Here is a 56,597-nt window from a genome sequence, read left to right as displayed (position 1 = left end):
ATTTGGGCAGACTTCGGAGGATGGTGGAAGACAGGAGGGCCTGGCGTGACTTTGTCCATGGGGTCGCAAAGAGTCGGACTCGACTGTGCAACTGAACAACAAAAACTATTTTATTGTTGTGAGCTGCCTTGAGCCTGCTTCGGCAGGGAGGACGGGATAGAAATCCAATAAATCAAATCAAGTTCCAGCTGGTCTAGATCCTTCTTAAAATGTGGTGCCCAAAACTGAACATGATACTCCAGATGAGGTCTTACCAGAGCGGAGTAAAGCGATACCATCACACACTCTTAGTACATTTGCACCTCCCAAATGCATGATGCTGCTTTGAAAGCCTGCAAGGTTAATTCTTTGTGTGCTGACTTGTGACTTGACAAGTTTGGGGATGAGCAACCATTTACGGTTGAGCTGTGTTGCAACCAGTTTCGTTTTCTTGGGAAGCCTGCTGTGTGTGCCTCCTATGCAGAGAGTGTTCCAAAGAGCTTCGCGGACGGAACTTCTGCCTGCCACGCAGCTCTTTGAGGTGCATTCAGTAAAATCCTTGACTGAACACGGGTACACAACCATTGTTAGTGTTACCCGTATTGTTTTAAATTCCTGCCACAGAGAAATGGAAGTAAGATCACAGGGAAAGTCTATGCGAGGAACCAAAGTCCATTTTTGGTTCATTGATTTTTTTTTTTAACTCTCTGGTTTGGTTTTGTGTCACATACAAGCTGTTTAAAAGTGACTTGGTATTCAGTTGAGCTCTTTATAATGGATTCAGATACTTGCTAAATGTTATTATTATTAAATTTATGAATTGCCTCATCCCAGCCAATGCCGGGCTCTAGCCGATGTACAACAAAAGGTACACGTAAAATCAATAAAACCATGGGGGGACGGTGGCTCAGTGGTAGAGCATCTGCTTGGGAAACAGAAGGTCCCAGGTTCAATCCCCGGCATCTCCAAAAAAGGGTCCAGGCAAATAGGTGCGAAAAACCTCAGCTTGAGACCCTGGAGAGCTGCTGCCAGTCTGAGAAGACAATACTGACTTTGATGGACCCAGGGGGGTCTGATTCAGTAGAAGGCAGCTTCATATGTTCAAACAGTAATTTTAAACAATCGCAACCCCATGAACCAACAGTGTGCTGTAATTCTGCTTTCCAGGCATTGGGAGCAGTTTCTCCCCTTGAGTAGACAAGGGGGGGGCAGGCGGGGTGCCAGCCCAGCAGCCGTCACTTATCCCGTAGGGCCCTAGTATCTTTCGGCAGAGAGTTCCACCAGGTTGGGGCCAGGTCTGAAAAAGCCCGGGCCTTGTTGAGGACAGCCGGACCTCTGTGGGGCAGGGAGCACCGCTAGGTTTCGACCAGTAGAGCGTAGTGCCCTTCCAGGGACATAGTGGAGGAGGCGGTCCCGTTGATACGTCGGTCCCAGACCACTGAAGGCCTTAAAGGTCATAACCAGAACCTTGAATCTAACTCAGTACTCAATTGGAAGCCGGTGTAGCTGACGCAGCACAGAACAACAAACCCTAGAAAAACGAACCCTGGGTGTCTCCAGGCAGCTGGACTGCGAAAAGCCTGGCCACATCCTGGCCACTCACTGAAAAGCCTGGCCACTCACTGAAAATGTCAAGACAGTGTGCGTCTGCAATAAAAAAGGCCAACGCCATGCTGGGAATTATTAGGAAGGGAATTGAAAACAAATCAGCCAGTATCATAATGCCCCTGTATAAATCGATGGTGCGGTTTCATTTGGAGTACTGTGTGCAGTTCTGGTCGCCGCACCTCAAAAAGGATATTATAGCATTGGAGAAAGTCCAGAGAAGGGCAACTAGAATGATTAAAGGGCTGGAGCACTTTCCCTATGAAGAAAGGTTGAAACGCTTGGGACTCTTTAGCTTGGAGAAACGTCGACTGCGGGGTGACATGATAGAGGTTTACAAGATAATGCATGGGATGGAGAAAGTAGAGAAAGAAGTACTTTTCTCCCTTTCTCACAATACAAGAACTCGTGGGCATTCGATGAAATTGCTGAGCAGAAAGGTTAAAACGGATAAAAGGAAGTACTTCTTCACCCAAAGGGTGATTAACATGTGGAATTCACTGCCACGGGAGGTGGTGGCAGCCACAAGTATAGCCACCTTCAAGAGGGGTTTAGATAAAAATATGGAACACAGGTCCATCAGTGGCTATTAGCCACAGTGTATGTGTGTGTATATAAAATTTTTTGCCACTGTGTGACACAGAGTGTTGGACTTGATGGGCCGTTGGCCTGATCCAACATGGCTTCTCTTATGTTCTTATCCTGGCCTCTTGTGCTGTTGCTGTTAAGGTCATTGGGTCCATCGAGGTAAATGGGCAGCTGCTCTCCAGTCCCTCTGAGATCCTTCCCATCCCCTCCTGCCTGGTCCTTTCAGCTGGAGTTGCTGGGGATTGAGCCTGGGACCTTCTGCATGCTGAGCAGAGGCTCTGCCACTGAGCCAGGGTCTCAGGCCAAGGTCTTTCCCATCACCTCCTGCCTGGTCCTTTCAACTGGAGATGCCGGGGATTGAACCTGGGACCTTCTGCGTGCCAAGCAGAGGCTCTGCCACTGAGCCAGGGTCTCAGGTCAAGGTCTTTCCCATCCCCTCCTGCCTGGTCCTTTTAACTGGAGATGCCAGGGATTGAGCCTGGGACCTTCTGCATGCTGAGCAGAGGTTCTTCCGCTGAGCCAGGGTCTCAGGCCAAGGTCTTTCCCATCACCTCCTGCCTGGTCCTTTGAACTGGAGATGCCGGGGACTGAACCTTGGACCTTCTGCATGCCAAGCAGAGGCTCTGCCACTGAGCCAGGGTCTCAGGTCAAGGTCTTTCCCATCACCTCCTGCCTGGTCCTTTTAACTGGAGATGCTGGGGATTGAACCTGGGACCCTCTGCATGCCAAGCAGAGGCTCTGCCACTGAGCCAGGGTCCCAGGTCAAGGTCTTTCCCATCCCCTCCTACCTGGTCCTTTGAACTGGAGATGCTGAGGATTGAACCTGGGACCTTCTGCATGCCAAGCAGAGGCTCTGCCACTGAGCCAGGGTCTCAGGTCAAGGTCTTTCCTATCCCCTCCTGCCTGGTCCTTTTAACTGGAGATGCTGAGGATTGAACCTGGGACCTTCTGCATGCCAAGCAGAGGCTCTGCCACTGAGCCAGGGTCTCAGGTCAAGGTCTTTCCTATCCCCTCCTGCCTGGTCCTTTTAACTGGAGATGCTGAGGATTGAACCTTGGACCTTCTGCATACCAAGCAGAGGCTCTGCCACTGAACCAGGATCTCAGGCCAAGGTCTTTCCCATCACCTCCTGCCTGGTCCTTTTAACTGGAGATTCTGGGGATTGAACCTGGGACCTTCTGCATGCCAAGCAGAGCCTCTGCCACTGAGCCAGAGTCTCAAGTCGAGGTCTTTTCCATCACCTCCTGCCTGGTCCTTCCAACTGGAGATGCCGGGGATTGGACCTGCTCCTGAGCCACAGTCACCGTTCAGATTTTGTGCACTGCCCACATAGCTCAGTCGATTGCTTGTGTTGTGTGCTTATAGCCCTATCTTAATGCCTGGCATCTCCAGTTTAAATTGGATCTCAGGGCACAGGGCGGGAAAAGACCCACCCTGTGACACCAGCAGCAGCAGCAGCTCTCAGCTCCAGAGATCTTGGCTCATTGTAAGGCATGTTCATGACCTGCGTTTTCAACACAGAGGGACTACGGTTCAGTGGTTGGATGCATCCGTTGCATGCAAAAGGCCTGTGGAATCCTCCTGGTCAGCAGGGCTGGGAAATGGAGCCCTTGGAGAGCCACAGCCCTGCAGCAAAAGCCCCTCCCCGGCTGTTCTGGTCCATAAGACATAAGAACCTAAGAGAAGCCATGTTGGATCAGGCCAGTGGCCCATCCAGTCCAACCCTCTGTGTCACATAAGAACATAAGAGAAGCCATGTTGGATCAGGCCAATGGCCCATCCAGTCCAACACTCTGTGTCACACAGTGGCCAAAAAACCCAAGCATCATCAGGACATAAGAACATAAGAGAAGCCATGTTGGATCAGGCCAATGGCCCATCCAGTCCAACACTCTGTATCACACAGTGGCCAAAATAACCAGGGGCCATCAGGACATAAGAGAAGCCATGTTGGATCAGGCCAATTTACATATTAGGCCACACCCCCTGACAACACTATTGTTTCACACATGGCCTTTTGTGAAGAAAAAGCCCACCAGGAACTAATTTGCATATTAAGCCACACCCCCTGGTACCAGTTTGGTGAAGTGTGCAGACTCTTATATGGGAGAACTGGGTTTGATTCCCCACTCCTCCACTTGCACCTGCTGGCATGGCCTTGGGTCAGCCATAGCTCTGGCAGAGGTTGTCCTTGAAAGAGCAGCTGCTGTGAGAGCCCTCTCAGCCCCACCCACCTCACAGGGTGTGGGGGAGGGAGATAATGGAGATTGTGAGCTGCTCTGAGACTCTTGAGTGGAGGGCGGAATATAAATCCAATGTCGTCGTCTTCTTCTTCTACCAAGCCAGTCGGAACTGCATTCCTGCGCAAAAAAAGTCCTGGCTTTAACCTTTCTTCATTTCCAACTCTTTAATCATTCTAGTTGCCTGAGTTATGAGCCCGCGACACCCTTTGGCCTTTGTTTTCTAGGACCCCACTTATCCAACTGCTTCAAACCACATCTGGCCCCATCTGGCCCTTGCATGGGGTGGGGGGAAGGGGAGGGCTGTGGCTGAAATTCAGGAACCTCTCGGATTGCTCCTGAAGACCGTCTGGGAGATGGGAAGGTTGCAGCAAAAACAAAAGGGGAAGCTGGAGGCCCAACAACTGCCATGGAACAAAGCAGAGTCCAGTAGCAGTTTTTAAGACCAACCAAGTTTGATTCAGAACGGAAGCTTTCGTGTGCTCTGAGCACACTTCGTCAGACAGGAGGCTGGAATGGCCAGCAGCCCTAAATGTAGAGAAACAGGGCAATGAATCAGCATACAAAATCAGGGAAATGTCCCTCAGCAGATTAAAAGAATCACAAGCTGGGGCCTGGCGACTGCCAGCCTGTGTCCATTGGGCTAAAACAACAAGCACAGTAATAAAGGCCAGAACAGCAGATTGATGTCCATTAAGTGTTGTTGTTGTTCAGTCGCACAGTCCAGTCCGACTCTTTGCGACCCCCTGGACCAAGTCACGCCAGGCCCTCCTGTCTTCCACCATCCTCCTAAGTCTGCCCAAATTCGTGTTTGTTACATCAGTAATGCTGTCCAGCCATTTCCTCTTTTGCTGCCCCCTTCTTCTTTTGCCTTCTGTCTTTCCCAGCATCAGGATCTTCCGATTAAGTATCCTGCAATAAATGAGATAGATCCCAGTAGGCAGCTGCGTTGGTTTGAAGCAACAGAACAAAGCAGTATGCTCTAGGTTAAAAGGAGGGCATAACGTTCTCAGAGGCTTAAGTTAGACATAGCAGGAGTCGTTGCACCTTTAAGACCAACCAAGTTTTATTTAGAACGTCAGCTTTCGTGTGCTCTCTAAGCACAATTCATCAGACGAGGGGATCAGGTGTGATGAAGTGTGCTTAAAGAGCACACAAAAGTTTACGTTCTAAATGAAACTTGGCGGGTCTTAAAGGTGCCCCTTGACTCCTGCTTTGTTCACCTGCTTCAAACCAACACAGCTGCCCACCTGGATCTAAGTTAGACATGTAGGAAAGGAAAGGTCCCCTGTGCAAGCACCAGTCGTTTCCGACTCTGGGGTGACGTTGCTTTCACAACGTTTACACGGCAGACTTTTTACGGAGTGGTTTGCCATTGCCTTCCCCAGTTATCTGCGCTTTCCCCCCAGCAAGCTGGGGACTCATTTAACCAACCTCAGAAGGATGGAAGGCTGAGTCAACCTGGGCTGGCTACCTGAATCCAGCTTCCGCTGGAATCGAACTCAGGTCGTGAGCAGAGAGTTCAGACCATAGTACTACAGTACTGCTAAAACATCATTCTACGTTTGCCATTACAAAAAAAAAAACTGAATTAAAATAGTGGATTAGTATATGTCATGAGATAAACAGTCAATGTCCCTTATCTGAGTTTGTCAATACAAAAAAACTTTTTTGTGATCCACTATCCTAAAAGAGAAATACATTGGAATACTGTGGATATATAGATCCCAGCGGGCACCCGTGTTGGTCTGAAGCAGCTGAACAAAGCAGGAGTCGAGTGGCACCTTTAAGACCAACCAATTTTTATTTAGAACGTCAGCTTTCGTGTGCTCTTAAGCACACTTCATCAGACGAATCCGGCACAGTGAGCAAAGCCATACAGAGCTGAGCAGAGCCATCCATAGCTGGTAGGCAGTGGCCCAGAATGCAACATGGTACAGATTTAAGAGCCAATGACAGTGAAGTGAAATTATCTGGTAGGCAGGAGTTTAGAATGTAAAATGGTACAATGACAGAATAGTAAAATTAACAAGTTGAGCAAACCTCTGATCTGAGTAGCATGAGCATGCGAAAGCAACAAAACAGAATGCAGTAAAATTAACAAATTGAGCAAACCTCCGATCTGAGTAGCATGAGCATGCGAAAGCAACAAAACAGCAGTATGTCAAAATGTGTCTGTTAACGACAATGGGAGAGGGGTTCAATATATGTAATGGGATAAGCAACCAAAGTCCCTGTTTGTGTAATACCGCTAAAAGAGAAATACATTGGATAGTGATGGTTTTGTCCATCTAATTTACTTTTTAACATGTAAACCTAATTCTAGTTTGCCATAGGAAAAAGGAATACAATAAAATATAGTGAAAATGGGTAAAGCATGTGCAATGAGATATGCAGCCAATATCCCTATTTTGAGTATGTCAATACAAATAATTATATTATATATATTATATAGCTGTACTTGGGGGCTTCATTGCAGCCAGGCGGACTCCCTGCTTGCAGCAGCGGCCCAATGCCGCGTCATGAGCAGAGCGGGGTCTTGCACGAGCCCCCAAACCTCTTCCCGCCCGCGCCCCACCCAAGGGCAGGAAATGCTCGCCTCCTCCCACGCGGGTCTTGGGAAATGCGCGCTGGCCCTTTAAGGCCCGCTGGGGTCACGTGTGCCGGGCGAAGATGAGCGATGACTCCGCCACGGAGGGGAGGGGGGCGGCTCCCCCCGAACGCGTGGTCGAGCCCGATAGGTCGGCCCCGGCAGCCAATGGGCAGCGGCCATCTGGGACGCCAACGTTCGGGGGCGCCGCCCCGCGTACCGTGCCGCGTCGTGTCCAATGGCAGGGGCCGAGAGAGCGGCGGCGGCCAATCAGCGAGCGGCGGGGAAAGCGCTCGGCGGAGCCCGCTATAAAAGGGCGGCGGACCCCCCTGTCCGGCTGCAGTCGCTCGGGCGCCGCTTCGGGTGCGAACGGAGTTTTGCTGCTGCTGTCGCCCCGCCGGAGAAAATGAGCCCCGTCTTGGCCTTGTGTTGCCTCCTGGGCCTCGCCGCCGCCGGCCCCGCCACCTATTTCAGGGAGGAGTTCGGGGACGGAGGTGAGGGGGGGGGCAGAGAGGAGGGGGGCAGGGGCGTCACTTGGGGGTCGGGGGGGCGCTCTGCAGCCAGGGTCATCAGAAAGGGGGAGGGAGATGTCTGCTGGACACCCCATTAATCCCTATGGAGACCGATTCCCATAGGGAATAATGGAGAATTGGTGTGTGGGGCTCGGGGGGGGGTGTTTTTTGAGATAGAGGCACCATATTTGCAGCATAGCATCCAGTGCCTCTCCCCAAAATACCCTCCAAGTTTCAAAAGGATTGGACCAGGAGGTCCAATTCTATGAGCCCCCAAAGAAGGTGCCCCTATCCTTCATTATTCCCAATGGAGGGAAGGCATTTAAAAGGTGTGGTGTCCTTTTAAATGTGATGGCCTGAACTCTTTTTGGGGTTCAGTTGTGTTTGTCACAACCTGGCTCCACCCCCAGTGTCTCCTGATTCCACCCCCAAAGTCCCCAGATATTTCTTGAATTGGACTTGGCGCCCCTGCTGCAGCCACAAGCAGGCGAGGTACCCCCCTATAGCATGAGTGGGGTGGGGCTGCCTCGAAGGTGGGGTCAGGTGCTGCCTCCTCCTTGTGTTGTAGGGGGGGCTTACTTAGGGGGCTGCCAGGAGAGGGGCCAGCAATCACAGGGGGGGGGGGGAGAGGTTCTGCAGTGGGTCACGGCCCCAAAGGGTCATAGACTCAAAAGAGTTGGAAGAGACTTCCAGGGTCATCTAGTTGAACCCCCTGACCAATGCAGGAAACTCATTGGGTGGGGTGGGGCTGCCTCGAAGGTGGGCGTCAGCTGTTCCCTCCTCGTTCTGTTGTGGGGAGGGGCTTCCTTAGGAGGCTGTCAAGGGAGGGGGCAGCAATCACGGTGGTGGTGGTGGGGAAAGAAGGCCTGTAGTGGGTCACTCCTCCAAAGGGTCATAGAATCATAGAGTTGGAAGGCACCTCCAGGGTCATCTAGTCCAACCCTGTGCACAGTGCAGGACACTTCCCCCTAAATTCACAGGAACCTCATTGCTATCAGAGTAGGGTCAGGCAGTCCTTTGCCTTGTTAGTAACCAGTGGATGGTGTGTGTGTGCGGGGGTGTGTGTCTTTTTTTTGCAGACCCTTCTATGGCTCCCATCTTTGCCAGGGTTCTTGGGCTGTGGCTCAGTGGCAGAGCCTCCGCTTGGCACTCAGAAGGCCCCAGGTCCAATCCCTGGAATCATCTCCAGTTAAAAAGACGAGGCAGGAAGTGACGAGGAAGACTTTTGCATGACACTTTGATGGAGAGCAGCTGCTTGTCTGAGCAGGCAATACTGGCTTTGGTAGACCAAAAAGGTCTGATTCAGTATGAGGGGAGGCTCACGTAGGAGTTACGGCTCAGTGGTAGATTGTCTGCTTGGCATGCAGAAGGTCCCAAGTCCTGTCCTCAGCATCTTCTGTTAAAAAGGACCAGGCAGGAGGTAATGGGAAAGACCTCTGCCTGAGATCCTGGAGAGCAACTGCCAGTCAGTGCAAGAAATACTGGCCTTGGAGGACCAAAGAGGTCCAATTCAGTGTGAGGAGAGACTCACTAAGGATTATGGCCCAGCAGTAGACTGCAGGAAGGTCCCTGGTCCAATCCTCAGCATCTCTAGTTAAGAAGGACCAAGCAGGAGGGGATGGGAAAGGCCTTTCTCTGCTTGAGATCCTGCAGAGCAGCTGCCAGACTAGGTAAAGATTGACCTTGAAGGACTGATAACCTGATTCAGTATAAAGCCGTTCCATGTGTTTACTGGGATGGGGTTGTGGCTCAGTGGAAGAGCCCCTGCTTGGCATGCAGAAGGTCCCAGCTAAAAAGGACCAGGCAGGAGGCAATGGAGAAGACCCTGACCTATGATCCTGGCTCAGGGCAGAGCCTCTGCTTGGCATGCAGAAGGTCCCAGGTTCAATCCCTGGCATCTCCAGTTAGAAGGACCAGGCAGGAGGTGATGAGGAAGACCCTGACCTGAGCCTCTGCTTGGCATGCAGAATGTCCCAGGTTCAATCCCCAGCTTCTCCTGTTGAAAGGACCAGGCGGGAGGTGAAGGAAAAGACCTCAACCTGAGGCCCTGCAGAGCAGCTGATAGTCAGTGTAGGCTGTCCTGTTCTTGACAGACCAAGGTCTAATGTGAAGCTTCCTTTAGGGGAGGGACTGTGGTTCAGTGGGAGAGCCTCTGCTAGGCATGCAGAAGGTCCAGGTTTCAATTCCTGGTATCTCCAGCTAAAAAGGTCTGGCGCAAGGTGATGTGAAGGATCTCTCCCTGCCAAAGGCCCTGGGAGAGGTGCTGCAAGTTGTAATAGACAGTGCTGATTTTGATGGGCCAAGGGTCTGAATTTGTATAAGATCACTTCCCTGTATTCTTGGTAGGTGTACCCTCCTTGAAGGAGGAGGAGGTCTGGCTCCCTTGAGTCTTGTGGTGCCATATAGAGAGAGAAGCAAGCTGACAATGAGGAAGCAATTGTCGGGCTGCTGTTCTGTTTGGGTGGGAAAGCAGGTGCTCTCTATCCCTTAGGCTGTGAGTAAGCACAGCGAGTATGAAATGTGAGCAAGATGCAGATGATGCTGTGTCAGAATACTTTCAGTTTCAGGGAAGGGGTGTGCCGTAGAGAAGGGGCAGGGTGATTTTGCCAAATGTCTCTGGGGGTTTGTGTGTATGTGTGTTTAACGTTTTGCAGTCAAGCTTGTTAAAATACCTTTCTTTAAACATCAACGGTTGCATGCAGAAATGTATTTCAGAGCACGAATGGCTTGGAGAGAGAGTTCTTGTGTTTGGTCTAGACCACGAATGCATTGGGGAGTTGATAATTAAACAGTAATCATCCGGGGCCCTTGAGACCCGGAGTGTGGGCTAAATAGATCACTCTGGGATGTCTGCAGAACACACACAACGCCCATCGCCTTCTTACCGCGCTGATAACGGGTTTGCCTGGTTTCCCGTGACCGCTCAGAGCGTTTCAGATGCTAAGACTGAGCACTTTTTAAACAAAAGTGGGTGCGGTGACTGCGTTTTCGGCTCTTTGGCTAGCATGTGTGATGGAATTGAGATTTTGCCTGTTAAGCTTTTGGTTAGAATTGGAAATTCTGGTCTGGGAGCTTGTGGCAGCCTCACCTGATAACATCAGCTCTTCTATCTGAGCATTTTTAATTGCACGGTTTAATACAGATGTGTGTTGCTGTACAGCTGCCGTTCTGTTTTCTGCAGAGGAGCTGTGTTCTTATTGCATAGATAGAATCAGAGATGGCCGGTAGTTTGTGGTGTACTGCTGCTTTTCTAAGATTATGCTCAATCATGCGATGAGGCGGTCCCAAGAAGAGAGTGGTTTTGATGCATTCGGAGCAGATAACTTCTGATGGGTTTAGCTGAATCTGTTGGGACCCAGTTAAGGTGGGTGTGTTCACAGCTGCCCTGTTCTGGATGGTCTAGGCCTGGCCCAGTCTTCTCAGATCTCAGAAGTAAAGCAAATCACTCCTGGTTACTACTTGGATGAGAGACCTCCAAGGAAGTCCAGGGTTGCTACACAAAGGCAGGCAGAAGAAGACTGTAGACTTATACTCCGCCCTTCTCTCTGAATCAGACTCAGAGTGGCTTACAATCTCCTGTATCTTCTCCCCCCACAACAGACACCCTGTGAGGTGGGTGGGGCTGAGAGAGCTTTGACAGAAACTGCCCTTTCAAGGACAGCTCTGTGAGAGCTCTGGCTGACCCAAGGCCATTCCAGCAGCTGCAAGGGGAGAAGTGGGGAATCCAACCCGGTTCTCCCAGATAAGAGTCTGCATGCTTCACCACGACGCCAAACTGGCTCTCAATGGCAAGCCACCTCTGCTCATCTCTTGCCTTGGCTACGTGGCTGTGGTCATAAGTGGGTTGTGGCTTGGCTGCATTTTCTACCCGCACGTTCACAACTTAACACAGCCTGCTTTGGGGCCTAGGTTGCTGAGAACAGATGTTGGACCTATTCTGTGTCCCTGCCCTGTTTCCGTAGCACCGTGAATGTATTTTAATTGTTAATTTTACTGTTTTTAAATTGTAGCCTCAAATTGTGTTTTTAATGTGGATTGTTAGCCGCACCGGAGTCTGCTTTCGGGGAGGGGAGGGGAGGATGGAGAACTCAAGTAATAAATAGTAGCCATCAGGTTTACTCCACCCGTACAATAATCCTGCGAAGTAGGCGTAATGAAGGCAGTAACAAGGCCAGAAAGCCAGCGGAGTAGTGTGATTAAGCAATAGGTGCAATTACCAGACTTAACAGGAAAAGGAGAACATGGGTGTGTAGCAGTACTTGAGAGATTGGGCACCATTTATAATTTGGAACTTGGTCAATAACAAGTTCCTTGAAATGCTGGAGGAGGAAGTTTTAGTTGCAGCGTTCTTCGATTGCCAAGTGTCAGTTTTTTTTCCCCAGTGAAGAATCTCCTCCTCAGCAGGTGTGGGCCGGCCCTGTCTGTCTTCTGGGCTGTATTGATGAGCTCTCCCCAGGTTAGGCTGAGGCAGTGTGACTTGTCCTTGGGCTTCTGTTGGGTTTGATGGCTGAGCAGGGATTTGTATCCAAATTAAACTTTCCATCAGCAGAGCAGAACTTCCCTGCCTTCCTCCTTCTGGTGCAGCCAACTGATTGCCCCAACTGCTGCTCTGGCAATGAAGATGATATTGGGTTTATATCTCGCCCTATACTCTGAATCTCAGAGGGGTCACAATCTCCTCCCCACCCCCTGCCCACAACAGACACCCTGTGAGGGTAGGTGGGGCCGAGAGAGCTCTTACAGCAGCTGCCCTTTCAAGGACAACTCCTACAAGAGCTATGGCTGACCCAAGGCCATTCCAGCAGGTGCAAGTGGAGGAGTGGGGAATCAAACCCGGTTCTCCCAGATAAGAGAGCTCTGGCTGACCCAAGGCCATTCCAGCAGCTGCAAGTGGAGGAGGGGGGAATCAAACCCGGTTCTCCCAGATAAGAGAGCTATGGCTGACCCCAGGCCATCCCAGCAGCTGCAAGCGGAGGAGTGGGGAATCAAACCCGGTTCTCCCAGATGAGAGCTATGGCTGACCCAAGGCCATTTCAGCAGCTGCAAGTGGAGGAGTCGGGTATCAAACCCAGTTTCCCAGATAAGAGAGCTATGGCTGATGCAAGGCCATTCCAGCAGGTGCCAGTGGAGGAGGGGGGAATCAAACCCGGTTCTCCCAGATGAGAGAGCTCTGGCTGACCCAAGGCCATTCCAGCAGCTGCAAGTGGGGGAGTGGGGAATCAAACCCGATTCTCCCAGATAAGAGAGCTATGGCTGACCCAAGGCCATCCCAGCAGCTGCAAGCGGAGGAGTGGGGAATCAAACCTGGTTCTCCCAGATAAGAGAGCTATGGCTGACCCAAGGCCATTCCAGCAGGTGCAGGTGGAGGAGTGGGGAATCAAACCCGGTTCTCCCAGATAAGAGAGCTATGGCTGACCCAAGGCCATCCCAGCAGCTGCAACCGGAGGAGTGGGGAATAAAACCTGGTTCTCCCAGATAGAGCTATGGCTGACCCAAGGCCATTCCAGCAGGTGCAAGTGGAGGAGTGGGGAATCAAACCTGGTTCTCCCAGATAAGAGAGCTGTGGCTGACCCAAGGCCATTCCAGCAGGTGCAGGTGGAGGAGTGGGGAATCAAACCCGGTTCTCCCAGATAAGAGAGCTATGGCTGACCCAAGGCCATTCCAGCAAGTGCAAGTGGAGGAGTTGGGAATCAAACCCGGTTCTCCCAGATAAGAGTTTGCGCACTTCACCAAACTGGCTCTCAAGAGCATCTGAGACTCTGACAAGCGAGATGGTGGCGGAAATATGTAGAACTACCAGTTTAGTTTGGCTTCCGTCCCTAAGTATCTCGAATCCAATTGCAAACTGTCCAGTATAGCACAACTGACATTAATCAAAACAAACCTGAATTTTTTTAATGGGATGATGCTTTAAAGGGGAGATTTTGTTTCTGTGGTTCTGCATTCTCAAAAAGGACATCTGTGCCAAGAGGAAGAAGGATATCAGAAAGAAGTTGTTTGTGTGTTTGCTGCAAGATGTGCTTTGAGTGGATCATAGATGGCTGGATCATACATTGCATGAGGGGGCCTTTGTAATTTCCTACAAAGCAAGTGGGTAGGCCGGAGTTAACCAGTGGCTGAATTGTTGTGGCCCGTCATACTCAAGCTGATCTTTTTCTTCTCCTCCCCCCCCCTCCCCCAGATGCGTGGACAAGCCGCTGGATAGAGTCAAAGCACAAATCAGACTACGGGAAATTCAAGCTTACTGCTGGCAAATTCTATGGAGATGCGGAGAAAGACCAAGGTAAGAAGACTGAAGTATTGGAGCAGCGGTTCCCAACCTTTTTGGCACCAGGGACCGATTTTGCCGCAGCCACGGCCTGCCCCCTCCCTTCCCTTTCCCAGTGCTGCGCTGTGCTCTGCCCCCCTCCCCTTCCCACGCAATCAGAGGAGCGACGTGGCTCAGTTGGCTCTGTCCATTTCAACAGGGCCTGGGCCTGATTGTGAGTGTTTGAAGAGCAGGAGTTTCGCCCCCTCCCTCACTTCTGGAAGTTAAGGGTGCATGCGGGGGGGGGGGGGAAGCCTCTTTCAGTACGCTCTTCAAATAACTTAGAATCAGCCCAGGCCCTCTTGAAGCAACCCAAGCCTCGACATGGCACCCCTCTGATTGAACTGGGGGCGGGGGGGGGGGCGGTCGATGAGGCTGCTTCAACAGGCCCCGGACTGACTCTTGACCTAACCCGTCACGGATTTGTTAACGAGAGTGGGATCTCCTACCATGAAGACTGGAATATGTAATAAGTTGCTTGCATTTCATTTAAATCAGTGGGCTTTAGGCCTCCCAGCTGCGTTTGCTATTACAGCATCCATGTCTCTTTCTCCCCTGGCTAACTGGTGGATTCAGACAAGCAGTGGTAAAGCAAGCCTGCCTGATAAAACTGGTAGGGTGATTTTCAGGCCTCCGAGCAGAGACTCATAGAGCTGGGAGGGGCCGTAGAGGCCATCTAGCCAATCCCCATTTGCTGCACTTTCAGCCTAAAGCATCCCTGACGAGTGTTTGTCTAGCCCAGGGGTGGGGAACAGTGGCTCTCCAGATGTTTTTTCTTTTTTGGCCTACAACTCTCGTCAGCCCCAGCCAGCAGGGCCAATGGCTGAGGCTGATGGGAGTTGTAGGCAAATAACATCTGGAGAGCCAGTTTCCCCACCCCTGGTCTAGCCGCTGCTTGAAGACTGCCAGTGAGGCAGTGCTGAATTTGATTTCTAGATGCTTAATGTGGTTTAGAGGAATGAAAATCAGGTTTCACTTACTAGAAGCTTTATTTAAAAAAACTCTGGGGGGAAAAGGGTTGTCAAACATGCAGCCCGGGGGCCAAATGAGGCCCTTGAGCAACTGTCTGCTTCCTTCTCCCTCTCTCTTGCTTCCTTCTGCATCACCTCTGGCTTTGCCAGGGTTGCTCAATCGCGCAGGAGCAACTAAGCAAAGCTCCTCCCTTGGGGAGGAAGTGGGGGAAGAAGAGTCAGCTTTGCCAGGCTCTCTCAATCGCACAGTGGGGGACGAAGAGCTTGCTTTGCCAGGCTCTCTCAATCGCACAGTGGGGGTCGGAGAGCTTGCTTTGCCAGGCTCTCTCAATCGCACAGCAGAGCTACTGAGCCAAGCCTCTCTTCCTTCTGTTGGCTGAGGCTTCACAAGCCAGTGAGGTGGTGGAGGCTGAGTGTGTGTTTGTCTGTATCCCTAATGAAGTTTATACCCCTCCTACCTGGCATTACATGCTATGACATACGTGGTCCTGCTTGGCCCAAAAAAGATGAAGATCCGGCCCTCGTAACAAAATGAGTTCGACATCCCTGGCCTTGTTGGTGTGAAGGCATCCGAACGGGTTTTAAGCTGATGGTTTGGGTATCCTGGTCCCCCGTATTGACTTGACAGGGATGTGTTTTGTTTCCCTAGGGCTCCAGACAAGCCAGGACGCTCGCTTTTACGCTTCATCTGCCCGATTCGAGCCTTTCAGCAATCAGGACAAGACCCTGGTGGTGCAGTTCACAGTGAAACATGAGCAGAACATCGACTGCGGAGGCGGCTACGTGAAGCTGTTCCTGTCCAGCCTAAACCAGGAGGACATGCACGGGGACTCGGAATACAACATCATGTTCGGTGAGTCTTTAGGGCGGAGGATGCTGTCGCCTCCTCAGAAGGGATGGCCAGAGAGAAAGTGTGCAGCAACTGCTGCTTTACCTTGTAGAATCATAGAGCTGGAAGGGACCTCCAGGGTCCCCTAGTCCAACCCCCTGCACAGTGCAGGAAACTCTCAAACCCCTCCCCCTAAATTCACAGGATCCTCATTGCTGTCAGATGGCCATCTAGCCTTGTTTAAAAACCTCCAAGGAAGGAGAGCCCACCACCTCCCGAGGAGGAAGCCTGTTCCACTGAGGAACCGCTCTAAACTCACAAACCCCTCCCCCTAAATTCACAGGATCCTCATTGCTGTCAGATGGCCATCTAGTCTCTGTTTAAAAACCTCCAAGGAAGGAGAGCCCACCACCTCCCGAGGAGGAAGCCTGTTCCACTGAGGAACCGCTCTAAACTCACAAACCCCTCCCCCTAAATTCACAGGATCCTCATTGCTGTCAGATGGCCATCTAGCCTTGTTTAAAAACCTCCAAGGAAGGAGAGCCCACCACCTCCCGAGGAGGAAGCCTGTTCCACTGAGGAACCGCTCTAAACTCACAAACCCCTCCCCCTAAATTCACAGGATCTTCATTGCTGTCAGATGGCCATCTAGCCTCTGCTGAAAAACCTCCTAGGAAGGAGAGCCCACCACCTCCCGAGGAGGAAGCCTGTTCCACTGAGGAACTGCTCTAACAATCAGGAATCACAGAATCCTAGAGTTGGAAGGGACCTCCAGGGTCCTCTAGTCAATGCAGGAAATTCACAGATCCCTTCCCCTGAATTCACAGAATCTTCATTGTTGTCAGGTGGCCCTCTAGCCTCTTTGTAAAAACTTCCAAGGAAGGAGAGCCCACCACCTCCCGAGGAAGCCTGTTCCACTGAGGAACCGCTCTAACGGTCAGGAATCATAGAATCCTAGAGTTGGAAGGGACCTCTAGGGTTCTCTAGTGCAGGCCCTTGCACAAACTCACAGAAAAACAACGCCAACTCCCTGTGTATGGAGCAATCAGTAATAATCTATTGTGAGTGTCTGTTGCTGAATCCAAACAATTGCTTCAAAGCAAACGATATATATAAATATTACATAGAAAATTATGCAGTGAGAAAACCATCTACTGCTTGATGGCTGCTTGAAGACCGCCAGCAAGGGGGGGGAGCGGATCTGGTCCACAAGATTACGATTATTGAAAGAATGTTCAATAAATTCACAAACCCCTCCCCCTAAATTCACAGGAATTTAGAAGTCTGTAGAAGAGATTACCATATAGTACTTTCACAGATGCATAGAATACAGTGGAAAACATATAATTGTTGAAGTGATTAACAGCACTCTTTGACTGTTGGATTTTCCATTATCTGAAGTGGCCCCAGGAAGGATTGTTTAATCGGAAACGGTTACACAATTGGACCGGTTCTCCTGTTGAGATCAGGACACGTTGATACAAACGGACAGTAGTTGTGTTGTGTGCAGTAGATGGTTTTCTCGATGTATAGTTTTCTGTGTAATATTTATACATATATTGTTTGGTCTGAAGCCGTTGTTTGGATTCAGGAGTAGACACTCACAATAGAGTATTAATCACGCCACGCGCAGAGAGTCAGCGTTGGTTTTTCTCAGTCGTTTTATCTCCGTGGTCCCAACAGCCTTGTGGCTTTACCTTGTAAGTGAGCAGATGAGTGGAATGTGACTATTCCGTCCTGTATGGCAGCCCAGGGAATACAGTTGCCCTTTGTAATAACAAATTGGGTTTCACCGTTGTGAATCAGTAACGCTATTTTGTTTGGACACAGAATTACTCTGTGTGTCTGCTGCACGCATGTGGCAGGCTTGAGCACAAGCCTCTGTAATCACAGAGCAGGTTGGATGGGGGTTGGCTTTGAAATAATAATTAAAAAAAATTAATAAAATTTTATTTATATCCCGCCCTCCCCGCCGGAGCAGGCTCAGGGCGGCTAACAACATTCATAAATATACAATCTTCTTCGTGGTCTCTGTGCATCACACTGATGGGATATAGGCGCCCGCGCCGATCTCGATCGGTATTCTTGAAAGCTGCGGATTTCCGCGCCCCAGGCCCAGTGCGCATGCGCAGAAGCCCCACCGCGCATGCTCACAGGGACCGGAGCGGACATCCCGCCAGTTCTCTTCTGACCGCCGCTTGGATCAGTCGATCTCTCGCCACGGTCGGTGGAATCCTTTCTTGGAAGTTGTTTTTCTTTTGGATTTTGACAAATTTTGTTTTGGCTTGGACCACACAACAGTCTTTGTAAAGACTAGGGAGCGGGAAGACTAAATCTTTTCGGGACTTTCTCCTCAAATCTCTCTTCCCGCCCTTTCCCCCCCCCCCCCCCGCATGGAACAACGGTGGGGATTTTTCAAACGGTGCAAGAACTGCGGCAGCAAAATCGCTCCCACAGACGGGCACGTTCTTTGCCTTTTTTGCCTAGGAGAAGCACACATCCCTGACGCGTGTGCTCACTGCGCGAAGTTTTCCCGCCAGACGAAGAAAAACCGCGCGGGCCGTTTGGCGGCGGCACTGATGGAGAAAGCTCTGTCGCCTAAGAAAATGTCGGCGCCGTCGCACAAGTCGTCGACATCAGAATCGCTCGGCACCGACAAGAGTGCCCCCGACGCCGATCGCCCCACAAAAACGGGCTCGGCATCAAAGTCCGCCTCCTCCACTCCTGCAAAACGGCTAAGGGAGGAGAAGGGACTCCAGTCGGAAGCGAAGAAGAGGAAAAAGTCGGACAAACATCGATCGTCCGCGACTTCGCTCCCGACGTCGCCGTCGGAATCGGCAGCGAGAGTACCGCCGTTGAAGCTGTTCGCTTCCCCTCGCCGCCGTCCAAGCCCCCCGACACTGGCATCGATGTCGACGCAAATCGCCATCTCTTCGGATTCGGACCGCGACTTCGATCTGTCGCAACGGTCGGGAGCGGAGGGCAGTCCACTAGAAATACATACTGTAGAGGACACTGCTCAGCCCCGAACACCGGCCCGAGACCCGTCGGTCAGCCCTGACGAGCGGCGAACCCGAAGCCCCAAGAAGGATCGATCCACCACGCCTAGGAAAGATCCCAGGCGCGACGACTCAAGCAGCCCTCGGCGTAGCCCTCGGGGCCGACATCGATCCCGAGATTCAGAGGAAAGCTCTCGCAACAGAGATCGCTCTCCTCGGAAACCACCGCCCCCAATGTCGTGGGATCAGAGGCAATGGCAATACCTATATGGGTCTTGCCCTATGCCCTCCATGTTTCCCTGGTTCCCACCCAGACACCTAGATTGGGACCAGCAGTCCGAAGCCTCGGTCAGATCCCGGACATCTTACCGACCAAGACACACAGCGTCGGCGTCGGTGTCCAAACCACCTGACACACCGCCAAAGACACAGAAAACTTCCCCTCGACGGCGGAGTTCGGAGAGCCGGAAGACCCCTGAGTCGCCGAGAGCGTCGGAGACGCCCAGACATTCTTCGGAGCACTCGGAGTCCATAGAAGGCTCCCCCAGATCAGAGGAAGGCTCCCCCCGGGAAGTCCACGACATTTCCTCCCCAGAGGAACCGGCACCATCGAGTAAGGTGGGCGAGGAACTCCCCATATCCCCATCCGAGGACCTAAAATCGTACGGGGACCTAATTAAACGGATGGCACACACCCTGTCGCTACCGATGGTCCAGCCGGAGCCGGTAGTTACCGACAACGTGTTCGATGTCGTCCAGCTAGACACCTCGACGGCCGTCGCTTTACCGCTTACAACAGTCATGCTCCACACCACAAAATCGTCGTGGGACAAACCAGCTTCAACACCGATAAGCTCCCGAAGGCTGGACCATATGTACCGAGTCCAGGAGTCCACAGCAGAGTTTTTATTTACACACCCAAAACCAAACTCGGTAGTAGTAGCGTCATCCTCGAAGGCCAGAAAGACACACGCTGCTCCCCCAGACAAAGAGGGAAAAAAGCTAGATAACCTGGGCAGAAGGTTCTACACAGCAGGTTCGTTAGGAATAAAAGTTGCAAATTATGGAGCGTGTATGGGCCGTTACCAATACGCCCTATGGGACCAATTATCGGCTCTACCAGACCTGTCCGAACAAACTAAACAGGCAATGAAGAAGATACAAAGGGAAGGCATTGCATTAGCAAAACAACAAATCAATTCGGCAAAACACGCAGGTGACATTGCAGCAAAGACACTTACCTCAGCGATCACCTTAAGACGTCACTCTTGGCTGAGATCTACAGCGCTCCAGCCGGATACTCAATCCTGCATCGAAGATCTCCCATTCGATGGAAGTGGATTATTCAGCTCCACTACAGATGCCACACTACAGGAGATGGATAAAAGCATTAAAACATCTCGCAATTTGGGGGTTCCCATCTCATCTAGGACCCAAAGCAGACGTTCCTGGAACAAACCGTGGAGTAAGAAGCCGTTCTCCAAGCAACCCGCAGAACAACAATGGAGGCCTAAAGGCTCCACATCTTACTCCAAACCTCCGTACAACCCCAAAACGAAGTACTCACCTACTCCGTCACAGCAATCCAGACAAAAAGGGAATAGACCGTCTAAACAGGGTCTTTGACTGCCCTTCCCCCCGTTTTACCCCCTCCCCTTTGGACCCGGACCGTACCAGACTTTTCCCATACTACCGGGCATGGTCCACAATCACTACGGACAAATGGGTGTTGTCGATAATCCGGATGGGTTATCAAATAGAATTCAGAGAAAACCCGACAGTTCCCACAGTCATCCACACCAGGGTATCCCCCACACTAAGGACAGAGGTTCAATCCCTTCTCCTGAAAGACGCAATAGAACAGGTACCAACCAACCAGATGGGACAAGGCTTCTACTCCCGATATTTTACCATTCCCAAAAAGGATGGAGGCCTTCGACCCATTATGGACCTACGAGGCCTGAACCAGTTCATTCCAAACCAAAAATTCAGAATGGTCTCTCTGCAAAACATCCTACCCCTCCTGAACCAAGGCGATTGGATGGCCACGCTAGACCTGCAAGACGCCTACTTTCATGTAACGATACATCAGGACTGCAGGAAGTTTCTCAGGTTTGCAATTGGAGACTCCCACTACCAATACAAAGCTTTGCCCTTTGGCCTCTCCACGGCACCGAGAGTGTTTACAAAAACTATGGTGGTGGTGGCAGCCCATCTACGTCTACAAGGAATCACTATCTTTCCTTACATAGACGATTGGCTGCTGGTGGCAAGCTCACAACCTCTATTACTACAGCATATAGAGGTCACCTTAACCCTTCTGCGAAACTTAGGCTTACAGGTCAACCTAAAGAAATCGGCACTGCAGCCCTCTCAGAGGGTACGGTTCATAGGGGCCATTCTGGACTCACAAACCTGCAAGGCATTCCTCCCGACACAAAGGGCGGAGGACATCAGGTCTCTGATTCATGTATTCCTAACCAACCCTACAGTCACAGCGTTCCAAGTCCAACGCCTCCTGGGACTGATGGCAGCGACAACAGCAGTGTTGAAATTCGCCAGGTTCCACATGCGAATACTACAGTTGTGGTTCCTGCGCATGTTCAACTGTCAGACGGATCTCCCCTCGCGCCAACTGACTGTCCCTGCGACGGTAGTCTGGACCCTATCCTGGTGGCAGGAGGAGCACAACCTCCTCCAAGGGGCCCCGTTCCACAGACAGACCCCTACGTTGACCATAACGACGGATGCATCCTTATGGGGCTGGGGAGCACACGCAGAAGGCATGTGTGTGGGGGGCAGATGGCCTCAGAATCTTCTGCGCTACCACATCAATTTCCTGGAGCTGCTGGCCATACATCATGCCATTCTCTCATTCAGACACCTAATTGTGGGGAAAACAGTAGCGATCTTGACAGACAACACCACAGCCCTATCTTACGTGAACAGGCAGGGCGGTACAGTCTCACGAAAGTTATGCCTTCTAGCACTAAAGATTTGGGAAATCTGCAGAGAATCGGACGCTACCCTAGTAGCCACGCACTTACCGGGCAATCTGAATGCCTGTGCAGATTACCTCAGTCGAGGAGGGGCCTCACTCCACGAGTGGGAACTCAATTGGGAGTTCCTCCAACCGGTATTCCAGAAGTGGGGCACACCGGAAGTGGATGTCTTCGCCACACGCAACACCTCGAAATGCGCCAAATTTTGCTGCAGAGGGGGTGCGGACCCTCTATCGTTAGGAGACGGGTTACTGATCCCATGGGCTCGCTTACATGTGTACCTCTTCCCACCGATCCCACTAATCACAAGGGTGGTTCACAAGATTCAATTCGAACGCCCCAAGGGGATCCTCATCACACCATGGTGGCCCAGACAACAATGGTTCTCCCCGATACTGAAGCTGTCCGGCGGAATGTTCCACCACTTTCCAACGAACTCAGACCTTCTGCTATCACACGAGGGACGAGTGATTCACCACGACGTGCCTCACTTGAAACTCACGGCGTGGAGACTGGTGTGACAAGGTTATCTGATAGAGCCCTGGATGTCATGCTAAACAGTAGAAAATCATCCACTAGGAAATCGTATGGATATAAATGGGCAAGGTTTAGCCAATTTGTGATTAGAACTAACAGGGAACCCAAGACTGCAGGTCTCCCACTAATACTAGACTTTCTACTCTCACTCCTTGACAAGGGACTGACAGTGTCATCTGTGAGAGTGTACTTAGCCGCCATATCGGCTAATCATGAGCAACTTGAAGGCCACTCGGTGTTCTCACACCCTGATACGAAACGGTTCTTAAAGGGCCTGGCAAGATTGTACCCCGCGGTACGAGTCCCTGCTCCTGCTTGGGACCTCCCAGCAGTATTGCGGGCTTTAACAGGGAAACCCTTCGAGCCTATGGCGACATGTTCCTTGCAATTACTATCCTGGAAGACAGCCTTCTTAGTGGCCGTTACCTCTGCTCGCAGGGTCGGTGAACTGGCAGCACTGCGCTGCGACGACCCATATTTGAGATTCAGCGCGGAGGGAGTGGGGCTACGCCCTGATATAACCTTTCTCCCGAAAGTAACCTCCGCCTTTCACCTGAACGCGGAAATTTACCTACCCACGTACTTTCCTAATCCAAGTACGGAGTCGGAAAGGAGACTCCATACACTAGATGTAAAGAGGGCACTCTCGTTTTACTTACATAGAGTAAGGCCTGAACGTAAGGACCCTAGACTCTTTGTCTCATATTCCACAACGTCGCAAGGTGTGAGAGTTTCGCCACAGCGGATCTCGAAGTGGATAACTGAGACTATAAAGCTGTGCTACCTGTTGAACAAACAACCCCTGCCAAGACAGGTTAGAGCTCATTCCACTAGAGCCCTAGCGACCTCGGCAGCCTTTATGAGAGGAATACCACTGAAAGACATTTGTGATGCTGCCACTTGGTCCTCCTCGCATACGTTTGTGAGCCATTATGCGTTGGACCTGGACTGGCGTAGACGTGTATCAGTGGGCCGTGCGGTGCTTCAAGAGGTTTCTCGCTGATGGACCGTTGCACCCTCCTCCAGGTAGGACTCTGGCTTGCTAATCTCCCATCAGTGTGATGCACAGAGACCACGAAGAAGATAAACAGGTTTCCTACCTGTAACTGATGATCTTCGAGTGGTCATCTGTGCAGTCACACTACCCGCCCTCCTTCCCCTCCGCTGCCGGTCCATCTCTAAGGGCTTACGCAGCGGTCAGAAGGAACTGGCGGGATGTCCGCTCCGGTCCCTGTGAGCATGCGCGGTGGGGCTTCTGCGCATGCGCACTGGGCCTGGGGCGCGGAAATCCGCAGCTTTCAAGAATACCGATCGAGATCGGCGCGGGCGCCTATATCCCATCAGTGTGACTGCACAGATGACCACTCGAAGATCATCAGTTACAGGTAGGAAACCTGTTTATGCAGTGAATATAAGCGTTAAAATTAACATTATTTAAAAACAGTCAATACACAACTTAATCTGACAGTAGCAATGGTGTTCCTGGCGCTATTTCTGTCAGTTTACATGATAACGAGGGTCCTTAAACAGAACCATATTGGTGGATCCCTTTATTGAACAATCATGGATCAGCCGTCCGTAAACGCCAGCTTAAAAAGGGTGGTCTTGCAGGCCCTGCGGAACTGGTCAAGGCTCCGCAGGGCCTGCACCTCCTCCGGAAGCTGATTCCATAGGCATGGGGCTGCGATGGAAAAGGCCCGTGTGCGAGTGTTCTGGAGTTTAGCCTCTTTTGGCCCAGGGATGGTCAGTTTGTTTTTCCCTGCTGACCTCAGTGCTCTCTGGGGCTCATATGGGGAAAGATGGTCCCTCAGGTAGGCCGGTCCTCAGCCATATAGGGCTTTAAAGGTAATAACCAGCACTTTGTAGCGAATCCGGTACGTAATCACATGGGTGAGGCTTGCGGCATTGGCTCCTGCTTCTTTGCCATTGGACGGAGATTGTGGAAGGCTGCAGGCGTCGGTGCCAGCACTCAAGGATTCCCCGACGTGGTGTCCCCTGGCTGTTGTGGCGCTTGCCAATACCTCTCCTGGTGCCCCCCAAGTGGTTTTTTTGAATGTGGGCGGGGCTTCTGTACAGCAAGGCTGCTGAGTGACCACTCGTGCTTTGATAGGCTGGGCAGATTGTTTAACAGCGTTGCTCCGGCAGTAGCTGCCGCCAGAGCACAAAACTGATCACCTCTGTGTGACTAAAGGCTGCGTGGTCAAGTTCACCTGTGGCAGCCGCTGTGTGACTTCACCTGCTGTGCTGTGTCAGAATTGCAAGGCTGCCCACAGGCTCAAAAAGGCTGGGAGGGGGACCTTGTGGTCCAGTGCTCTGTGGCTTCCCGGGATGGGGCGGGGGGGGAATGGCTTGTGAATGTCCTCCTAGGAAGTGGTATGAGACTTGATACCCACTGAAGAAGAGTTGTAATGAAGGTTGCTCCTTCAGAAGCCTTCCCAGATAGGGCTCTTCCACCCGGCTGTAGGCTGTTTGCTGCACAAGGAAGGAAACTCCTTATTCCAAAAGTACAGTCCTTTATTTGGAAAATTCGAAAAAGTGTGTGGGGGGGGGGAGTCAAAATAATGATACTAGTCCAGTTACATAAGAACATAAGAGAAGCCATGTTGGATCAGGCCAGTGGCCCATCCAGTCCAGCACTCTGTCACATAATAATAATAATAATAATAACTTTTTATTTGTATCCCGCCCTCCCCGCACAAGCAGGCTCAGGGCGGCTCACAACATGTAAGTGCAATACAATATAATAAAATCATATAAAACAATAAAATTATCTTAAATCAGTGTACAGTTACATTTAAAATTAATATTAAGGTGCTAAATAGATCTTAAATTCAGTAGAAGAGAAGAAACATACACAGCGACGTTATCTTAGCTCAGCATGGGCGAAGGCTATTCTGAAGAGGTATGTCTTACAGGCCCTGCGAAATTGATTTACACATCGCAGGGCCCGTACCTCTTGGAGTTGGTTCCAGAGTAGTGGGGCCGCAACGGAGAAGGCCCGATCCCGGGTGGTCTTTAATCTGGCCTCCCTTGGCCCAGGTATATTCAGCTGGTGCTTACCAGCCGACCTCAGTGCTCTCTGGGGCTCATATAGGGAGATACGGTCCCTCAGGTAGACAGGCCCTTGGCCATATAGGGCTTTAAAGGTCATGACCAGCACCTGACCAGAACACAAGAGAGGCCATGTTGGATCAAGCCAATGGCCCGTCCAGTCCAAAACGCTGTGTCATAAGAACATAAGAGAAGCCATGTTGGATCAGGCCAGTGGCCCCTCCAGTCCAACACTCTGTGTCACACAGTGGCCAAAAAAATTATATATATATATACACACATGTATATATATATATACACACTGTGGCTACTAGCTACTGATGAACCTCTGCTCCATATTTTTATCTAACCCCCTCTTGAAGCTGTCCATGCTTGTAGCCGCCACTTCCTAATAGTTACCACCTTAACAGCTCCAAGCCTTCAACAAATTCTTCCACGGCTTCTGGAGAGAGCCTTTTCCGGCAATCAAAAGATGATAAACTGCAGATTCCCCACAGGCACCATCTGCATTGTCTCCTCTCTCCAAAATTCTACTCCAGCTGTGAGGGCCTGGCTCTTCAGCTCACCACCTGCCTATTAGGCTACCACAGGCTTAATTCACCGCAGCTGTTGGCTCCACCTTGCAAGGATAGAATTAACCCACTACAGGTTCAGAATGGAGAATCTTAGAAGGCTTGCATCTGTCATCACAACATTCTTTGTCCTTTGCACCAGGGGTGGCCAACGGTAGCTCTCCAGATGTTTTTTGCCTACAGCTCCCATCAGCCCCAGCCAGCATGGCCAATGGCTGGGGCTGATGGGAGTTGTAGGCAAAAAAAACATCTGGAGAGCTACAGTTGGCCACCTCTGCTTTACACAAATTGTTCTGGCTGTGGTCTCTTTCACGTGGGGTTTTCTGAAAGAACTTTTGTCTCCGACGTAGGTCCTGATATCTGTGGCCCTGGAACTAAGAAAGTCCATGTGATCTTCAACTACAAAGGCAAAAACGTCTTGATCAATAAGGACATCCGTTGCAAAGTGAGTGTTTGAAAGAAAGTTTTTTGTACCGGTGCTTGACGCTTTCTGTGTTCTTGGAGGGTAGAAGTGGCTCTGAGAAGGTAGCGGTTTCTCTCCCCTGGAGAAGAAAGGGATCAGCGGCTCATCTCGTGAGCAAAGTGTTGTGCTTCGTTTGGCAGGATGATGAATTCACCCACCTCTACACCCTCATTGTGCGGCCTGACAACACATACGAGGTGAAGATAGACAACAGCAAAGTGGAGTCTGGTAACTTGGAGGACGACTGGGATTTCTTGCCCCCAAAGAAGATTAAGGATCCAGAGGCCAAGAAACCAGACGACTGGGACGAAAGGGCAAAGATAGACGACCCGGAAGACACAAAGCCAGAGGTTAGTGGGGGGCAGGGTCACACAGCAGGGCCTTCTGCTGGCTGCCACCACTCTGGTCAGGGTCTGTATGAGGGGCCCAGAGCACCCAACCACTAAGAAACACCTCCTAATTGTGACCAAGGAGACGTGCGAACCCAGGCAGTATAACAACAAAATATATATATATTATTACTGCTCTAAACCAGGAGCGGGGAACCTGTTTTTCTGCCAAGGGCCATTTGGATATTTATAACATCATTTGTGGGCCATACAAAATTATCAACATAAAAAACAGTGCTTCGTTGTGGAAGAACGATTCAGGCCATCAAGATTAATGCAAATAATTGCTTTTCTATTTGAAGTCATGTGGGGAGATCCTAATTTGGTGTGCACACACACACACTACCCCACCACCCTAGGCAAATGCCTAGGTCTAGGGCTTTTTTTGTAGAAAAAAAGCAGGAATTCCTTAGCATATTAGACCACATCCCCTAATGTTAGCATATTAGGTCACACACTCATTAGCATATTAGGATAAGTGCAAATGGAACTGGTGGTAGCTGGGCAATAAAGGAAAATAAAGAAAAGGGGGAAGAAAGGGAAATAAACAAATGGGGGGAATAAAGGGAAATAAAGGTGGTGAAGAAATGGAAATATAGAAATGAGGGGAAAGGGAAATAAAGAAAGGAGAATTAAGGAAAACAAATGGGGAGAAGAAATAGAAAGAAAGGAAAAGAAAGAAATGAGGAAACTCACCTGAACTTTGACAGTGATTTTTCCAGGCCCAGCAGTGATCCTGGCCAGCCAGCCAGGCCCCAGGGAGGCTACTGCATGACTGGGCCCCATGATCCCTGCCGGCCAGCTGGCTCCCAGGGAGGCTGATGCATCTCACGATCCTCACCAGCCAGCTGGGCCCAGGGAGGCCGCCATTCGGCTCAGCCCAGCAATCCCTGAGGTTCAGACCAATCGGCCACGGGCTGGGCGTTCCCCAACCCTGCTCTAAACAATAAGTGGGTGATAAAGATTTAGTGCTAAAGTGAGTATGAAAGCAGTAAAGGTTGGTGCAAAGAAAACAAAAGCCCTGACGCTTTTAACTATACAATCCCTACGCTAGTAACCAGCACTCACCCCCTTGGGTAAGGGACCTTTCCCTGCTGCCTCTTCCAGAGAGCCTTCCTCCTTCTCTGCCTGCAGCCTCTCCAGGAAAGGACACCCCCTGCCTGGGCTTGGCTCTTTTACGCTCTCTTCCCAGACCTCACCCCTCTCTGGGCTAGTTTCCCTCCAAAATCTTGCCACCCAGTCAGAAGGGATGCTGGGATATGCAGGCTTTCCCCACTGACTCCTAGGCAGGCTTCTCTGGGGCCTGTAGGCCTCACTAGGCCCTGGGTCATGACAGGCAGTGATGGGAATTCATGGTCACTAATAGACGTGGCACGTCAGAGAGACCTTAACAGGAAAACTTTTCTGCCTCGAGAAAAGCTTGGGGGGCACGGTGGGGAGTCAGTGAAGAGGCTCTCTTGTGGGAGAGTGCGGAAGATAAACTGTTGTAAATTCAGTCCAAGGAACAGCTTAACAGTGTCTCAAGCGTCTGTTTCCATTTCTTTGACAGGACTGGGATAAGCCAGAACATATCCCTGATCCTGACGCCAAGAAGCCGGAGGACTGGGATGAAGAGATGGACGGGGAGTGGGAACCGCCAGTGATCCAGAATCCAGAGTACAAGGTAACGGGGGGCTCCTGTCGTGTTGCTGGGTTAATCAGTTAAAGCCCTTTCAGTGACTTGAGATCACTCCATGACAGACTTTTAAACAGAACCGGAAGACAAAAACCGGAGGCAACGCTCATCCTTACCTCTTCTAGGGTGTGCATGTGTGTGTCTGAGAGAGATGCGTTGTTTGTAGGGAAAATTATGCCCCTAGCTAGATTAAAAGTTCCTCAGTTGGGTGAGAAATTGAGGAATCTTTGGTGCAGCAGAAAAGGGCCTTGGTATTGAGTTGTTATAAGCTTGAGAACCCACGGGCTGTTCCTGAATTGAGCTTCAAGCATTCATGTAAATCTAAAACCCTGGATACTTGTTTTTGTTGTTGCTGTTCAGTTGCGCAGTCGAGTCCAATTCTGGTAGCTAGGTTAAAATTGCAAGTACTTTGGTTAGTAGCAGTTAGATGATTTGTCAGTGCGGCGCATCTGCAGAAATCAGCTTGGCTGTCGGAGCTCTTGGTAAGAGAACGTTCTCCGGAGCATGTGTGTAGAATGGGGGTGTCTGTTTTGAAGAGCAGTGAGGACAACTTGTAACACATGCAAAAAAGGAAACTAGCAAAGTTGTGACCCATCAGGCCAAAAGAGGTCAGCAGAGGAAACAGACCACTTTACATAAAGAGCTGCGTTGGGGCAGTTTCAAAGGGTGGAAGGTGAGGATACAAGAACTGTGTTTTGGCTATAATAGAACAGATCGGGTCTCAGAAGTGTGGTCTTGAGCTAGGAATAAAGCAGGGTATGGGGAGGAGGATCCACTGGTTTTACTGTCATTGAGAAAGGAAGACCAGCCTCAAAACTTTGTAGATCAAGACAACATGTTTGGGACAAAAAGCCATATGAGAGAGGGGCTGTAGCAAGGTGCTGAGCAAGTTTGAGTGGAAATGCTGGTTGCAACAATCCTGATACTTTAGTCCCATCATCCTGTGAGTTAGTGCTGTGTTTGGATCACGGATATGCCTTGTTTTCTCCCATCTCCCGGCAGCCATTTCTCTGACCCTAGGAAAATTAATTTCCCAGTATTGCACGGCCCCCGTGGGTGTGATAACCTTGCAATAAGGAGCAGGAATAGAAGTGAAATAGGCCTTCCACCTCTTTGAGAGAAAGTGGTGGTAATTCAATATTACTGTTCCCAAGGGCTGGATCAGGCCCCTGGAGGGCTCTTATCAGGCCCGGGAGCACCTCACTGTCATCTGCTTCCTTCTACTTCACAGCTTGCTTTGCCAGGCTTGCTCAATTGCACAAGAGCTACAGAGCAAAGCCTCTGTTTTCTCCATTGGCTGACCAGCACATGAAGCAACTTGTGTACAAAAGCTCGCAATGCCCAGCCATTTCATGTTTCCCCCTGGCTCTTAGGGTCAAAGCATTGACCATGAGATTTCTGCAATGAGTGTCAGTAAATCAAGTGTCGGTTTTGCAGTTTCCACACACCTGAACAGCATACTCAAGATTGCTACAGAACAGACGCTGTCTCCGGATTTTGATGCAAGAGTCCTAACCTTTCAAGCGTGTTTTAAGTTTTTAAAAAACCTTGTGTTTGTGCCTTTTATAAAGTTTTAATCTTCACTCCTTGGCATTACATTTTATGACTCGGCCTGACAAGGTTTCATTTATGTCAAAATCTGGCTCTCATAACAAATGAGTTCAACGCCCCTGAACTAGAGTTACACAACTTGTACTGGTAATTGCACATCATGTGTCGGGGTTTAAGGTTTATTACAGTCCTTGCTATATCAGGATAACAAATAAACGCTCAGTGTTACAAAAACATTTTGTGCATTGGATTACTCACAATTTAACAAGCATAACCGCTTTAATATCTTTAAACCGCCCTGATCCTGCCTTGGCGGGGAGGGCGGGGTATAAATAAAATTTATTATATTATTAAACAACATTTGCGGCGCCACCAGTGTTGGCAATCACTTAACACTAATTACAAACAGTTTTTTACACAAAGAGCTTAACGACAACATTATGTGAGCATATAAACGTGATTTTGCTGCATTGTTTGTAAATGTTCTTCCAGTTTTGACCCCTTTCTATATCAGAGCCATGTGCTGTGAATCACTCATATGCAAAGACTTGCCAAATGTCTGATTATTCAGTACAAGCCTGCTGGGGCTTGGGTGCCGTTTGTAGCAGCTTCTGGATTTCTGACTTCCTCCATTTCTGCTTCCCAGGGAGAGTGGAAACCTCGTCAGATCGACAACCCCAACTACAAAGGGAAATGGATCCATCCGGAGATAGATAATCCTGAATATACTCCAGATTCCAGTCTGTACAAGTACGATGACATTTCTGTCATTGGCTTGGACTTGTGGCAGGTGAGTTCTTCCCGGTGGGGTTACTGTTAGTTCCTCTCTTAGTATTTTCTGTGAAATTTGGGATCTCCAAGAATGCCAAAGCCCTTCCTCTATATCTTAAGGGGGGTGACAGGCTGAGTGTTGTAGAGTTGCCTGTGTCACTTCAAGGAGGCACATGATGACAGGAGTTAGTGCTGCTCAGTCTTTTGAATGTAGAGATGGCAGTTTCATCTGCAACGCAGGGGATGGTTAATGAGAATGCCTAATATTCAGGCAGGCTGACAAAGTCGTATTCAGAATGGAAGCTTCCGTGTGCTCAAAGCACACTGCATCAGACAGTAGGATGGAGTTTATACTGTCTACCCTCAGACTGTCTGATGCAGTGTGCTTAGAGCACACGGAAGCTTCCATTCTGAATACGACTTTGTTGGTCTTAAAGGTGGCACTTGACTCCTGCTTTGTTCTACTGCTTCAGACCAAGACGGCTGCCCACCTGGATCTATTCAGGCAGGCTGACAGTCTAGCTCGAGGGGAGCCAAACTGGCTCGGGAGCCGCATGTGGCTTTTTCACACATATTGTGTGGCTTTCAAAGTCTACCCTCCCCCATCAGCCAGCCAGTAGCTTGGAAAATGCATTTAGAGTGAAAAGTTGTTTTCTTCCTACCTCTCCCTCCCTATCTTCCTTCCAACATCTGACGTTCGTGCCTTGGGGCTCTCAAACATTTGACATTTATTCAATGTGGCTCTTATGTTAAGCAGGTTTGGCCATCCCTGAGCTAGCTTTTTGCACATCTGCTGAGAGAGAGATCTTAGTGTGGGCTCGTTGCATGTGCACCCCTTCTGGGGTGGGATGGAAAGGTAGTTCAGCAGATCCCTTTAACAAATCAGTTTAAGTCGTCTCCGGGAAGAGTTGGTTTTTGTACTAGTCTAGTTCAGTCAGACTCCAGCTTGGTACCTCAGGAAAAGTTGTATTGCACAGTGTATTGGCTTGATTATTGTAGTGCTGCAGTTGAGGACGGTTGGAAGCTGCCTCTGCGTAGAGGACACAGCAGTAGCTTCGTCTACAAGTACGACTGTGTCAGCAGACCCTGAAGGCAGGGGAATGAATGCATGAGTCAAATGCAGATAGAAGTGTTTCTGTTTCGCAGTCGGCCTTTATTTTCAGTGGGAAAGATGAACAACAAATGAAGAAAATAAAAAAGCAATCTCATTCTACCAAGATGCTGATTTTGGAGCCAAGCTAGCTGTTTTTGCAGGCTTAGGTAGTGATGTCACTCAAAAGAGCCAGTTTAGTGTAGTGGTTAACTGTGCGAACACTTATCTGGGAGAACCAGGTTTGATTCCCCGCTCCTCCACCTGCAGCTGCTAGAACGGCCTTGGGTGAGCTATAGCTCTCAGAGTTGTCCTTGAAAGGGCAGCTTCTGGGAGAGCTCTCTCAGCCCCACCCACCTCACAGGGTGTCTGTTGTGGGGGGAGAAGATAAAGGAGATTGTGAGCCACTCTTGAGATTCAGAGTGGAGGGTGGGATATAAATCTGTTATCTTCTTTACAAGCGTTATATCCTTCACTGGGTGCCAGTTTCTCTGGTCAAATTTCAGGGCATTAGTTTCAGCCTTTCAAATCTATGCTACTTGACTCCCGGATATCTAGGGAAATCCCCCATTGCAAATTCAGGTTAACCTGTTCCTGTTTGTTCAACTGTCATTAATGCTGGCGGCGGGGGAGGGGGGGGGTTGGTACTTCGACATGGTAGCTGTACTTGGGAATTGTCTTCTACAGCCATCTTAACAAATTACCTTTTAATTGTATTGCATCTGATTTATTTGAAATGTGTCCTTTTTCCTTTATTATATGTTGGCATTGTATGGCAGAAAAGTAGAGTGTAAATAAATGGCTGAAGACCCTAGGGCAGTGTTTCCTATTTGCAGGGTCACGTACTGGGCCACGCAAGTCTCAATACTGGGTCACCAGGGGTGGCCCAACAACCCCCGCCCCCTCCACTCTCTGTCTTCGGTGCTGCATGCCGTGCTGTGCTCCAGCCCCTGCCCCCCACGCTGCATGGAGCACTCGGAGCGCTACAGACACTGCATGCTGGCCAGAAGCCCTCCCCCGTCCCTCTCTGATGTTCGGAAACATCATATGAACATATGAAGCTGCCTTCTACTGAATCAGACCCTCCTGGGTCCATCAAAGTCAGTCTTGTCTACTCAGACTGGCAGCGGCTCTCCAGGGTCTCAAGCTGAGGTTTTTCATGCCTATTTCCCTGGACCCTTTTTAGCTGGAGATGCCAGGGATTGAACCTGGGACCTTCTGCTTGCCAAGCAGATGCTCTGCCACTGAGCCACTGTCCCTCTCCTGCCTTCCAGGGTAAGCTGAGGTTTTTCACGCCTACTTGCCTGGATCCTTTTTAGTTGGAGATGCCGGGGAGTGAACCTGGGACCTTCTGCTTTCCAAGCAGATGCTCTGCCACTGAGCCACCATCCCTCTCCAGGGTCTCCAGCTGTGGTTTTTCATGCCTACTTGCCTGGACGCTTTTTCGATGGAGATGCCGGGGATTGAACCTGGGACCTTTTGCTTACCAAGCAGATGCTCTACTACTGAACCACCGTCCCTCAGAGAAGGACAGGGAAAGCTGGCCGACGCACGGTCTCTGAGTGGGGAAAGGATGGGGCCACGGGAGGGAAAAGTTTGGGAAACCCTGCCCTAGGGTGTTCTGCTAGTGGCAGAGATAGATAGTGGATTGAAGGACTCGCTTGGTAGTAAGATTACAAGCAGCATTCTGTGCTGCTTTTGGTGACAGTCTTTGGTATTGGTAGCTGTCAGAACTGTTCAGGGTTGGGTAGGGAGCTAGGAATTCATTGTTCTGCTTGCTGCTTCAGGTTAAATCTGGCACAATCTTCGACAACTTCCTGATCACAGATGATGAGAAATACGCTGAAGAAGTTGGGAAAGAAACCTGGGGGGCCACTAAGGTAAGATACTTTTACCTGCATCCTGTGCGGTGAGCGGTCTGTGCTACTTGGGCATAGCTTCTTTTGCTTAACTTTCACAAAGGTAATCTTTGATGGTTCCTTATAGGACTTAAGTTTTGTGGAATGTGCCCTTTCCATCGGTAATGCACCTTATTTAGTTTTATCGTTCCGCTGTTTTGGTTTTACTGTTTTAAATTTGGCTTGTTGGTTTTTATTGTCTAATCTATGTTGTGATCCACCTTGAGCCCGTTATAGGAAAGAGCGGAATATCAGTTTTCTAAATAAAATCATAGATCTTGAGCTACAGAAGCGTTACAGTAGGCAAAGTGAGGTCAGTAGGTATGTCCCAAATTTCATGCCGTGAATGAAATTGCGTACTGGATTCAGCTTTGCCAGCTAAACCTGGTTTAGCAACCCTGGTTAACTGAACTATTTTTAAAGCTGCCTGAGCCTAGTGTGTATTGCCACACTTTGGCTAGAGAATGCCAGAAGTTAAATTCTGTTTCAAGGGTAGCCAAACTGTGGCTCTTTCACACACATTGTGTGGCTCTCAATGCCCTCACTGCCCCATAGGCCCGCTTGAAAAAGGCATTTGAAGTTGCTTTCTTACCACCTCCATCTCCCTCCCCTATGTATTTGCTTTCTTTCTGCCTTTCCTTCCTGTCTTGCAGCTCTCCGGCATCCAACGTTGTGTGTGGCTCTTCCTTTAAGCAAGTTTGGCCACCCCTGTTGTGTAGGGTTCCTTGCAGTCCTTGGGCTTTGTGCTGACTTCCCAGGATCTGCCTCTGTTTCTGTCCTCCGCAGCAGTCTCCTTTTCAGGCCGTGCTCTGAGTTGTCCGCTTTGTCTTCCTTAGGATGCCGAGAAGAAAATGAAGGAGCAGCAGGATGAAGAACAGCGAAAGAAGCAGGAAGAGGAAGACAAGAAGAAGAAAGAGGAGGAAGGAGAAGACGAAGCGGAGGGCGAAGACAATGAGGAGGAGGAAGACGACGATGAGGAAGACGAAGAGAAGGAGGAAGAGGAGGACACAGAGGGCCCCGCAAAAGACGAGCTGTGAGGAGGAGGCGGCTCAGGTGTGCTTGTCACCTGTGCCCCACCCTGGGCCTGTGCCAGGCCGTTAGCTTGGTTGAACCCAACTAAGGAAAGGGATAACAGTAATGTCTCTATGAGACACAAGAACTTTCTTTTTTTATTGGTGTGTTTGTTTTGTCTTGGCCCCCTTCCCCAGACACCATCAACTGTTCATTCATGTGTGTTAGAGGGGAAACTTTAAAAACCTGTATCCTAAGAAGGCAAATCATAGGGACAGAATCTTTTTGAGGACGCTGTGCCGTTGGCGTGGCATTCCTTAACGTGGCCGCTCCTTTCACGGGAAGCTGCTACCTCCAGCGGCCTTCCAGGAAAGCAAATGTGTGTTTCCCTTTTCGGAGCTTGCCTCAGCCCTCCTTTTCTGCCCATCCTTCAAGTTGTGGAGAGCTCCGAGTGGTGGTTTTGTATCTCTGTGGATTAGGGAGGGGGGGAGACGGCCTCTTCTGAGTCTCGAAGAAGATTTTAAAAGCAAGACACCGACAGTATTCAGCCCTGTGGGAAAGAAGGCCAGTAGTCTTGGGAATTCTAGGAAAGAGGAGCAGAAAATGCCCCCTTCTCCCCCTCCCAGCTCCTTGCCATTCATTCAGTGCTTTTATAAAAAGCAAAGGTGTAAAAATCAAACGACCTTTTTTTTTTGCCCCATTTTTACGGTCACTGTAGGATATTTCATGATGGTTAACTTTCCCTGTGTGGCGGGGGTGGGGGTGGGGACATTGCAAAGCAGCAGCAAAGGGATGTGGTGTATGCTCTGGCTGCGGAAAGGACAATAAATGTTCTGTCTTGGTGATGAGGAAATGTTTCTGGGCAAGGAGCTGAGAAGGCTGCTGGAAGAGAGTAGGGAGTAAGATCACTTGTTCACACTTGAATGTATGGGGGAAAAAAAGAATTTCTATTAAATTAAACTTCATGTCTGGCCCATGTTCTGATTACGGTGTGGCTCATTGTTGAGATTTGGCTGTGCAGGGTGGGGAGGGGGGAAGAGGGTTTTTTTAAAAAAAGATAGTCCCCTGTGCCCGCACAAGTCATTTCCGACTCTGGGGTGACGTTGCTTTCTTGTTTTCATGGGAGACTTTTTACGGGGTGGTTTGCCCTTGCCTTCCCGTCATCTACACTTTCCCCCCAGCAAGCTGGGTCCTCATTTGACCGACCTCGGAAGGATGGAAGGCTGAGTCAACCTTGAGCCGGCTACCTGAACCCAGCTTCTGCCGGGATCGAACCCAGGTCGTGAGCAGAACTTGGACTGCAGTACCGCAGCTTTAGCACTCTGTTCCAAACCTGTATTTCCAATGTCAAGAGGGAGCATCTGGTATAGAAACCATTATGCCTCTACTCGCTTCTGCTGACGGCAGTGATTCAAATCTGATTTCCTATTCTTCCATCTGTATTTGTGTCCGCCCCCCAATGATAATGTTGACTGAGGCCCTGACAAGGGACTATCAGCATTAGGGGCAAATAAGGAAGCTCTTGGCTTCGCCCAGTGTGTGTGTGTGTTTCTAGGAGGCATCTGCCGGGAAACAGTGCTGATTGAGCAAAGTAGTTCTTTACTACATACTTAAGAGAACAAAGTTTCAGTCCAGTGGCACCCTTAGAGCCAGTTTGGTGTAGTGGTTAAGTGTGTGGACTCATCTGGGAGAACTGGGTTTCATTCCCCACTCCTCCACTTGCACCTGCTGGAATGGCCTTGGGTCAGCCATAGCTCTCTTATCTGCGAGAACCGGGTTGGATTCCCCACTCCTCCACTTGGACCTGCTGGAATGGCCTTGGGTGAGCCAGAGCTCTCTTATCTGGGAGAACTGGGTTTGATTCCCCACTCCTCCACATGCAGCTGCTGGAATGGCCTTGGGTCAGCCAGAGCTCTGGCAGAGGTTGTCCTTGAAAGGGCAGCTGCTGTGAGTCCTCTCAGCCCCACCCACCTCACAGGGTGTCCGTTGTGGGGGAGGAAGATAAAGGAGATTGTGAGCCGCTCTGAGACTGAAATCTGGAGTGGAAGGCGGGGTATAAATCCGATAATATCATCATCATCATCTTAGGGCCAACAAAGTTTTATTCAAGGTAGAAGCTTTTGCTTCAGATGCAGTTACAATTTTCTTTTTAGATCTTCATGGTCTCTGTGCATCACACCCTCGTGATGAATGCGCAGATGACCACTCGAAGATCATCAGTTACAGGTAAGCAACCTGTTTTTAAAGACATGTCTGTTCCAGAAGAATGAGGTAGGTGAAGCCTATGGTGAAGTGTAAGGCTTAAAAATGCTCCAGAGCAATACTTCTAAGCCAGGGGTGTCAAACTCCAAAGCCAGGAGCCAAATCGGGCCCCCGGAGGGCTCCTATCAGGCCCTGAGCAACTGGCTGTCCTCTGCTTCCTTCTCCCTCTCTCGCTTCCTTCTGTATAACAGTAGCTACCGAGCAAAACCTGTTTTCTTCATTGGCTGAGGCTCCTCCCTAGGGGAGGGAGTCAGAGCTTGCTTTGCCAGGCTCTCTCAGTCTCACAGCAGAGCTACTGAGCCAAGCCTCTCTTCTATTGGCTGAGGCTCCTCCCTTGGGGGGGGGAAGGCAAAACTTGTTTTTCTAGGCTCTCTCAATCGCACATCAGAGCTACTGAGCCAAGCCTCTCTTTTCCTTCCTCCTGGGGGAAGGGAAGAGCCAGAGCTTCCTTTGCCCAGTTCCCTGGATCCCAGGAGAGAGAGAGAAAGAACTCGCCTTCAATACCAACAAGTGCTAACATTTTAAGCATATTTTAACTTTTAATTGTGGGCTCTAAGGCAGGGGTGGCCAACAGTAGCTCTCCAGATTTTTTTTTTGCCTACAACTCCCATCAGCCCCAGCCAGCATGGCCAATGGCTGGGGCTGATGGGTGTTGTAGGCAAACATCTGGAGAGCTACCGTTGGCCACCCCTGCTCTACGGCATTGGACCCTGCTGAGGCCCCTCTCCAAACCCCATCCTCTCCCAGATCCACCCCCAAAGACTCCAGGTAGGGTTGCCAGGCTCCAGGTGGGGCCTGGAGACATCCAGCTGGCAAAGATCAGTTCTGGAGAAAGTGGTTGCTTTAGAGAAAGGTTGTGTTTATAGCTAGCTGGCTGTGCAGTCCTGCCAAGGGTTGCCAGCTTCCAGGTTGGGCCTGGAGATCTGTTTTTACAGCTGATCTCCAGCTGGCAGAGATCGGCTCTCCTGGAGAAAATGGCTGCTTGGAAGGGTGGGCTCTGAGGCATGGCTCCCTGCTGAGGCCCCTCCCCAAGCCCCGCCCTCCTGGCCCCACCCCCAAAGTCTCCAAATATTTTCCAACATCTGGCATCCTTGGCCTTTCCACCCCCGCCCAGGGTTGCGAAGTCCAAGAAATATCTGGGGACTTTGGGGGTGGAGCCAGGAGAAAGTTTGTGACTGGCATAATTGCACTCCCAAGGGGAGTTCTGGCCCTCACATTTAAAGGGACTGCCTTCCCTCCACTGGAAATAATGGAGGATGGAGGCACCTTTGGGGGCTCACAGAATTGGGCTCCCTGGTCCAATCTTTTTGAAACGTGGAGGGTGTTTTGAGGAGAGGCACCAGACTCTATGCTGCAAATTTGGTGCTTCTACCTCAAAAAACAGCACCCCCTCCCAGAGCCTCAGATGCCTGCAGTTCAATTCCCCATTCTACCCTATGGGAATCGGTCTCCATAGGGACTAATGGAGTGCCCAGCAGACATTTCCCTTCCCCTTCCTCTGCTTTCTGATTACCCTGAAGCAGGGGGAGGCCTCCATACCGGGGGATCCCCTGCCCCTACCTGGGGATTGGCAACCCTACCCCCTGCCCTACTCTCCAGGAATCTCCCAACCTGGAACTGGCAACCTCAGTGTAGACCCCGCCTGGAGGTTGGCAAGCGTCCCCCCAGGCGGGGAGCTTGTGATTGACAGTCCCCAGTGGGGTAGCCCCTCCCCCTGCGGCCGCCTGCTGTGCTTCCGGCGCTTTGACCTCCGCCCCCGCCTCCCCGCGGGTCAAACCGGAAGTGGGACGGGCCGCTCTGGGCCGCGGGCTCTGAGGCATTCCCCCGTCACGTGGGGCGGACCCGGCCGGGGCCGGAAGTGACGAGGGGGGTTAACATGGCGGCGGCGTGAAGTTGCATGTTGTTGTGGGCCCCCCCTTGCCGCCGCCGCCGAGTCCGTTGGGAGGAAGGAGGGAGCCGCCATGGCGGTGACCGTCACCCTGAAGACGCTGCAGCAGCAGACCTTCAAGATCCGCATGGAGCCCCACGAGACGGTGAGGGGAGCCGCCCCGCCCCCCCCTCAGGCCCGGGGAGGCTGCGGGTGCCAATCCCCAGGGGGCGGCAGGGGATCCCCGGGCTGGAGGCCCTCGCCCTGCTCTAGGCTCGTCAGAAGGCGGGAGGGGGGAATGTCTGCTGGGCACGCCATTGCGCCCTATGGAGGTCAATCCCCATAGGGTGTAATGGAGAATTGGTGTGCATGTATCTGGGGCGGGGGGGGGGGGCTGCGTTTTGAGGCAGAGGCACCAGATCTGGAGCGTAGCATTCAGCTTCTCTCCCCAAAATACCCTCCAAGTTTCAAAAAGATTGGGTCAGGGGGCCCCATTCTATGAGCCCCCAAAGAAGGGGGCTCCATTGTTTCCAACGGAGGGAAGGCATTGAAAAGGTGTGAGGTCCCTTTAAGTGTGATGGCCAGAACTCCCTTTGGAGTTCAATGATGCTTGTCGCAACCTTGTTCCTGGCTCAACCCCCAAAGTTCCCAGATATTTCTTGAATTGGACTTGGCAACCCTAGGAGAGACTCCTGTGGCCAGCTCCTCCCCTCCCCCATGCGCTGGCTGGAGCCTCCCCCCCCCCTCCGCCAGGCTCCTCTCCTGTCACCCACTTTTACAGGGGGGGGAGCGGGAAATAAGGGCATTGCCGTCACTTGGGGGCGGGCAGGAGCCCCCACCCCACGGGTGCGGGGCTACCAGTTGATTTGCCAGGCTCAGGTTGCCAACCTCCCAGGTGGGGCTCTGGAGAACTCTCAGAATGGGGACTAAACTTCACCCCACAAAGGTCACTTCTCCTTCTAGAACAGGGGTGGCTAAACAGTGGCTCAGGAGCCACATGTGACTCTTGGACATATATTGTGTGGCTCTTGAAGCCCCCACTGCCTTATAGGCCTGCTTGGAGAAGATATTTGTCTCTTTAAATCTCTTCAAGCCAAGAAAATTGGTGGCTTGGAGAATGCATTTAAAGTTAAAGTTGCTTTTTTTCCTCCCTCCTTCCGTCCTTCCTTCCTTCCGTCCGTCTTGCAGCTCTCCAACTTCTGATGTTCATATGCTGAGGCTGTCAAACATCTGAAATTCATATCTTGTGGCTCTTAAACATCTGACGTTTATTCTATGTGGCTCTTACATTAAGCAAGTCTGGCCACCTCCGGGTCTAGAAAGTGACCCGTTCCAAGCAGTGTTCCCTCTTGGCCGTGCTGGCTGGGGCTGATGGGAGTTGTAGGCAAAAAACATCTGGAGAGCTACCGTTGGCCACCCCTGGCTTAGAGGGAACATTGCTTCCAAGGGCACAGCTTGAAGTATAATTGCAGGTTCTAGGGGACATCCCTCCCCCCAATTATCTTCTCTGCAGGCAATGGACCCTCAGATCTTCAGGCGTTGCCCAAGGCTGAGTTGGCAGTCAGTTTAGCAGCCAAGGCTGAGGAGGATGTACTTTGAGTCCTTGTCTCCCCTGTAAACGTGCAGTGAGCCTTGTGCACTTACCCAGCCCCATCGCCCTCCTGCCCATCTCCATGCCCATTCTTTCTTTCTGCAGTGTGCATTGTTTGTACACCTGCGTGTCGTACACCTTGTCCTTCATTCCTGACTGCTCCAGCATTGGTCCTGGTTTAGCATGGCAGCAATACTCCCTCTAAGCTGTGGAGTCCTGTGAGCAAAAATGCAACTTCCAGAGCTTCTGGCATTAAAGTTGTGAGCTGCTGCATAAATTATTGTGCTCTGGGGCCATCCTTCCTGAGCTAAGTCAAAAATGTGTGGGCAAAAAGTGTGAGCCAGCTCACACTAACTCAGAGGAAACGCTGGTTGGGGCTGTGGTACTTTTCTGTCTGTTGGTGTGCTCCTGCAGTTCCCGGGACAGATTCAGCCTGCAGTTGCTTACGGCACAGCACCGTTTCCCCCTTCCATTGCTAATTTCCAGTTAAAATGAAGTTATCGCCCATGTTGCTTATAGGATAGCAGAAACCACTGAACTGTCTGACCTTTTAGGCTGCAGCTTTGGGTAGATTTCTCTAGTTTGTTCTAAGGAAATGATGCCAAAAGCTTGTTATCAAATATCCTCATGTCTTAGTGAATGCTTGAAAGAGCTGCATTTGAGACGCTGTAGCAGATTGCGACTAAAGAGGGGTGTGTGTGTGGAGGGCCAGGAAGTTCACGATGAGGATCACAGCAATTTGTAACCCTTTGTTTCCCGACTGAGGAAGAATCGCACTGCTACAGCACCAACCCTAAATCAGACTTTTCCCTGCAGCCACTGTGGCTGGACCTGCCTGTCCCGCATTGGTTTTATCAGCCACCAGCGAGCCTGCAGCAGACGTGGACTACTGCACCTTTCTTAAATCTTCGTTCGCGAAGTCAAGCCGAGAGAGAGAGAGAGTTTCCCGTATAACCACGCGAAGGGAGGAGTGCTCTGAAGAGTGCATCATCTGGTTGTTGTTTTGTTTCTCGTCCCAACCTCCTGTGGGTCAGAGGCCGGGCTGACTTGGGAAACTTGCACTTTTCTTTGAGCAAAGAAAATATTTCCACCCTTGCTTAGGTCAGACTGCAAAGGGCTAAACTCTGAAGTTTTACGCAAACAGCTTGTTTGTAATATTCTGTCTTGGTTCAAGTAGCAAACTTGTTTCTATCAATCAAGATGGGTCACTGCAGGAGTCTGTCTGTAGCAGTAGGAAAGAGCCAGAGTCCAGGAGCACTGCAAAGACTAACACAATTTGTGGCCTCAGGGGAGCAGCTTCCGGGAGCCATTGCTCACTTCTTCAGATAACAGCTGGAATGAGTCACAAAAGTCCATCCTTTGCCTCATTTATTTATTTATTTTAGTCTTCAGATCTGTTTATAGTACTACAAAGGACTCCTGGCATGACTTTGTCATTTCAAATTGTGTCAGCTTTGTCATTGCCAGTGTTCCCTCTAAGCTGAGTTGGCGTGAGCTGGCGCACAGATTTTTAGCGTCCGGCTCACTCATTTTTGTCTTAGCTCGGGAAAAATGGCCCCAGAGCACAATAATTTAAGCAGGAGCTCACAACTTTAATATCAGTAGCTCACAAAGTAAAATTTTTGCTCACAAACCTTTGCAGCTTAGAGGGAACTTTCTCACATGAGGCTTGTATTTTGGGTGCATAGTATTGGGTGAGCCTGATTTCTGGCTTCCTCATAAGACTTTTGCCTTCTTCTGGGCCTAGAGGGGGAGTAGAAGAAGAAGATATTGGATTTATATCCCGCCCTGCAGTCCGAAGAGTCTCAGAGCGGCTCACAATCTCCTTTACCTTCCTCCCCCACAACAGACACCTTGTGAGGTGGGTGGGGCCGAGAGGGCTCTCCCAGCAGCTGCCCTTTCAAGGACAACCTCTGCCAGAGCTATGGCTGACCCGAGGCCATTCCAGCAGGTGCAAGTGGAGGAGTGGGGAATCAAACCCGGTTCTCCCAGATAAGAGTCTGCACACTACACCAAACTGGCTCTCTCAGTCGTTTGTCTTGCCTTAAGAGTCAATCTGAGGAGAGACTGAAGGCTTAATTTCAGTATGTAATCCATCTTCTTAACATGGAACAACCTGCCAGCGCAGCGCAATCTCTGCTTGAGTAGTGAGGGAGGTATTCTGTAAATTTCCAGCATTGTGCAGGATTGGATTAGATGACCCTTGAGGTGCCTTCCAGCTCTATGTTTCTGTGACTTGTTCGCACTTGCTATCACTGTTCTATTCCAAGATGTATGGATGCATGCGTTAGTTCAGTGTATCGAGGTACTGAGTTGTCAGTACACAATATCCTGTGAACTTTCCAGTCAGTCACTAAATGGAGGGCGGGCTGTGCTCAAGAACTCTCAGGGCTTAAAAAGAGACAGGCTTCTAGACTGTTGCTTTCTGTGTGGGCAGCATCAAATGGCAGTACCTTCAGGGTGGACTGGCCCTAAGGTCTGCCTGGGCAGCCTGCACTGTGGTTGTCGGTGTGCGGATTGTCCCCATATAAGCTGCTTTGCCATGGATGTTGTCCTCTGATTTCTCTTCACAACAACCCTCTGAGGTCGTTCAAGCTGAGAACTCCCATAATTGCCCAGTGAATTTCATGGCTGAAACATGGACTCCTAAGTTTGTGGCTTTCCCAGTACAAATCTAGACAGAGGAACAAAGTTTGAGTTCAGTTTTGTTCAGCTTTTGTGTGCACGCACACTTCCTCAGATATAATGAAATGGAATTTACCCCCTCTGTACATATAAGGCAGAAGTTGAACAGCGAGTTAGCACACGACATAATGGAAATGTTTTGGACAAATTCAGACAGGAGTAACGAGCTCAGCTTACCGTTGATGGAGTTTAATTCCCAGGAAAAACAGTGAAGCAAATAAATATGTCAAAAACTTGGTTGATCTTAAAGGTGCCCATGGACTCAGACTTTGCTCTGCTGCTTCAGATCAGCACAGCTACCCATCTGGATCTAATTCGAGACAGTTATGCCATTCTAAGCCCATGGATTTAGAAGGGAATGACTCGGTTTAGGATGGCACTGTTAATTACTTACTCATGCTGAGAGACTGATGCAGCCCAAATTCTTTCCCCACCTTCAGCAAACTGCTTTTAACCAGGACAGAGGTCTAGACTGCTCCTGAAACTTGGGCATAGTGCGGTCTTGTTTTTGTGGAATTGTATTCAGAAGGGACAAAATAGCCATGTGGATCCAGATGCCTGCTGGGCTTTGCTCGCCATGATATCAAGTTGTGCGCTTTAGAGGGCAGTAACTTCCCATTATCAGTTTGACCTCAGATTCCTTCCAAGCTTCAAATAAATAATTCCAAAATCACCAGCGCGTTGGGAAGACTGGCTCGTGTTCCCTGCACCTGAAGGTTTTTGTTCTTAAATTCAAGGCTTGATTTCCGCTCTGTTTGTTACAAGCGCCGCAGCTCCCCTCGGTCATTTGTCTTGCCTTAAGAGTCCATCTGAGGAGAGACCGAAGGCTTAATTTCAATATATAATCCATTTTCTTAACATGGAACAACCTGCCAGTTCAACAACCTGCCAGTGCAGCACAATCTCTGCTTGTTTTTCTAGATGATGACCATCTATGTAGGACTGCAGAAATGTTTCTCCTAGGGAGGCCTCAGTTTGAAGGCACCATTGGCCCACTGACAGTCTTGAGAGAGTGGGTGTGGCCAGGTGGGGCTACTGCTGATTAGTATTAGGGATCTGTGAATCTATGGGGCAGTATCTGTGAGTTTCCTGCATTGTGCAGGGGGTTGGATTAGACGACCCTGGGAGGTCCCTTCCAACTCCAGGGTTCTATCTGTTTGGTTGTGTAAATTAAAATAGTATCGTTTCAGCACATGCTGCCAGCATAATGTTGGTTTTATATTCTCTCTCTCTTCCTCTCTCCCCCCCTCCTCTTTTCTGGTGCATCTTAAAAATTATTCTTCTTGTCCCCTGCATTGAGACTTTCTGTGTGTGTGTGGCTCCACCTCCTGTGTCAGCCATTTTGTGGTTGGCTCCACCTCCTGTGGTGGCTGTGTCAGAACTCCCGAGGTGCCCATGGGCTCCAAAAGGTTGGGGACTCCTGCCCTCGTTTCTTGGGGCTTCTAGGAGTAAAAGGGAGAGTGGGCGAATGAGCCTTTGGTGTGGATGTCAGCGGGCAGAGAGGAGCCAAAGATCTGCCGTCCTAAACGTTTGTGGGGAGCCCCAGCTCTGCTCCATCATCCCCCTGAGCTGATGCACTGCTGAAGGCCTGTGGCTCTCCAGCCCCATGCTTCTGAGTGCTGATGGGAGCAGAAAGGTTTGCCCTGAAACCTTCAGCCTTAAAGCGAGTCGGTGGAGATGGTTTTGGTCTCAATCCGCAGGTGCGAGTTCTAAAGGAGAAGATTGAGGCCGAGAAGGGCAAAGATGCTTTCCCCGTGGCGGGGCAGAAGCTCATTTACGCTGGCAAGATCCTGAGCGACGACGTCCCCATCAAGGAGTACAAGATCGACGAGAAGAATTTTGTGGTGGTGATGGTTACCAAGGTACGGCTGGGCATTTCTCTTCACAGGAAAGCTGCTCTGACTGCCTCCCCTTGCAGCGGGTGGCGTGACGCGGGGGGGGCGGTCTGTGGGACTTTCTGATGGCCAGAGGAAGAAAAAAATCCAGACATTTGAAAGCTGTGCTTTTTGTTTCCTGGAAAAAAGGGTAGAAATGGGGGGGGGGGGGCGGGGAAGTGGCACACTTAGCTTCCTTACCAAGCCGACATTTGAGTTCCTGTTTTAGTAACATGTCAGATGTGTTGTTCCTAACACAGGCTGATTTCATGCACATTGATAATGCACTTTTGGGGGGGGGGGGAATTTTTTTTATATTTTATTAATAGCATAAAAATCAAAGAAAAAAGACAAAGAAAAAGAAATAACAATATAAACTGGAGTAGGAGGATATAACGAGTTCATTTACAACACATTCCATCCTTACTCCTATTCCATATTCCAGCTTTCTTATACTCCAACTTTCCTTTATTTCCATCACTCCCCTTTTTCCTACTGTACAATTGTTTCAAATTTGTTATTTTCCTTATAGTTAGTATTTTGTTCTTCCTGTCGTCTATTTACATCACCTTTTGCCATCAATTCCGTTTGTTCATCATTGTTCTTTTAATCGTACTCTAGTACAACTACACAACTCATGTCTGATTCCTGAATTGTCACACTATTTTCAACCAGTCGTATAAAGGCTGCCAAGTTTTTTTTTACATTCTTGTACATGATAATGCACTTTCAAGGCACTTTAACAATTGGGTTTTCCTGTTACGCGCAGGGAAATCTATCTGCAAAGAATTGCTAAAGCACATTGAAAGTCCGTTATCCAGCGGCTGGGAATGTAGCAGTAGTTAACACATATTTTCCATATATTTATAAGATTTAAAAATAGTTCTGCCTTGGTTTTCTACAAGCCGCTCAATATTAAATTTACGTCTTTATTTAGTGACGTTATTTATAGCCACCTTTCTCGCAGGGATTCACGGTGGATTACCCAGCATGAGCCAGCACACACACACAGAATATGGGATGTTCAGTAACCAGCACAGTAGGACTCTGGGACTGCCAGAAAGAGCTGAAGCGTAGCAGAAGTATCCACAGGACTCATAAAACGGTTCAGAAATCGCATAATAGGATCTTACTTACAATAAGCTACGTGCAGCAGTATAGACCACAGCCCTTAATGCTTGGATAAATTGAGTTTGCAGACCATTTTGTACAGTGCAGGTCTGTTGTCTGCGTGGAAAAGCCCTCTTGAGCAGTTCAGTTTTGCACATCTTGCAGAAAGCCAGGCTCCTCTTATGTTCTCTTCTTAAAAACATCAGAGAAGCCATGTTGGATCAGGCCAATGGCCCATCCAATCCGTGTCACACAGTGGCCAAAAAACCCAGGGGCTATCAGGAGGTCCAGCAGTGGGGCCAGGACACTAGAAGCCCTCCCACTGTTACCCCCCCCCCCCCAAGCACCAAGAAGACAGAGAATCTGTTGCCCCAGACATAAGAGAAGCCATGTTGGATCAGGCTGGTGGCCCATCCAGTCCAACACTCTGTGTCATACAGTGGCCAAAAAAACCCAGGTGCCATCAAGAGTTCCACCAGTGGGGCCGGGACACTAGAAGCCCTCCCACTGTGCCCCCTCCCAAACACCAAGAATACAGAGCATCATTGCCCCAGTTATAAGAACATAAGAGAAGCCATGTTGAGTCAGGCTAATAGCCCATCCAATCTAACACTCTGTCACACAGAGTGGCCAAAAAAACCCAGGTGCCATCAAGAGGTCCACCCATGGGGCCAAGACACTAGAAGCCCTCTCACTGTGCCCCCCCCTTAACACCAAGAATACAGAGCATCACTGCCCAAGACATAAGAGAAGCCATGTTGGATCAGGCCAATGGCCCCTCCAGTCCAACACTCTGTGTCACATAAGAACAGAAGAGAAGCCATGTTGGATCAGGCCAGTGGCCCCTCCAGTCCAACACTGTGTCACATAAGAGAAGCCATGTTGGATCAGGCCAGCGGCCCATCCAGTCCAACACTCTGTGTCACACAGAGGCCAAAAAAACCCAGGTGCCATCAAGAGGTCCATCAGTGGGGCCAGGACACTGCTGGCTAGCCGCTCACGACCTGAGTTCGATCTCCGGCAGAAGCTAGTTTCAGGTAGCCGGCTTGAGATTGACTCAGCCTTCCAGTTTGAGAGAGCCAGTTTGGTGTAGTGTAAGTGCGCGGACTCTTATCTGAGAGAACCGAGTTTGATTCCCCCCTCCTCCACTTGCAGCTGCTGGAATGGCCTTGGGTCAGCCATTGCTCTGGCAAATGTTGTCCTTGAAAGAGCAGCTGCTGGGAGAGCCCTCTCAGCCCCACCCACCTCACAGGGTGTCTGTTGTCGGGGGGGGAGGGAAAGAAGAGTGTGAGCCGCTCTGAGACTCTTCGGAGTGGAGGGCGGGATATAAATCCAATTTCTTCTTCTTCCATCCTTCCGAGGTTGGTAAAATGAGTCCCTGGCTTGCTGGGGGGGAAGTGTAGATGACTGGGGAAGGCAATGGCAAACCACCCCGTAAAAAGGTCTGCTGTGAAAACGTTGTGAAAGCAACGTCCCCCCAGAGTCGGAAACGACTGGTGCTTGCACAGGGGACTACCTTTACCTTATACACCCAAGGTTGCATCGGAAGTTGATACCTTTAGAGAACGGTTGATACCTTTCTGATTCCTTCCTGAGGCTCCTTCGGGTTTTCCTTTCAGAACAAAAGTGGCTCCGGAACTCCTGTTTCCTCCTCTAGTGACGCAGCGCCCACCTCAGAGTCCACACCGTCCTCCGCGCCAGCTGTGGTGCCCGCAGTAGCTACGGCTCCTGTAAGCGAGGAGCCCCCTGCCGAAGAGCCCGTGACCGCGCCCCCCCTGGAACCCACAGTTGGGTAAGTGAGTCTGGCTTGTCCCGCCGCTCAGCAGCTCTCTGTCGCTTGCAGGTGGTTTTGGCACCGTCAGACGGAGGGAGGCGATTTAGCTCTGGGCAGCCAGTTCTGGAAATCTGGCACTGTGAGTAGTTTCGGGGCAGCGGAACAAGGAGACCTGGAAGCCTCTGCTGGGACGCAGGTGGAGTCTCCCATCTCGGTGGCTAATCCACAGTGGCCTGGGTAGGTCCTCCAGTGGTAACCCTTGCAGCAGAATCCTTGCACCCGGGGACTGGAAAGGAGCAGAAGAGTCGCCCTCTATTGAGGGATTGGTTTAGGCTTCTGCTGAAGCAAGCCCCCCCCCCCTGCCCGCTCCCCGGAAGGAAGGTCTCACTTCTGCCCTTGCTCTGGACAGAACAGCAGGGTCTGCGAAGGTCCCTTCTGGTACAACCAGGGGTGTTTTTTGGGCTTGAGTGGTAAAAATGCAGCACTGCAGTCCGAGCTCTCTGCTCACGACCTGAGTTTGATCCCGGCGGAAGCTGGTTCAGGTAGCCGGCTTGAGGTTGACTCAGCCTTCCATCCTTCCGAGGTCGGTCAAATGAGTCCCCAGCTTGCTGGGGGGAAATTGTAGATGACTGGGGAAGGCAAGGGCAAACCACCCCGTAAAAAGTCTGCCGTTAAAACGTGAAAGCAGAGTCGGAAACGACTGATGCTTGCCAAGGGGACTGCCTTACCTTTACAGTGAGGTGCAGAGCACACATTTTTGGGGGAGGGGGGTGGCGTTTGTCCTCTGGGGTCCACAGCTGCCTCCCAGTTTAGTACCTGGAATCCCCCTGTTTCAATCCCCCCCTCCCTCAGCGGGGCTGTGCTGAGAGCAGTCTCCTCGTGGGTGAACTGCGAGGGCGAAGGGGGAATGAGCGGCTCTTTCAGTTTTCTCGGCCATCGATCTGGAAGTACCCAGCTACTATTTCTCTCTCTTAAATTCGCAGCTCTGTTCCCTCTTCAGGTAGCATGGGACGTGAAGATGATGCAGCCTCCACCTTAGGTAGGTGAGCTCCTTTTTCCTTCGCAGGCCGCCCTGAAGAGCACACAGTGCAGTGGGCCACTCTTCCCCCCCTCCTCCGCTTTGGCATGGGTAACTTTAGGGTGTCTCCCCCCCTCCCCGCCCGCTGCCAATCTCTCCTCAAAGGGCTCCCCCCCCCCCGTGCCCCAGGGTTCATTTGGAGGTGCTGCCGCCCTCTAGTGGCTGCTGCTGGTCAAAACACCACTCTGCTGTTTAGATCCAAGGGGGCAGCTGTGTTGGTCTGAAGCAGTGGAACAAAGCAGGAGTCAAGGGCACCTTTAAGACCAACCAATTTTTATTCAGAATGTCAGCTTTCGTGTGCTTTCTAAGCACACTTCATCAGACGAGGGGAGTTATTTATTTATTTATATTTTAATTTATATCCCGCCCTTCCCACTGAGGTGGCTCAGGGCGGCTTACAACATATAAAACTTACATAGGTTTGGCTTAAAAACAGTTAAATAACAACAGTTAAAACAATAATTTAGTAAAACGTAAAACATAAAAAAGCAGCGGTCTATCAAATGCATTCTAGCTCCATCCAAAGATTCTCAGTGTCAGTTAGTTGTTGTAGGCCAGCCGGAAGAGGACTGTCTTGCAGGCCCTGCGGAACTGCCCTAGGTCCCGCAGGGCCCTTACCTCTTCCGGCAGCTGGTTCCACCAGTAAGGCGCCGTTACCGAGAAGGCCCGATCCCTGGTGGATTTCAGACGGGCCTCCTTTGGCCCGGGGATTACTAGCAGATTTTGCGAACCCGATCTTAGTACTCTCTGGGGAACGTGTGGGGAGAGACGGTCCCTAAGGTAGGCAGGTCCTAGGCCATATAGGGCTTTAAAGGTAATGACCAGCACCTTGTACTGGACTCGGAATATTATTGGCAGCCAGTGCAGATCCCGAAGCCCCGGCCGAACGTGCTCCCATCTAGGGAGCCCTAATAGCAGCCGGGCGGCAGCATTCTGCACTAACTGCAGTTTCCGAGTTCGGCACAAGGGCAGTCCCATGTAGAGGGCATTACAGTAGTCCAACTTCGAGGTGACCGTAGCATGAATCACCGTTGCTAGGTCGTCGTGCTCCAGGAAAGGAGCCAGCTGGGATCAGGTATTGTGGGCTGAAATACATGCAGTTTGTTGATTAAGTGGGCATAACTGATGTAGACCATAACCCAATATTGTGGTCTGCAAAATCAAGAGGGTATGACTGATCATGTGGTCACATAAACCAGTGTGGCTTGGCCATTTGGTCTGGACAGCCATAAAAGGTAATAACGTTCCCCTGCCAAATGGTGTTTCTGCAAATCTAGGTGAATCACAAAAGGACCTGTATATCCTAGTTGTAGTCCACCCAATCCACTTATCAGCATCAATCTATACATTATAAACATCATTCTAGTCTGCCATTAGAAAACAAGAATGCATAAAATGAAAATGGGTTAAGTGTATGTAATGAGATAAATAGCCAATATCCCATATTTGAGTGTGTCAATATAAAACATTATTCTGATACACTATTATAAAAGAGAAATACACTGGAATACTGTGGATGTATAGCTGTTCTCGCTGAGAGTGGGTTTAGCATATGTAATGAGATTAAAAAACCAATATCCCTGTTCAGTCCTGGAGAGGCGTTTGTTCCAAGTTTCATAGCAATTTGTTTGCTATTTGATAGAGACCCATCTAGCGTGCGGTGGATTGCTGGTTTCCACCTTGGGACTTGCAGATGGGCTGTTTATCGCAAAGATGTCGCTCTCGTTTGTTTTAGGGTTTTGAATGCAGCAATGTACAGGTGTGGGGGGAGAGAGATAGAAGGAGAAAGATAGACGGGTAGGATAAATTCAGTGGGTTCTGTGTGGTAGGCCTGGACTTTAAAAGGAACAGCCGAAGATGGCAGCTAAAGCCGATGCCATTCTTGGGGTTTTCTTTCTGCCCCGGTCTCTGCTGTTGCTACATTTTCTGTCTTAGGGCCGAGGCATAGTTGGGGCAGTGTGCTTGCACTGAGCCGGCTTGTGCTTTGGGAGGCTGCGCTGCAGAAGGAGCAGGATCGGACGCTTGAACTGGGGGTGGTGGTGGTGTTGCCCCATTTCCAAAAGAAGTCTAGCGGCTAGAACCCCAGAGTCCTAACTGCCCAGTCTCCAGCTCTGGAGAGAGGGAAAGGAGGTTGAGGGCCAGATTCTGGGTCCCTTGGGACGTTGTGATCTCCTAAGGGTGTGAAGATGTAGAGCGGGAGTGGCCAAACTCGCTTAACAGACGAGCCACGTAGAATAAATGTCAGATGTTTGAGAGCCGCGAGACATGAATGTCAGATGCTTGACGGGAAGGAAGAAGGAAGGAAAATAGGTTGGGGAGGGAAGGGGAGATGGAAAGAAAGCAACTTTAACTTAAAATACATTCTTCAAGCCACCAGCTGGCTTGGCTTGGATGAGTGATTTAAAGAGATGACTGCCTTCTGCAAGCTGGCCAGCAGGGCAGTGGGGGCTTTGAGAGCCACAGTTTGGCCACCTCTGATGTAGACCCACCCTTGAAGTGGGAGGTACTTGCGAGCTGGACGGGTTCTGCTTTAGGGGCTGTTGGTGGCCCCTAAAGATTGGGGTCCAGTACAGGTATTGAACTGGGGGGGAGGGGACTGATGCCAACATAAACGTTCCAGTCCCACAGTTAGCGTTGCCAGCCTCCTGGTGGCACCTGGAGATCTGTCGCTATCATAACTGTTCTCCAGGCTACGGAGTTCTGCAGTTTCCCTGGAGAAAAGGGCTGCTTTGGAGGGTGGACTCAATGACATTGTACCCTACTGAGGTCCTTCCCCTGCCTCAAAACCCTCTGTCTCCAGGCTCCACCCCCCAAATCTCCAGATATTTCCCAACCCAGAGCTGGCAACCCTATCCAAGGTACCAGCCTTCCAAATTCTGCACCTGTTGGTGCAGCAAGGGGCCTCGTAAGAAGCAGGGCCCTCCTTCCCTCCCTTCCTGTGTGCGAGGCCCAGGTAGTTCCAGCAGCTGGGAGTTCTTTGCTTAATGCTAAGCCGTCTTCCGCTTCTGCTTCCAGTCACTGGCTCGGAGTATGAGACGATGCTGGCCGAAATCATGTCGATGGGCTACGAGCGAGAACGGGTGGTGGCAGCGCTCCGGGCCAGCTACAACAACCCTCACCGGGCTGTGGAGTACTTGCTAACGGTGAGGAGGCCGTCCACGCGCGTCCTGTTCGCTTGTAGATCTTTCTCCTTTTCCAAGGGAGAGCTGCTTTTGTGGGTGGCGGAACTCTGGTTCCTGTCTTCCGTTCCTCCTGCTGGTTTCCCCCAAGGTTTTCCTGCTTTATAATGCCAAGGAGAGGAAATGATGTAAGTGGCTTTGGGGGACTCCGTGGGGAGAAAGTGGGGGGTGGGGTATAAACGAAGTAAATAAATAATAGATCTAGCTGAAGAAGAGGGGGGCCAATAAAAGGTAGGTTGGCTGGGGAGTGGGAAGGGGAGAAAGGAGGGGAAAGCTGAGGCTCTCAGGGCTGCCAGAAGGAAAGGAACGGCATGCGAAGGGGGACCCAAGGGAAAGGAAGGTGTTTCCCCCAGATCTTTGCAGGTTTCCCCACTACACAGCTGAATCCATCCCTGCAGTCCGGCTGGCACAAACATAACTGGGCCAGACTCTTCCTTGGGAGAGGCTGCCGGGGGGAGGGAAGGAGGAAAAGCTGAATACGGGGGTGGGGCAGAGGAAAGCAAGTCAGCCGATGGGTGCGGGACCACCTGGCCCCACATGTTTCCCAGAGAGCATTTCGATCAAGTTCTCAAAATCTTCTGGTTGTCCCTGGGTGGAAAGGAAAGGTCCCCTGTGCAAGCACCATTCGTTTCCAACTCTGGGGTGACGTTGCTTTCACAGCTTTTTCACGGCAGACTTTTTACGGAGTGTTTTGCCATTGTCATCTCCACTTTCCCCCCAGCAAGCTGGGGACTCATTTGACCAACCTCAGAAGGATGGAAGGCTGAGTCAACCTCGAGCCAGCGACCTGAAAACCCAGCTACCGCCAGGAATCGAACTCAGGTCATGAGCAGAGCTTAGGACTGCAGCACTGCAGCTTTAAAACTCTGCGCCATGTGGCTGAAAGGAAAGGAAAGGTCCCCTGTGCAAGCACCAGCTAAGCTAAATTCCACCAGAGCCAGAGCCTTCTCGGTGGCAGCCCCAATAATCTGGAACAACCTCCCAGAAGCCCTGCGGGACTTATCTCAGTTCTGCAGGGCCTGTAAGACTGAATTGTTCTGATACCTAAATGGGAGAGGGCTGCCACCCCACCAGGACTTATTTTGTATTAATATCAGCCGCCTAGGATTCGACCGCCTTGGAGAGAGGGTGGCCCCAGAAGATCCACGTATAATAGACGTAGCAGCACCACCGTGATCCTGTTTGATTGTTTTACTGTTACGGTTTTAATACTGTTTACTAACGTTGCCTCTGTTTATTTTATGTCGTTGGCTGCCTTGAGTCTTCGCAGAATGGGCGGAATATAAATCTAACGTAATAAATGATAAATAAATAAAATGTTTGGGGGCTTTCAGGAAAGGGAGGCAGGAGACAGTGGGAGAGGGGGAAACAACCGGTTCCTCATTTTGTCGTGTGTGTCTGTCTGTGTGTTTGTGTCTACCTGTCTGTCTGTCTACTATCTATCCGTCATCCATCCATCTTCTGCTATCCATCATCGTCACCGGTTTTGGCCAGAGATCCTGGAGAGTTTTTTTCTTTTTGCCATCTTCTGAGCATGGGGCAAGGGTTGGTGGGGTGTGTGCGCATGTGGGAAGGTACTTGTGAGGTTCCTGCAATGTTCAGGAGGTTGGACTAGATGACCTTGGAGGTCCCTTCCAACACTACGATTCTGTGGCTCTATGATTATTTGTCCTGACAGATTTCTGCACTCACTTCCTTCCCCCCTCCTCAAGCAATTCCTCCCAGCACCCAGGCTGATTTATAAGGTTATAGGATGGGGAGACTTGTCTGTGCGAAAAGGATCTAAGGGTCTTAGTGGATCATACAGTGTGATGCGGTGGCTAAAGAGGCAAATGCAATTTTGGGCTGTAGCAACAGAAGTAGAGTGTCCAGATCACGTGATGTGATGGTATCGCTTTACTCTGCTCTGGTAAGACCTCCCCTGGAGTATCGTGTTCAATTTTGGGCACCATATTTTAAGAAGGATATAGACAAGCTGGAACAAGTCCAGAGGAGGGCGATGAAGATGGTGAGGGGTCTGGAGACCAAGTCCTATGAGGAAAGGTTGAAGGAGCTGGGGACGTTTAGCCTGGAGAGGAAGAGGTGATAGGATCACCATCTTCAAGTACTCGAAGGGCTGTCATCTAGAGGATGGGGTGGAATTGTTTTCTGTGGCCCCGGAAGGTAGGACCAGAACCAGTGGGTTGAAATTAAATCAAAAGAGTGTCCAGCTCAACATTAGGAAGAACTTCCTGACCATTAGAGCGGTTCCTAGTGAGTGCAGAAATGGGGAGGAACGGTGGCTCAGTGGTAGAGCATCTGCTTGGGAAGCAGAAGGTCCCAGGTTCGATCCCTGGCATCTCCAAAAAAGGGTCCAGGCAAATAGGTGTGAAAAACCTCAGCTTGAGACCCTGGAGAGCCGCTGCCAGTCTGAGAAGACAATACTGACTTTGATGGACCAAGAGCCGCTGCCAGTCTGAGAAGACAAGACTGACTTTGATGGACCAGGGGTCTGATTCACTATAAGGCAGCTTCATACGTTCATATGTTCCTCAGTGGAACAGGCTTCCTTCTTGGGAGGTGGTGGGCTCTAATTCCTTAGAGGTTTTTCAACAGAGGCTAGATGGCCACCTGACAGCAATGAAGATCCTGTGAATTTAGGGGGAGGTCTTTGTGAGTTTCCTGCATTGTGTAGGAGGTTAGACTAGATGACCCTGGAAGTCCCTTCCAACTCTATGATTCTATGAGTGTGTGGCAAATATCTCCTGGTCAAAATGTGTGTTGGAAGGGGAATTTTGACAAGTGCCCCAAACAGAAATGATGATGATATTGGATTTATATCCCACCCTCCACTCTGAAGAGTCTCAGAGCGGCTAACAATCTCCTTTCCCTTCTTCCCCCACAACAGACACCCTGTGAGGTGGGTGCGGCTGAGAGAGCTCTCCCAGCAGCTGCCCTTTCAAGGACAACCTCTGCCAGAGCTATGGCTAACCCAAGGCCATTCCAGCAGGTGCAAGTGGAGGAGTGGGGAAGCAAACCCGGTTCTCCCAGATAAGAGTCCGCACACTTCACCACTACACCAAACTGGCTCTCTCAAAATGGATCCACTAACTCAGAGGTGGTCAAATTGTGGTTCAAGAGCCACACATGGCTCTTTCACACATATTGTGTGGCTTTCAAAGTCCCCACTGAGAAGGCATTTGTCTCTCTAAATCACTTCTCCAAGCCAGCCAGTGATTTGGAGAATACATTTAAAGTTAAAGTTGCTTTCTTTCCACCTTTCTCTCCCTCCACCATCTATTTTCCTTCCTTCCTTCCTTCCTTCCTTCCTTCCTTCCTTCCTTCCTTCCTTCCTTCCTTCCTTCCTTCCTTCCTTCCTTCCTTCCTTCCTTCCTTCCTTCCTTCCTTCCTTCCTTCCTTCCTTCCTTCCTTCCTTCCTCCCTCCCTCCCTCCCTCCCTCCCTCCCTCCCTCCCTCCGCTCTCAAACGTCTGATGTTCATTCTGTGTGGCTCTTACATTAAGCAAGTGTGGCCGCCCCTGGTGTAACACTTCATCTCTTGACATTGCAGGGAATCCCAGGCAGCCCGGAACCAGAGAGCGCCCCCCTCCAGGAGAGCCAGCCCGAAGAGCAGTCCACACCAGAAGGTGGGCGGTCGCCTGTCCCTCCCTGCCATGCAGGGGTTCCCCGGGGGGAGGCTTTGGCTGCAAAGGGAGGGGGGATTATGTTTTGGCAATCGTGAAGAGCTGAACAATTTGGGAGAAGGCCTTCCCTTCCTCATCCCCCTCTGCGCTCCCTCCCCGTCCCCAACGTGCTGCTATGAATGGGGTGGGGGGTGCAGGATAATTCCGACTGCTCCCGAATGCATGACTCTGAACGTCTCCTGGGCCCTGCAGGAGAGAACCCGCTGGAATTCCTACGAGACCAGCCCCAGTTCCAGAACATGCGGCAAGTGATCCAGCAGAACCCCGCTCTGCTCCCGGCTCTGCTCCAGCAGCTGGGCCAAGAAAACCCACAGCTGCTGCAGGTGAATGGGGGGCGGGGTGGGGTGGAGGAGCTGTTGGGAGGGCTCTGTTCAGCCTCTCAGGCATCAGGAGGCAGCCCTGCGACCCCTGAGACTGCCTGCCGTTGCCTGGGACATTTGTGCAGATCAGCTATTTCTCTTGCCTTTCCTGCCCAGAAGATGAATGATAATGATATTGGTATTAGATTTATATCCTGCCCTCCACTCCGAATCTCAGCATCTCAGAGAGGCTCTCAATCTCCTTTACGTTCCCCCCACCCACAACAGACACCCTGTGAGGTGGGTGGGGCTGAGAGCTCTGAAGGAAGCTGCCCTTTTAAGGACAACTCCTGCGATAGCTATGGCTGACCCAAGCCCATCCCAGCAGCTGCCAGTGGAGGAGTGGGGAATCATAGAATCATAGAGTTGGAAGGAACCTCCAGGGTCATCTAGTCCAACCCCCTGCACAATGTAGGAAACTCACAAACACCTCCCCCTGAATTCAAACCCGGTTCTCCCAGATAAGAGTCCACGCACTTAATCAAGGCCATTCCAGCAGCTGCAAGT

General features: G+C 50.6%; 2 protein-coding genes across 3 annotated transcripts in view; both read left to right on the top strand.

Moving 5' to 3' along the window:
* The first annotated feature begins 7,339 nt into the window (after positions 1-7,339).
* Positions 7,340-35,606, top strand: CALR (calreticulin). Its single transcript, XM_060252676.1, has 9 exons — positions 7,340-7,496; positions 13,696-13,797; positions 15,442-15,645; positions 26,133-26,227; positions 26,386-26,595; positions 28,184-28,297; positions 30,507-30,650; positions 33,509-33,601; positions 34,456-35,606. Exons 1-9 carry the CDS (start codon positions 7,409-7,411, stop codon positions 34,654-34,656), a joined length of 1,251 nt encoding a protein of 416 aa, XP_060108659.1. The 5' UTR covers positions 7,340-7,408; the 3' UTR covers positions 34,657-35,606.
* Positions 35,607-38,730: 3,124 nt separating this feature from the next.
* RAD23A (RAD23 homolog A, nucleotide excision repair protein) overlaps positions 38,731-56,597 on the top strand; it is a 30,277-nt gene continuing 12,410 nt past the window's right edge. Inside the window, exons 1-7 of one of the 2 annotated variants that reach the window (XM_060252708.1) lie at positions 38,731-38,925; positions 44,736-44,897; positions 47,639-47,811; positions 48,777-48,832; positions 51,887-52,014; positions 55,599-55,674; positions 55,924-56,054. In XM_060252708.1, coding sequence (XP_060108691.1) covers positions 38,854-38,925; positions 44,736-44,897; positions 47,639-47,811; positions 48,777-48,832; positions 51,887-52,014; positions 55,599-55,674; positions 55,924-56,054 — 798 coding nt within the window. In that variant the 5' untranslated portion in view covers positions 38,731-38,853. The remainder of the gene's footprint in view (positions 38,926-44,735; positions 44,898-47,638; positions 47,812-48,776; positions 48,833-51,886; positions 52,015-55,598; positions 55,675-55,923; positions 56,055-56,597) is intronic. The other variant, XM_060252709.1, reaches the window with a different exon arrangement.

This window comes from Heteronotia binoei, chromosome 13 (genome assembly GCF_032191835.1).
Source record: "Heteronotia binoei isolate CCM8104 ecotype False Entrance Well chromosome 13, APGP_CSIRO_Hbin_v1, whole genome shotgun sequence".
NCBI classification, from domain to species: domain Eukaryota; kingdom Metazoa; phylum Chordata; class Lepidosauria; order Squamata; family Gekkonidae; genus Heteronotia; species Heteronotia binoei.
The sequence above is the reverse complement of the archived record's forward strand: the minus strand, read 5'-3'. Positions and strand labels throughout refer to the sequence as shown.

What these genes read in the sequence shown, in the direction of transcription:
- CALR (XM_060252676.1), top strand. Translation starts at nt 7,409, where the DNA reads ATGAGCCCCGTCTTGGCCTTGTGTTGCCTCCTGGGCCTCGCCGCCGCC. An exon ending in GGAATACAACATCATGTTCG is followed by an intron (nt 15,646 to 26,132) that starts GTGAGTCTTTAG and finishes TCTCCGACGTAG; the next exon opens with GTCCTGATATCTGTGGCCCT. An exon ending in TTGGCTTGGACTTGTGGCAG is followed by an intron (nt 30,651 to 33,508) that starts GTGAGTTCTTCC and finishes TTGCTGCTTCAG; the next exon opens with GTTAAATCTGGCACAATCTT.